This window comes from Choloepus didactylus, chromosome 10 (genome assembly GCF_015220235.1).
Source record: "Choloepus didactylus isolate mChoDid1 chromosome 10, mChoDid1.pri, whole genome shotgun sequence".
Lineage (NCBI taxonomy): Eukaryota > Metazoa > Chordata > Mammalia > Pilosa > Megalonychidae > Choloepus > Choloepus didactylus.
This window is the reverse complement of record NC_051316.1, coordinates 39801416-39873504: the sequence shown is the minus strand read 5'-3', so window position 1 is coordinate 39873504 and position 72089 is coordinate 39801416. Positions and strand designations below refer to the sequence as shown.

The 72089-nt window shown below is 39.5% G+C and overlaps 1 protein-coding gene across 6 annotated transcripts; it reads left to right on the top strand.

Annotated features, from left to right (window-relative positions):
• Nucleotides 1-15027: 15027 nt before the first annotated feature.
• Nucleotides 15028-49193, top strand: GCNT1 (glucosaminyl (N-acetyl) transferase 1). Of its 6 annotated transcripts, XM_037798166.1 has the most exons (5): nt 15274-15331; nt 16109-16224; nt 25411-25645; nt 43899-44030; nt 45138-49193. In XM_037798166.1, exon 5 carries the CDS (start codon nt 45282-45284, stop codon nt 46575-46577), a length of 1296 nt encoding a protein of 431 aa, XP_037654094.1. In that variant the 5' UTR covers nt 15274-15331; nt 16109-16224; nt 25411-25645; nt 43899-44030; nt 45138-45281; the 3' UTR covers nt 46578-49193. The 6 variants fall into 6 exon arrangements, with proteins under 6 accessions (XP_037654098.1, XP_037654096.1, XP_037654093.1 ...); XM_037798168.1 differs by lacking the exon at nt 16109-16224 and having other exon boundaries at nt 15247-15331; XM_037798167.1 differs by lacking the exon at nt 25411-25645.
• Nucleotides 49194-72089: the final 22896 nt, after the last annotated feature.

Genomic DNA, 72089 nt, shown 5'->3' with positions numbered 1-72089 from the left:
CCCAACATAAATTCAACTTTTGGAAGAAAATACCTTCCCCTGTCATGGCAGAGCCTGTGAGTTATTTGCCCAATATCCACTGTACCTTTTCCATGCTGACCTAAGGTTGTCAGAGAAAACACAGGATGCCCAGATAAATTTGAATTTCAGGTAAGCATTTTTTTTCATATAAATATGTCCAACATCGCATAGTTATACTTGAAAATATTTTTGGTTTTTATTTGAAAATCAAATTTAACTGTGCATATCCTATCTTTGTTAAATCTGGCAACCAACCCTATGCTAACCATAACCAAATTTTGTTTGTGGCAGCAATATGCCCATCCACAGACATTTTGATCATGACAGTAGAGCGTCCCCCCATTTTCACCTTGCAGTTGGGGGCGTCCATGTGCCAGTTCTAACCAGCGAAACAGGGGAAGTCGGTGTGTATGTGTGGGATGCATTTTGAGAAGGTTTTTTTTTTTCCCAGCAGAAAAGATAGAGATGAGTATAGCATCATCTTTGCTCTCTCCTTGCTTAGCATGTGGGTAGGCTGCTTGGGGGGCAGCGGCTCTCTCCTATTTATAAGGGCAAGTGAAGACAACTGCAGGGACACTGGCGCTGACATCGTAAGTCACCGAGATAAATGCCAACTCCTACCTCTGGACATCTTGTTGAGTAATTTTATAAACCACACAGTTTTCTGTGATTTACAGCTGAAAAAACTCCTGTTAAAAATTGCGAATGCCCCTAGGAGAGGAAACAGTAGTTTTCATACCCCGATGTGAAGTCATTTATTGGCATCTTGTCCACTGTGGGTTAGGTGAAAGGTAGTTTTTACTGTGGGAGCACCATAGGTCCAGAGCAAGGGGCCCTGCCTGGAGGGGCACTGAAGGACATCCCTCCCGGGCAGGGGTCTCCCACACAGAGTTGCTGCCCCCAATCACATCAATCTGCCAGAATCATAGTTGGTTCAGGTGGAGCTGTGGCTCCTGAGGAATTCCCAGAGATCCTTCCTGTGGGAGGCAGAATAACAGCCCCCAAAGGTAACCATGTCCTAATCTCAGAAGCTGTTACTATGTTATGATACATGGCAAGGGGGAATGAAGGTTGCAGGTAGAATAAAGATTGCTAATCTGCTGACTTTAAAACACGGAGATGATCTTTGCTTAACTGGATGGGGCCAGTGTAATCACAAGCATCCTTCAAAGTGGAAGATGAAGGCAGCCGAGGGAGTCAGAGACTCAGGGGGCAGAAGAAGGTGTGATGATGGAGGCAGAGGTCAGAGTGACACGGTGTGAGAACTCGGCTGACCACTGCTGGCTTTGAAGATGGAGGGAGGGAAACCTTTACATTTGTGGTACTTTTGCTACGACAACAGAAAACTAATACATTGTGTTTACTCAATTATTGGAGCAATTAAAGGGAAACTGAAAATGCTTCGTAAACCACAAAGGGCCATATGAATATAAAGTATTTATTCATTCTTTCTCTTATTCATTCATAAAATAAAGTATTGAACTGCTACTTTGGGCCGAGCACTTTTATAGATGTTGGGAAACACCAGGGGAAAAGAAAGACAAAAAATCTATGCTCACCCAAAAAACTTTCTGTTTGGGGGTGGGATGGGGTAGGAGGTGGAAACATATTGGAAAAACAAGCAAAATGCATAGTATTATTGTGTATTTTAGATGATGTAAGTGATATCATGGAGGAAAAAAGCAGTGAAAGGGGGATAAGAAGAATTGGGGGGCTGTAATTTTAAATAGGGAGGTCCCTGAAGGCCTCCCCAAGAAGGGTGTATTTGAGCAAAGCCCTGAAAGATGTGAGAGAAGCCCAGCCTGGTACCTGGGGGAAGGAGTCTTCCAGACGGGGCCACAGGTACAAAAGCCCAGATAGGAGAGTACGCCCAGAATTTTCCAGCAAGAGTGAGGGGGCCAGTGTGCCTGGAGCTGAGAGAGTGAGGGGATAGTATGGTAGATTGGACCAGAATGATCATGAGGACAGATTTGTAGAGGCCACTGTAAGACTTTGGCATTTGCTGTGAGTTGGGAAGCCAGCGACGGACCGACATGCTCTGACCTACATCTCAGAATGATCACTCTGGTTGCCTTCTAAGGATTTTGGCCACCTAGAAGTTTACCCTGGGAAAGTAACTTTCAATGCACTTAATAACAAGCTGCTCAGACACATATTTGGGGGCTCCAGAACAAAGAAAGGATCTAAATCCTCTTGTGAGTACAGCAAAGGAAAACTCTTGAGGAACCTATGGGATTCTCAGCACGGCTGGCAGTGGTTAGGCATTTAAATTTCCTTGGCCGCTGTGACAAATACCATACAATGGGTTGGCTAAACAACAAGCATTTATTAGTTCATGTTTCAGAGGCTGCAAGCTCAATATCAAGGCATTGGCAAGACCATGCTTTCTCTCCAAAGCCCGTTTTGTTCTGGAGCTGGCTTGCTGCATTCGTTGGGGTTCCTTGGCTTGCTGCGTGTCTGCCTCCTGCCACATAGAGAGCTCTGTGTCCCTGTGTCTGCTCTTTTGGTTTCTGCTGACTTCCAGCTTCTGCTCCTCCCTGTAGCTTCTCCCCAGAAGGTCTCTGGTAATAGGGATTAAGGCCTATCCTGATCCAGTTGGAAACACCTTAACTAATAATATCTTATCAAAAGGTCCTATATGCAAATAAATTCACACCCACAGGAACGTGGATTAAGATTAAGAACATGTCTTTTGAAGAGGCACATAATTCAATCTACCACATCAGGGAAGCCTGCCCTTTTGGCAGAGATGGCTGCTAAATCTCCAGCTCTGTATAGTCTTCTTGGAGTCTAAATTCTTCTATCTTACTGATGTTTAAAGAACTTGTTTCTTTTGCCTGTGTTTGATGGTATCTTTTGCCAGTCACCATCACCTTTGAAGGAAACCATAGATGGCAATACCAGCCAACTTTTTACATGCACATACTTTTCTTCTTTTTTTTTTTTTTTTTTGGTTTGTTTCTGATTTTCAATTTTTTGGGAATACTTTTGTTAATTTAATTTAATTATTATTTTATAATTATGAAAAGATTTACATGATTCTAAAGTTAAAACTAGATACCATGATACATTCAGAGAAATTTTGCTTCCATCCATTTACCCTACTCCCTCCTTCCCCATAGGTAACCATATATATTCAGTTTTGGTTTATCCCTCCATTGCCTTTTTTTTTTTTTTTTTGCAAATATACACATATGCCTTTATATAGTATAATATGTGTATGTTTATGTGTATGCCAAATGCCCCATTTCTTACTGTAACATACTGTATATACTCTTATTCACCTAAAGTAGACACTTTAAAAAACCCTGTATTAGCTTATATGGCTGGGAACTTGGAATGAACTGATGCCAAACATTTTAAAATGTATGCCAATTAAAGACATTATTCTTTCATATTATTAATAAAATGAAATTCTGAAAAGACAGAAAAAAAAAAAAAAACCCTGTATTATGGAATATTCCAAACACATAAAAGTGGAAAGAATGGTATAATGAACCCTTGTGTGCCCATTATGCAACTTCAACAATTACCAACTCATGTGCACATACATTTTAACCAAGCAGAACTACTTCTGGCAATTTATTTTACACATATATTTTACATATATACAAGAATATCCATTGTAACTTTATTTGTAATAGTAAAAAAAACTGGAAACAACCTAAATGCCAATTTGGAATCTGATTTAAATATTAAGGTACACTCCTCTGCTGTGTGGACATTGAAAAGAACAAAGAAGCTTTATATGATTGGATGTGGAATAATTTCCAAAACTTGTAAAGTGAAAGAAAGCAATGTAGAGAACAGATATGCTAGGGAGGGATTGCCAAATTGCCTTCAGTGAGGTTTGCCGTAAGGGTGAAGATGATGGGTAAAAGGTATTCTCAGAAGTAGGCAATGGATACAAGCTCTTTTAATAAAATGTCACCATTAATAAAGGATCTGCATATGCTTATCTGTGCATAGAACATCTCTGGAAAGATATGTACTGATATATCAAACCTTCAGCATGTTTGTCTCTCTGAAGGAAAAGTGGATGAGTAGAGAACCTATACCCTTTTGTATATTTCGAATTTTGTATCCTGTGCATGACATAATAAAAAAAAAATACATTGGAAAAAATACATTTCTTGATATGAAAAAAACGCCAGAGGCAGCCTTATAAATTCCTAAATATGAGAGAGATATAAAAGGATCAAAAGTATGTTTTAAGGAGTAATCAGGCAGGAATTATTGTAAATTAAATGAATGGAGTGAAAAATTAGAATTGAAGTCATCAAAATCTTGAAGTATCCCATGTTCAAGGTGTTAGTAGACCTAAACTAGAGTGGAGGGAAAGTGAGAACAGGAGCCTGAGACCAGTTTAGCTCAGCTTGAGCAAGAACTTGCTAAACATTAAGACTGATAAGGTGGAATCATTTTCCAGAGAGAGAGAGAAGTACCCAACATGAATGGTGTTCACACAAAAGCTGGACAAGCATATGTTAAAAATATTGTAAGCATAAATCAAGTATTCAACAAGTGGGTCACACCTGATAAATATCGAAGATTTCTGCCAGCCCTGAAATTCTGTGGCTTCATGACAAAGACTTCGGTACACTCAAAATTGGGGGATAGAAGAAGGGAAAGAATTGGATGAGTGGCAAAGAAGTTTTGTGGAAGCCACAAAATTTACCAGCTCCAAGGATTGAGGATATGGAGGATTAAGGAGCAAACAGTTTTATATGTTGTTGAGAGGTTGAAAAAGCTGTTGGATTTGACTGAAGGACAGAGTTGCATGAAGTCTTCACCAGATTGAGTTATTGGAGATCTTAAAGAGTAGTTTTAATAGCTCGGGGTTGGAAGTCTGAGGGGTGAGATGTAAAAGTAGTCAAACTCAGTGGGTAAAAGAGTTTGAGCAAATAAAAGAAGAGAAATAGAATGGTTAACAGAAAGAATAGCAAAAACTCCAATTATACATAAATTAGGCCAATTAGAAGTGGTTCCACAGCTTATTGCTGCTCTGTTCATATTTTTTAGTTTTTCTCTCTCTGTGGTTAATGTTATAGTTTCTACTGGTGTGTCTTCAAAATCACTAAGCATTTCTTCTTCCTTGTTTAATCTGCTGTAATCCTATCTAGTGTATTTTTTTTTCATCCCAGATATTATCTTTTTCAGCTCTAGAAGTTTCATTTTGGGTTATCTATGTTGCTCATAACAAGCTCAATCTTCCCTCTACCTTTTTAAAGATATGAAATATAGTTATACTGTCCTTTGATGTCCTTCCATTTTCGAAGTCATTTTAAAAATCTATTTCAATTGACTGATTTTTCTCCTTACTATGGGTCATATTTTCCCTTTCTTCACATGCCTGGTAAATTCTGATTGGCTGCCAGACATTGTGAATTTTACCTTTTTAAGTGCTGGTTATTTTTTTATTATTATTCCCAGAGATATTCTATAGATATTGTTGAGCTTTTTTCTGAGACACAGTTAAGTTACTTGGAAATAATTTGATTTTTTCAAAGCTTGCTTTTAAGCTTTGCAATGCAGGATCGAGAAGACTTTAGTCTTGGGCTAGTTTTGCCCACTATTGAGTATTTTATCAGATGCCCCTCAAACAACAAGGTTTTCCACTCTGACTGGAGGGAATAGGTGCTATTCTCAGCCCTTAGTAAGTTCTGAGGATTATTCCATCTGTTCTATTGAGGAGGATTTTTTCCTGGCCTCAGGTAGTTTCTTCACTTACATGTGTCCTCACCTAAAGGCTTGTGGAGGACCCTTGGCAGATCTGCAGAGCTCTCTCCATGTGCTGTCCTCTCCTGTCTGGTATTCCGTATAGTCTAGTGACCTTGGTTTTCCCAGACTCCCAGCTCTGTCTCTGTAATTCAGAGAGCCCAGTGACCTCTGCCTGAGTACCTTCTCCCTGTGTTGCAGCCTGGAAACTTTCTCCAGGCAGTAAGCTAGTACAATCATAGGGCTTGCCTCATTTATTTCCCATTTCTCAGGGATCACTGTCTTGTGCTGCCTGATGTCCAATGTCTGAAAATCATCCATCTTGGTTTCCCAACTACAATTACAAATACCATGAAATGGATTGGCTTAAACAATGGGAATTTATTGGCTCATAGTTTTGAGGCTAGAAATCCAAAATTGATGTGTCAGCAAGGTGTTGCTTTCTCCCTGAAGAAATGTGGTGTTCTGGGCTGGCTGCTAGTGATCCTCGGATCCTTGGCTTTTCTGTCATATGGCAATGCACATGGCAACATCTTTCTTTTTCAGATTCCATTGACACCCAGATTTTTCTCCTCCATGTGGCTTTCTCTCTATATGTCTGAATTTCATTCTGCTTATAAAGGACTCCAGTATTCCAGATTAAAGCCCTGCCTAACTGGGTAACATCTTCACGAGATCCTATTTACAATGAGTCCACACCCACCCAAATGTGGACCAAGATCAAGAATGTGTCCAAACTGGAGTAAGGTTCAATATAATGTATCATTAACATAACATATCAATAACATGCCATTATTTCATAAATTTTGTCCCAATTTCTTCATTGTTTCAGGTGGAAAGGTAAATCTGGTTTCTGTTACTTCATGTTGGCAAGAAGCAGAAGTTATTTATTTTAGATAATGCAAGCTAAGTATAATGGATTTTTACATTGGACAAATTAATTACATTTACTTCTAACATTTAACGTATATAAAACTAGAGCTGAGTTTCATGCTTCTTGGCTATTTTATGTTTATGCATGCAATTTTGGATGGTACCACCAGAGGGCACCTCTGCCACACTTCATGCATAGGAAGTTAGTATGGACACTTGCAAGAAAGTACACAAGGAGCCTATTGAACAATTTTTATATCTGAAACATTCTTGTTCATTTAATGCAGGAGTTCCAGTGCTTGGCTTAAAATACCTTGTCAACCACCTGACTTCTGTCTCCTCTAACACGCAGGTCCATTCTCTCTTGGTGTTCAGCACACAGTCTTAATTGTTGCTCCTGCACCCTCTAACTCCTCCCTTTCTTTTTGCTGTGCTAGGGCCCCATAATTGTGAAAATCCCCCCCAAAACTTATCCCTGTGCATTTCTCTCCCTCAAAAGAGCTCATTTAATGTCATGACTGCACCAACCATCCCTCTCCAGGTAGCTTCCAAATAGGGATCATTGGTGACCAGTCATATTTCCAGGAAGCCAGAGATCCTGTGCTTTTTGAGATCTTATCATCACTGCAGGTCCAGTGCATTCCAATCCTGCCTGACATCTGCTCTCTCCTCTCAACTTACCCTTTCTAGTCTTTTTTAACACACTTTTTTAAATTGAGGCATAATTTGCATACAATAAATACATCCATTTTTAAGTGTATTGTTCAATTTGTTTTGACATAAGTATGCACCCATGAAATCACAACCCCAAACAAGACAAAGAGCATTTCCATCAGCCCCCAAAAGGAAGCCATCACCTTCTCTCCAGCCCCAGCCCCAGGCAACAACTGCTCTGCTTTTTGTCACCGTAGAAAAGATTTGCCTGTTCCAGAATTACAGTAGGCACTCTTTTGTGTTTGGCAGTTTCATCTCAGCATAAGGCCTGTGAGATTCATCGATGTTGTTTAGATTGGTCCTTTTTCCATTTTTTTTTTTTTTTAAACTAAGTAGTATTCCATTGTATGGCTATAACACAATTTGTTTTTGCATTCAGACAGATAGTTCTTTTAATTTTCTTTTGATGGTAAACATCCTGATCAGCATCTGCTCACTGTAAATTTTTTTTTCTTCTTGACAGCAATGCTAAATTTACTACTGACTTTTTTATTTATTCATTTATTATATATTTTCTCAACATGGAAATATCTTCTTGAAGCAATAATAGTTGTAAAAATATATACATATGTACATTTCATTTTTCTTTACTCAAACATTTAAGAAATAGACAGTAAACATTCTTGAAAATCATCCTGTATCCATTATTTGTCTATATCTGTGATCATGGATTATAATGCATACAGTGATTTTTTTTTTTTTTTGCTTTAATTTTTTCATCTAATGATGTATTGCTATTATTGATTGGTCCTTCTATGACAATTCAGAGTGATATACCACATATTTGCAACTGCCTAGTATCAGGACATAATTTTTCTATCAATGGACTATGTGGGAAAAATTTTATTATTCAATGGAAAAGTATGCATCCCCTAAAGCATATCCTTCTGGGTTATAAATTCCAGCCTTATTCATTGTATTTAAGCTATTTGACACTGATGGTAACTTCTGGCAGCTGATAGACATGTAAATTCTTTCCCATTTGGTAGTGATTTAATTATCAACCCCTTCTCCCAAATGGAAAAGCCAGTTTTGTCTCCATTTGCAATTCATCTCAACATTCCTTAACTCCATACAAATCCGTGCTGTTTTGACTTTTCCTTTCAACTGGCTTTATCATCTTCCTGATTCCCTCATGTAATGTGAATAAAATAAACTCTTTAACACATGTACATTTTCATATTCATGAGTCACGTTTTTACCCTTTTTTGAAAATCTTCTAACTTTTATCCTTAGGATGTTTCCATTGTTTTGAGTGTATAGGAATGAACATCCTTATTCAAAAATCTTTGTGCATTCGTGACATACTTTATATAGGATAAATTGTAGAAGCATGACTGTTATATGTATTCACATTTAAAAATTTGAAAATATTGTCCAACTGACTTCCAGAAAGAGTGTAGTAATTTATGCCACACATGACAGTATAGGAGGGTGCTGTATCCCTACGCCCTCACCAATATTGGGTTTCTCCATCTTTTTCAACTTTGCCAGTCAGATAGGGAAAAGTGATTCTAGTTTTAATTTGCATGTCTTGGATTTTTATCAGAGTTAATTATCTTTTTATGTGGATTTCTTCTTTTGTGAATTATCTGATCATGCCCTTTGCCCATTTTTTCTCTTAGGTACATTGATATTTGTTTTAAAATTTGTTTTGAAAAGAACTCTGTCAAGAAAATTAATTTTTACTTGCATGCTATTGTATATATTTCTTTAGCTTGTTTGTTATCTTTTGCTGCACCTGCATTTAAAAAATAAGTCTATCAAGCTTTTTTATGTGTGTTAGTTTTTAGCTTTAGGGACATTCTAGAAATGCTGCTTGACCTTAGGAGACCTAAATTGTTTTCAATTTTTTTAAATTTTAGGACATAAGTGAGTCTGCTTTCTTCTCTTTTCTCTCTTTTTTAGTAACACATTTCAGACTTTATTCTATCTGGAATTTGTATGCTTGGGAAACAAACTTTATTTTTTTCCCCCAACAGTGCATCTATTAGTGAATTTGCTTTCCCTATTTTAATGCTTTGAGGTGATGCCATTCTCTTTTACATCAATGCAATTTTGCTGAATTTTAGAAATAACTCAAAACTAATTTCATAGCCTTGTGAAAATTAAAAACAAATCCAGATTTAGGTAAGGAGAAACTTATTCAAAAGGATTATTGCAATTAGGAGGGTAGGGCTATTGCAAAAAACAGTGGTGGTGGGGGTGATTTCCTTAACCATTTACCTGAGCAGAGGGCTCAGGTGAATTTCAACATTGTCAGTCAGAAGGAAACATTGTCAGTCAGAAGAGTCTCCTGGGGACTCTTGTTGGCATTACAGCTGCAAGATCAGTTGAACCACTGTAGGGGAGCCATGGCAAAGGGCAATTGCTTTAGAGTTACACACCTTAAAAGAGGGATGCCTAAAATGAAAAAGGAAAATATTAATATAAAAGGTTACATTAAGACCTAAAAGGAAGGTCAGTGGATGAGATTCTTTCAATTATGCAGCATTATGCTTTGAGCTTACTGAAGCTAAGATGAGATGCTTTTGGTGATGTTGCCCACAGTTATGGTTACCTCTTGAAACAGATAAAAAATGGGGAGTTCTCTGCCCGATGCACTCAAATGACCAATTCCCAAGACACCAGGTTTCAAAGAGAGTTTATTGCTAGGCGCGAAGCAGGAGATCAGCTGGTCTAGCGGCCTAAAAATCTGTCTCCCCAAACTGCAGTAACTCTGATAGTTTCATACTATCAAAAGATGGGCATGTTTTAGGATAATGAGTACAATGGCTCGAGATAAAGTTAGAGATAATCTAATTATTGAGCATTGATAACATGCTTAGTCATAGAGCGTATGCAAGAAAATGGCGGCCTTACTATGATGATGGGCATGATTTTTAGTATTATAATGAGGTATAGGTCACTTATTGGTTAAAGTGTAAGCTACGGTGCATGTCAGGTGGGACAAGTTTGGTTAGATCCAGCTTTGTCTAGTAAGATAGTTTAGGAATTGGGGTGGATTATTTCTGGGCTGACTCAAGTTCCTTCATTAATAAACATTAGGGGCTGTCTTTTGTGATCATAAGACTCTAAAGTTGAAAAACAGGATAAGGGGGTACGAGTGGGGTCGGTCACAAGGTTTTCACAACCACGAGATAAAGGCTACATAGTTATACAATCGTTATCAAAGATCAAGGCAGCTGAGCATTTCCCTTTGATCATATTGCAATATACAAGAAAGTAAAAAAAGCATCTATACAATGATCCAGTAATTATAATTATTTGTTAATTCTTAATTCTCAGTTACTCTCTTGTACAAGGACATGCCATGACCTGAGCATTTTGCAAGACTTCCTTAGCGGCCCAGATAGCGGCTTGTCCAGGGAAAATTCCAGCATATGCATGGTCTACTGTGGTGCTCCTTTGAGGTATACAGCAAGTTGTGGGGCCTTAGCTCAAAGGACTTTTTCAGATCGTGGGAGAAAAGGCAAGTTACAAGGTAACCTAGAACCCCAACAAAATCTGGACAGTTAGGTTTCATTCTTGGTGAAGCCAAGAAAGGAGGGAGGGAGAGAAATGTGGAGTTTGGAGGGTTGTAGCCAGATATTGACAGAACCTAGAAGAACTGAAAATTTGTTAAGGGTTGACAATTTGTGCAAGGTGATAGGATCCAGTCCAGTTTACAGGTAAGTAACAAAATTGGTTTTTCCACAGTGGGAGAAGTCAATTCAATCTCTGCCAGACATGAGAATTTGCACATCTAGCATTATCTGCAATTTACAAAGAGGTGCAAAATTGCTCAAAAACAGTGAAAAGAACCAGAATTTGCTCACCAGGAAGGTGCTATACAGATCCTTTAAGGGATTTTATAATCTAATTTGGTCAGAAAATATTATGTGTTTATATATATACATACACATAAAAACATATACATATATAAATGCACATACATAAATAGACACAAATTGATAGCTTATAGCTTCAATTCTAAAGTTATAACTCACTGGGTAACACAAAAGATCTGACATTTGTGCTTGCCCCACCTTAACAGGTTTACCAGGTTGTGTTTTTGGCAGATGGGGCAAGTTGAGGTTACCTGCTCATTATGAGAGCTGAAGCATCCCTACCAATATTTGTGGAGGAGACCCCTAAGATTTCCTAGGCTGTCATGTGTAATCTTCTGGAGAACCAAATATTGGGTGAGGGACTGAGGAGAGACCAAGCAGCCATGTGGTGTCTCCAAAGCTCATCTGAGTAGATAAAGCATCCAGTCTGTTTCCAGTTAGCTTGCTTAGCCTCAGGTGGCTGCTCTTGGAGGCTCAGAGTCCCTTGAGAGCCTAGCCAAGAGGAGGCCTAAGGCTAAGGGAGTTGAGGGCCTGGACTGGGAAGAGAAAGGTCTGATGGGGAGGATAGAGAGGTGGAAGGCGTAGAGATGTTGAAGGCGGACACAGCAAAGAATTCAAAGGAGCTGAAAGGAAGTCAGAGGGTGGTAAAAAGGAGGAGGAGTGGGAGATGACGGGAAGGGGGAGTCTTAGATGAGCCAGTCTGGGAAAATTCCAAGTTTCCCAAGGAGGCTACTGGAAGTTCTATAAACTTCCCTTAGTAAATCTTTGCCATTTTTGAAGATATTGCCTTGATATAATGGCAAAGCATGAAGTCAGCAGAAAAAGAGGAGGTAGGGTAATCAATAGAGCGTTACCCATGGGATTAATATCATTAAGCCAAAGAAAAGAGCTTAAAGAAGTCAGCAAAGAATCCCACTGAATTAATTCGCCCACGCAATCCCCGGGTCGGGGAGCACAGGGAAAAACAGAAGAGGCCTCACAGAACTGGCAAAGGAAAGTCTCTTTGCCTGAAAAACTCAAAGTAGCTCCCTAATGTACTTCAACAGACAGGATGTCCAGAGCACTGGTTCCAGAGCTGGACTCACCAAGAGATCCTCAAACCGCTGAACAAGGTATCGTTACTTGGCTGGGGGTGGTGATGGTCCTTAAGTGAGGTCCAATCTCAATCTGAGTCACAGAACTAGAAAACTGTCAAATGAAAGACAAACCTGCTTTATGCCAATAGCAAGAGCAACAAAAGGAAAAACAGATCAATGGGGCTTCAAAATAAAAAACTTTTGTGCATCAAAGGACATTATCAAGAAAGTGAAAACAACCTACAGAATGGGGGAAAATATGTGCTGAATTGTACAGTTTTATGACAGATATATGTTATAATAATTAAAAATAATTGGATTACATTTATGGCATACAAGCAGTATCTAACTGACAGACAAGCTACCTTGTAAACATTAATTTAAAAGCCCATTGTTTGGATCTTGGAATTAATTTTCCTATTAAAACAATGTGATACATTAAAGTTAGATTATCAGATTAATGCATCAATATTCATAATGTAAGTGAAGTATAGGACTGTTCAAGTCATGTTACAGAACAGAATTAGCATTTCTTTGGCAACATATAGTCAAAGTTCCAACCTAGCATGCCAGTAACAAATTTTCATCACCCTTTTAGAAATTAAAATATGTGACAGAGTATGCATGGAGGCATACTAAGTATTGACAACTAAACATATACTTACAATACACTTGACTTAAACCCAAGAAGATAAAACTGGTCAAGTGTAGGATGGAGGAAACATGATTCTTCTAGTCGAAAGCAGAAGTGGCAGAGAGGGCTTCAAACACTGAAATACCAATCTTTATTAGTTTAATTTCATAATGCATTATAAAGTTTTTTGCAGCATATTTGCCTTCATAATGGTTTTACTTAAGGAATTTTAGAATATCATTTTGTCTCTTAGTAAACATGGTCATGTGGATTACCAGTAAATGGAGAACAAATTGTTATTACTTTTCTCTAGTTCTGACAGAAATGCAAATCTCTGGGTATGATTGGCAGAAGATATTTTAGATTCATAACTTTTGTTTCCACGATAATAATAGAAACCACACAAGAAAGAGGACTCTGTGTGTTGCCCTTGTTCTAGGTCTTGCTCATAACACATTATAAGAAAGCTGCTTTCATAAATAAAATTAAAGCAACATGTTCCAAGATGGTTATTGGAGTAATCTCCTTGAGGAAGAGGCAAGATTCACCTTCCCCCAGGGATATTTCATTCAATCCGACATGAGTCACTGCACTGGAACGCTCTGCACACAGGTGGGGAGTGGTGGTGTCAGAGGGCCCACAGAAGTCCTCTTGGATTATCCCAAAGCACAGAAAGAAAGGGTCATTCAGGTAAGGATAACGTGAAACCAGTGTGACTTTTGGGGGGTGGCTAATCTACATGTGGCATAGGGCCCACCTTATCCTCTTCCTGCCTTAGTACGCACCCTCCAGGGCATGTTATCTCTTCCAGATCCAAAGCCCAAGAGGGTAATCCCCAGGGAGTCAGTGGTTCCCTCTGGACCCCCCAGGCCTGCCCTCCCAGTTCCAGGTGTCCCCTGAGCAATGACCTCCTCTATGGAGAATGATGGAACCAGGCACACTCTCCAGTTGTAGGGAAACCTATCTACTCACAGGGTATCGGCTTTGCTGTAGTCCCAGCAGGACAAGGGAGGAGGGGAGGTGAGCATGTCTGCTTCAATACCTGTGTGCTGAATGAATGGATCCTGTTCTGGTTTGCTAATGCTGCCATCATGCAAAATACCAGAAATGGACTGGCTTTTATAAAACGGATTTATTAAGCTATAAATTTACAGTTGTAAATCCATAAGAGTGTCTAAACTAAGGCATCAACAAGAGGATATCTTCACTGAAGAACTGCAGATGGGAAGGCACGTGGCTGGTGTCTGCTGGTCCTTTGCACCCGGGTTGTGTTTCAAAATGGCTTTCTCCAAAATGTCTCTGTCAGCTGCTCTTGGGGTGTTTTGTCCTCTCTTAGCTTCTCCGGAGCAAACTCTGGGCTAGCATCTCAAAGCATCAGTAAGCATCTCTCCAAAAATCTCTTTCAGCTGCTCTCCACTCCTTCTGTCTGCGAGCTCTCTTAAAGGAGACCACTGATTTAATTAAGACCCAACCTGAATGGGCGGAGCCCATATCTCCATGGATATACTTTAATCAAAAGTCTGGCCAACAGTTGATTCAATCACATCTCCATGGAAACTCAATCAAAAGATTAATGCCTGCCCTCACACGACTGCATTAAAGAACATGGCTTTGGGGGGACATAATATATCCAAACCAGCACAGATGCCATTGAAGATTTATAAAATCCTGTTCCACTCTCCAGGAGTTAAAAATCCCATGGAAGACACAGACACAATAATTTGTTCACTACACAGTAGCTGGTGTCAACTTTTATAGTTGTGACACTGAGCTATGTGATATAAGGGCAGGAGAGAGGTGTTTTCTGCTTTCCACAGGACTGTGGGTTGTCCCACAACCTCGTTTGATTTTAGGTGAAAAATGCACGTGAATTTAAAGAGTTTTTAAATGGTAAATTTCGTAAGCAAGGCTCATCCGAGAAAAACTACATGGTCATCTCTAAACTTCCTCAGACATAAAGAACCTTGGCATTTTAATTTCTGTCTTCGTTATAAAACATTTTCATTTTAGCATCAGGAAAAGCAACACCTCGCTTATTTCCTGCCTCCGAGGGAGGGCCACAAAAGTTTTAAGAAGACCCAAAGGCACGCCTGGTCCAGTCTCCCTTAGGGCATTCTCAGAAAGAATTACCAGGGCGAACCTGAGCAGCCGGAGAGTGGACGCGCGCCGATGCCAGCTCTCGGGAAACCCAGAGGGCGCGCTCACCTCGCAGGAGCCGCGCGCCCCCAAGCCGGCGCGGGTGGAGGTGGGCGAGGTGGGGGTGCCGGGCTTGGGCGGGAGCCAGGGCCGGGGCCTCGAGGGGCGGGCCCAGGGGCGGGGTGCGCGGATGGGAGGCCGGGAGGCGCGGCTCCCCAGCGCCGCCAGCGCTGCGCGGGGCGGGGTGCGCGCAGGGCGTGGAGCGGCCACGCGCGGTTGGGGCAGCCGGGGGCCCTCCTGCACCCCGGGCGGCCAGACGCTCGCTCCAGGTAACCCAGTCCTGGCCGGCGCCCTTTCGGGAGTGGGATGGAAGGGAGGAAGCTGGCTCTCGGCCGGGGCCCCAGAGCGGGGTGGGCTCCGCCGAGGAAGAGGAAGCCGAGCTGGCTGGACTCCGGCGCTAGCGTGTGCGCCCGTGCCCGGGATGGTGAGGCGGCCCGCTCGGCTCTCCTTTTCCATCCGATTGGTGAGTCCCTTGGCCAGGGTCCCGGTGCCCAGTGTCACCTGGAAGTCACTTTCTGGTGGCTTCTTTCCCGCCTGTCCGCGCAGCGACTTGGAACTTAGAACCGGACGGGTTGCCCGCCGGCGTGGATTGGTAGGGAGCGTACGGTTACTCCCGCCCCTTGGGGGGCAACGCTTTTACTTCATTTAACTTCATTTAAAACTGACCACAGCCCTGCGAAAGGGGGCTTTATAACTCCCATTTATACTGATAAAGAAGCCGACGCTGGGAAGAAAAATGGCTTGCCCTTGGGGAAGGGCTTAGAAAAGGAGACGCTGGTTGGGGGCTGGAAGTCCTTACCCCTCTCCCTCCGCCCTCCTCCCTTTCCTCCCCTCACTAGTCTAGGAAACTGGCGCTGCAGGATTCATTGTGAAAACAGGTGATTCTTCTTAAACCAGGAGCCACGCCCCCTAGGTGGTGGTGGTGGGGTTTTTTTGTTCTTGTTTTGTTTTAGTACTCAGTCTCTGAATTAAGTTCTTTTAGTTCTTGGTTATTAGCTTTTTGAAGTGGCAGAAGCTCTTTCTCACAGCTCCTTTGCTCCTTGCAGAGCTATCACCTCCAGGGCAAAGTAAAACCCTGGCACCCTCTCCTCTTTCCGTCTTCCATAGTGGACCAGGTCTTCTCTGCATATCCAGGCTGGGTTTAGGGGCCGGCCAGGTGGAGGTAAGTTCCGTAGAGGCCCGGTGTTCTGTGGTTTGTGCTAACGTTATCCTGCTACACCCTTTGCCTCGTTCGTTCGTTCTAGAAGGAAGAGACTTCTCTTTACTGATACTAGAACAGGTGAGATGGCAGGATATGCGGGGTTTGGAGAAAGCTGTGGTGTGTCCAGATGAGAACATGGCCACAGCTTTCTGTGGCCTGAATGTGGTGTGTGAAGGCAAGAAGTGGCAGCAGGGACTTGGGGTCTGCCCCCTTCCCTGGCCTTCTGTCCCCTTCTCAGGGCTGTTCTGAAAGGCAGGTCTGTTTTATAGCAGGCAGGAGGAGGGGTTAATGGTCTTTAAAGATCAGCATAAACTATCTGTCAGGAGCCTAGGCAGTTCCAGGCAAGCCCCCTGCCTGGGGATTTGGTAACAGATGTCATTTCTGAAGCAAGAGGGAAAGCTCTGGCTATCCACTTGTAGTCAATGGATTTTTTTTCTTTTTCCCCAGGCCTTCAAAATAGTAGTTTCCGGAAACTTTGAGTTCTTAGTAATGGCTAACTCCTCTCTTTTTAAAAACAATAAAACAGTATACCATATGTAAATTTAGTTTTTTAAGAAAGTGTTTTATTAGTAGATGTTTCCATTTCATGGCCACAGTTAGAAGGTTTCTGCCACCTCCCCTGCACTTCCTACCTTCTGACCCCATAAAGGATCTTCTTAGTCTCGGCCCCAAATGTCTTTTGGATTTCATCCATCATTAATTATAAGTTATTTCTGCTCACAAGCTGCTGCTTTTCCGTTTGTAATTAAGTTGCTTAACGCTAAGAAAAGTATTTTCCCCTCAAATTGGGATCAGGAAATAATCTCCCGGACTGAACAGGTAATGGATATAGTTGGGCTAAATCTGGTTGGGTGTCTGCCACACGAGCCATTAATTGTGTGGGGATTTTTGGCCCAGATGGCCAGATCCTACTACTTCTTTTTCTTTTTTTTCCTAAGAGTAACTAAGAAAATCTTCATTTAAAGAAAATGTAAAGCCTGATTTTAGCTTTTGTCTCTGTTTTTAAAAAAAATTTAAAAATTTTTAAAAACACAGAATCATATCAAATTTAGTTCACTCATCATCAGTTTGCAGTACTCTGCCTTAGAAATTGCTCTAATTGGTGGTGACATTCTCAGGCAAGTAGAAAATTCTGACCTATATTGATAATTGTACATTTTTTATGAAATGAGGTGTTTAGGAAATGGAAATTAGTGCTATTGAAAATAGTCTCTTCTGATAATCAAATTCTCTTTTCTGTGATGTGTACAGTATTTCAGCTGCATTGAGTAGTCTTTTTATGGACCAGACCAGGAATCTTGTTAATGTTTTTAATATTAATTCAAATGAAAAGTTTATTCATGGTTCCAGCTCAGGATTTCAAATACATAACTCCTTACTGTAAAAAGGGAGTTCCCAAATGAGTGTTCTTATCACTCTTGGGAACTGCCTGTATTCTTAACCAAATTGGCTTTACCATTAGAAGATTGATTGTGGGTTGTCATGCTTCATGTTGCCTATCTTCGGAAAACGTTTTATGTGGATAGGACAGAGTTTCTCAATTTCTCAATTTTGGCACTTAGGACGAACGTTTAGGGCCAGGTGATTATTTTGTGACAGGGACTATCCTGTGTATTTTAGGATATTTAACAACATCCCTGGCTTCCAGCCACTATGTGCTGGTAACTCAACCCCACTCCCCCAGCAGTTGTGACAACCAAAAATGTCTCTAGACATTGCCAGATGTCCCCAGGGAGCAGAATTCACTCCTGGTTAGAACCATTGCTCAGACAATTGTGATCTGAACTACAAATTAAAACACAATTAATGTCATACCTTTAAGAACTAGAGAGGCTATTTGTAAAGTTTAAACATCTGACATTTGGAAACATTTTATAGTAAAGGTAACTAAACTGTTGTTTTTTGTGAACAGTCATTGTGTCCTGCCAGGTTTTGTCTCCTAAGAAATTTGTTAAATTTCATGAAGTTAAAAATGTTGGGAACAAAAAAGGAATGCTACAGTTTCATTTCTTCTTTTTATATACTCATCTTTCCATATTTTTTTTTTAAGATGATGGAGTAGCAATTGACCATGTTTGTTGATTTGGGAAAACTGACACAATCTCTATTAGAACCCTGACGCCACAAGTTCTAAACAAAAATTTTAATACTGAGACTCAGCATAATTAAATCAAGTTTTGAAACTATAGTTTTAGGAAAACTAAAAGCTTTTTAGCTAACACCAGTCACTGTTAAACGGACTACTATGTATTTCTGTAGCTTGAAAAATCCTAATATTATAAAATTAAGAGCTCTAATTGATAATTGGTATGGCTCATATCAGCAGGAAAAACTGTGCCAAAAATTTGACCCTCTTTTTTAGGTCTTTAGTAAGCTCAGGGAAGTTACAAACATAGCTATGGTTATAAAAGATTCATCCTTATTAAGGGATTGTCTATCCATTAGCTCCTTCCAAAAATCAAACTAATTTGTTAAACTCAGACTGGCATGATAACTTGCCAGTCTCCTTGTTCAAAAATTCAGAATTTCAAGATGGCTTAGAAAACAGAACCTTAACCCAGTGTGAGCCCCGTACACCTGCACAGGTAGAATGCCCGTGGAACCGGCCCTGCTGAAACTCTTTGTCCAAGCTGAAAAGATGACTTCAATACAAATCCAAAACAGGAAGTAGGACGACTGCCACCGAGAGCCCGGAATTTGTGATTCATTTACTGCACTTCAGTTGGGAGTTCTGCATCTCTTTGGCAATCGGTGTAATGAAGTTGCTAAGAAACTCTCCTGTGATTAATTTTTCTTTTGTTGAAGAGGTGACCAAGTTGTTTGGTAGGGTCCTGGGTTCCTGAGTGGCCTGTTCATTCAGGCATTCATTCATTGAACAACTGTTTAGCGAGCACCAGGCATTGTTAGTCTCTGGGGATACAACTGTGAGCAACATGGAAGTTCTCTGCCTTCATGAGCATCAAATCCTGTGGCTCGAGGGGAAGTCGGACTAGCACATGATCACACAGTCCCTGTCCTAAGTGAGGCTTCAGAAAAGCACGAGGTGTTAGGAGAGCATGTCTCCTGGGGACTCAACCTCATTTTGGGGATTACTAGGGAAGGCCTCCCTAAAATTAGCCTGTATAATGAGTAGGGAGTAGGGGTTGAGACCCAGGGGGAAATGTGGTTTGAGATGAGGGAGGAAGTTAGGGGTTTCATGGGCTATTTTCAGGGTTTGGGGCTTTAACAGAAAGTGGTGGAAACCAATTAAAGGGTTTTAACAGGGAGATGAGATGAGATTTGGGTTTTTAAAATGATCACTGTTGTTGCTATGTGGAGAGTGGTTTGGAGGGGTAGTCCCTGCTGGCCCCTGTCGTGCCTTTGTGCAGATTAGAGAAAGGTTTCCCTTCTGGGTGGATAAATTAGAAAAGTTGTACTTCTTTCTCCCAGCTTGGCCCGGGCCAAAGGCTTCAGCACCTCAGCCAGTGGCCTTGTGCAGACCCAGCCCACACAATCACGGGGCTAAGCTGGGGAGGATGAGAATGAGTGCAAGTCAGCAGCGCTGAGACACTCCCCTCACCCAGGTGAAAGGTGAGGAAGCCAGAAAGAGGGACGGTGCAGTGGTCCTGATGGAAGTGAGTAGCAGAGGGAGAAAGAAGGATAAATGGAGTTTGTGGTTAAAATCAGTAAGACGGTAGTGATCAGTTGGATATGGTTGATGGAAAGGGAGTTATCAAGGGTGATTCAGAAGTTTCTGGCGTAAATAATTGAGTGGGATGGGATGGCCAAACCATTTATGGCTCTAGAGAACACTGGAGAAGGAGTAGGAGCAGGTTGGAATGAGGTGGGGGGAAGTGAGATAATCCCATTTTGGACATACTTTGCTTGTGAGACATCCAAGTGGAGATGAGTAGGCAGTTGGAGCTTATGAAAGAGATCTGGGGTGGAAATGCATGTTTGGAAGCTGTCGCATGTAAAAAACCACTGAGAGTGAAAAAGATCATCCAAAGATGAATAAGAAGAGAAAGGTGCTGGCCCTGAACAGTGAGATCGTTGGTTTGGTAGAGGGAAAGAAGCCAGTTAAGGCCACTGAGAAGCCAAATGTACATGCAGGATAGGGAGGAAGTGTGGGTTCTAGTAGTTTTCTTTTTTCAAATTGAGATGGGAGAGATTTGAACATATTCTAATGCTGTGGGGGAGTTTTTGGTACAGAGGGAGAGGCTAAAGATACAGGTGAGAGAAAGAAATGATAGGGCCAGGTTTCAGAGACGATGAGGTGATGGCTTTAGAACACAGGTGGAGGGATTGGTCTTTGGAAGGAGAGAGGGAGGGAGAGGATAGATAGAGATGCCAGTACATTTGGAGGCCAGAAATTATGAGGCCTTCTTCCTGTTTATTGAGCTTGGGGATGTGCTTAGTGGATAGTGTTGCGAATGACATTGCTGACCATTAAGCCTCGCCCTGCATACCTGAAATAGCCTCTCACCACCTTTTGTGCAAATTACTTCCCACCTTTGACCTTGTACTTGATGCCTGAAGGCAGGGATATTCAACTGAGGGCACACCCTTCAGAAGGACATCAAATCCACTAGAGGTGAGGCGCTTGGAGATGAAAGGCCTTTCCAAGCCCCTTCCCCACCTTGCAGATACAAATCAGGATAATGGTTCTTAACGCTGACTGTACATTAAATTAAGCACACCCTGAGAGCTTTTAAAAATCCGGATGCCGAGGACAAACTGCAGATCAATTCCATCGAATCTCTGGGAAGGGAAACTCAAGTATTGGTATTTTCTGAGAGTCCCTGTGGTTCCAGTGTGCAGCCAAGGTTGCGAGTCACTCACCTCGGGGGTGGCCCCAGTCCAGTTAAAGCCACTCTGCCATATTGAGCTCCAGTCCCTGTTACCTGGAGCTTAGCATGTCCATCAATTGTGTAGGATGGAAAATGAGTTTGAGGCCATTGTGAGCCAAATATGTTAGCATCCAGACAGGATGAGAATGACAGTCCTCTGGGGTATGGAAGGCAAGTATGATAACTTCTATTTATAATTTTATGGACATTTAAGAAAGAAACCAAGCTGTATGGATGGCCAGCGGAGCCTTCCTCATCTTGTGCCCTCTATGGTGAGTGTGGTTTTTTAAAGTGGAGAAGAGGGGGCTCCTCACCCAGGCAGGGTCCCTCGCATCCAGCTATTAAGCATCTTGAGAGGGATTGCAATTTATGAGTTATAGCGTGGCATTCTGTTGTTTAATTTTATAAACACAAGCTCTTTAAATGAGATGTCTCTCAACTGGGGTACTTGGATTTATCCCTGAATAGGTTACAGGTGGACTGAGACACTGATTTCTCCTTTCAGCTGAGGGAGCTAAGGTTTAGAAATTGCCTTTTTTGAATATATGTCATGGCAGGACTTGATAGTAGCTGAAGCTGAATAACCCACTGTGATGCACTGGAGAGGGAGCACAGCCTTCTTTTTTTTGGGGGGGGGGGGGTTAATAAAGAGGGTTTATTTGGTTACAAAGTTACAGTCTTAAAGCCATAAAGTGTCCAAGGTAAGGCATCAACAGTAGGGTACCTTCACTGGAGAAAGGCCATTGGCATCCAGAAAACCTCTGTTAGCTGGGAAGGCACATGGCTGGCGTCTGCTTGCTCCCAGGTTGCATTTCAAAAATGGTGTTCTCCAAAGTGTCAGCATCAGCTTTCAACAGCTGTATTCACAATGTCTCTCTAAGCTGCTCTGAGTTCCTTCCATTTGTCAGCTCCTTTATATGGCTCCAGTGATTTAATTCAGACCCACCCTGAATGGGTGTGTTAACACCTCCATGGAAATTATCCAATCAAAGGTGTTGCCCACAGTTGATTGAGTCACATCTCCATGGAAATACTCAATCAAGGGATTCCAGCCTAATCAACACTAATACATTTGCCCCCACAAGATTGTGACAAAGAACATGGCATTTTGGGAGACATAATACATCCAAACTGGCACATTCCACCTCTTGGACCCCAAAATGACATGATTTTTCCATATACAAAATACATGCATCCCATCACAATATCACAAAGCCTTAGTTATTTCAGTAACAATAGGTAAGCACATTTCAAAATAAATTACAGGCATGGTCTGTCCTAAAGCAAAATTCCCCTCTGGCTGTGGACCTGTGAAACTTAGAACAAGCTACCTGCTTCCAATACACAAAGGAGGGACAGTCATAGGATAAACATTCCCATTTCCATAAGGAAAAACTGAAAGGAAAACAGGGTTTAAGGGACCAAAACAGTTCCTAAAACCTGCAGGGCCAAGTCCATTAGATTTCAAAGTCTGGGAGTCATTTATCAAATTTCATCATATCCTTGGCCCCACCCTTCTTAAACATTGGGGTGCTGCCTGGACTCTGCCTCTCCGGGAAGGCTCTCCCCTCTCCAAACAGTGGGGTGGTGGGAGCACAGCTTCCTTTTGCACCGCTCGGGGTATCCCTGGTTCTCTTGTGCACCTGAGTGATTGAACTCACAGGTGTCTGCATCTTTCTGTCTTTTTAAGAAATAATTTATTGGTGAAAGCCACATAACATAAAATGAACCTTTTAAAAGTGAATCATTCCATGGCATAGCATACACTGGCAATGGTGCATGATCACCACCTCTGTCTAGTTCCAAACCGTCCTCCATCACTCCAAAGTAAAACCTGTACTCATTAAGCAGTTGCTTCTTTCTTTAACAAAAAGACAGGGTTTCCAAATTTGCTGCCCTTTTCCAGTTTTGCTGCACCTGTCAATAGCCAGATAGTTTGGGGAGGAGAGTTAACACAAGGTACATGTGAGGTTCTCACAAGGAGAGGGAGAGTGACTGCCTTTCAGAAGAAATTTATGCCAAGAGAGGCATTTTGGAAATGGCTGTTTGGAAATGTTTTCATCATAATGTGAGCTTGTTGCCGAAAAATATTGCACATCTGTGACTTCAAATTCTCAAAAATAATTTTAAAAAAAGATCTTAACATGGAAACAGGTTTGTGTACCTAGTTTGAAGAGTATCAATGCACTTTGAACCATTTGTTAAATTTATAACAATGCCAACCTGTTGAGTAGTTTGCAAGGACGATTGAAATTTCTCCAACAACTTTTGTATAATTGGTGGATGGATTGAAGTCAAGGGTCACAATTTAGGTAACAGAGCCAAGAGTAAACCACTAGCATCCCTAATGTTGCACCCCTGTCTGCTAAGACAGACATTAAAAAAAAGGGTTAAAATATACCAAACCTGGAAACAGACCTTCAAAGTGCTGTACCACAAAATGTTTGATATTTCAAAAATAAGGAAGTTTATTTAATGGCTTTTCTTACAAATAATAATACAGGGGTGCCTTGGAGATATTGCAGATTCAGTTCTAGATCAATGCAATAAAGTGAATATCACAATAAAGCGAGTCACACAGAGTTTTTGGTTTCCCAGGCATGTAGAATTTACATTCACATTATACTGTAGACTATTAAGTGTACAATAGCTAGGAAACAATGTACATACCTTAATTAAAATATGACACAGACACAAAGTGAGCACATGCTGTCGGAAATAGACTTGCTTGATGCCGGGTTGCCACCAACCTTCAATTTGTAAAAAATGGAGTATTAGCGAAGCACAGTAAAGCGAAGCGCAATGAAACAAGGTATGCCGGTAATCATTTGTAGTGACCAAGAAGGTTTGTACCATAAATAGTTAAAACTATTAGGTTCCATTTAATCTTTTCCTTATCTTTGTGGTTTATAATATATACCATTTATTAGTACAGTAGTACTAATTTTTAAATAAATATACAGTAGTGTAATTTTTTAAATTTAAATATACAGTATTTAAATAAATATACAGTATTTAAATGTATTCAAATATATTTAATATATTTAAATATATTTTTAAAGAAATATACAGTAGTGTAATTTTTAAATTTAAATATGCAGTATTTAAATAAATATACAGTATTTAAATATATTTAATATATTTAATATATTTAAATATATTAAATATATTAAATATATTTTTAAATAAATATACAGTAGTGTAATTTTTTAAATTTAAATATACAGTATTTTAAAATAAATATACAGTAAATATTTTTAAATTTAAATATGCAGTAGTGTAATTTTTAAATAAATATACACATATTGAGGGCACTTAAAGTGTTTACTCTTAGGGTTTGTAATTTTAAAGATTTGCAACTTCTTCAATAAAAACTCGGAGTACTTGTTTTCAATATGTGTATATTTATTGATAAATATGCTTTCCTCATAAACTTTAATTTAAAACTGCCTCTTCCCCAGGATACACTCCTGTAGACCATCCAGTGGAAAATAAAATTACTACTGGTATAAAAATAAGTGCTAAAACTCTGAAAAACAATGAATAATGTGTGCGTGTCTTGTGTGTCTTGAAATGTATACATTTGTTGAGAGACAGCTCGGAGTCGAGTTGCAGGCTGCAGCATTTTATTTGGGACCCCAGAGTTTTGCTGCAGCAAGGGAAGCCAGACTGCTCGCAAGAATAGAGGTAGTTCAGGGTTTTACGGATGGCAAATGATTTTTATAGACATAAAAAGGAAGATTGACTCTTATTGGTTGGATGAGGGTTTGTCTTACAGGGGTGGGTTAGGGCAGGTGGGTTTTGTTTTGTATTGGGTCAGAGGTCATGAACTAGGGGACTGCTTGGCTATCTGGGTCAGCTCCTTGGTGGGGATTTCAAATTTCAAAAGATAGCAAAAAGAAACTCAAGATAGAATTCAAAGAGGAAGCAGGGCATGGGTTTTTTGACTGGGGGTGGAAGTGGGGGTGGGCCCCAGGGCTTTTTATATACAGTTTAATCAACATTAAACTTCTTTTACATGTTCCACTTTGAATTTAGGAACTTGCGGAAATCTTGTGGTTTAGTCCCCTGCTTCCAGGCTTTAAAATCATTTAAACATGGTGGTTTCCCATCCTTTCATGCACAAGTCAGGGGTCAGTGCTATTGTGTACAAAGCTTTTGTTGTGCACTGGCGTAAACTAGTTTGGTTCTATTTTGTAAACAGGTAGTGATTGGTGAGGGCTACTGCTCCCCCTCCCAGGCTAATGTATTAGCAGGCGAGGAAAGTAAAAGCACTTTTGTGAAAGGGTCACTGAAAGGCACTGTGCTTGTTTTCTAGTGGCAGGACTCAGCTGACCATCTAGTGATCAAGAATTTCCTGGAATCAGCAGCTGGACACGGGAATCAGCCTGGTGCTCCATCCAGAGGGGCCCAGGCTATGTGACTTGCCGGGTTTGCTTGTCCTACTCCTGTGAATGCAGGAAGTGCCTCTAAAATATCCCTAGTACATACATGTAGATGAATTACCCACATCTCAACGTTAACCCATTGCCTACATCCTTTATGCTAACAAGGTCAGTAAATCCGCCAAGAAAAATCTATTTCTAACATTCCTTATGCTAATTAATAAAACCTCTGGCTTGTACTTAAAACACCCAAAACCCTTATAGCAGCTTCTAGAATGTGACCATTCCTGGAAAGTGATCTTAATTAGGGCAATTAACCTTTCCCAGCCTTTAGGGTATAGATGAAAGTGACACATTTATTTCTAGTGGCAGTGCAGAAGCATTTTAAAAGTAAATTATAGACAACTCTACAATGTTAGGTTGATTACCTTTTATCAGAAAACTTGGGAGTTTCCTGAAAATACAAGGCATGGCTATTAAAAAAACAGCATTTAAAAAGACATGTACAACACCCCCAAATGAGTGCCTTTAAAGTAAATACCGATTTTGGTATACACAGATATTTCTGACAATTTCGAGGAATGTCCTTTGTGCTAAATTGGATCAATTAGGAAAGGGCCCAGTTTTTGCTGGTGGGTGTCATTTGGGAAAATGACTAACACCTGACTTACAAAGTCGATTGCTTATGCTCAGTAAAGCCATTTTGGGTCAAAAATGAAAGGTGAATATAAAAAGGATATTAGACAAGATTTTTTTTGTTTGGCTCTGTTTTGGTTTGCTAAAACTGCTGAAATGCAATATACCAGAAATGGATTGGCTTTTACAGTAGGGGTTAATTAGTTCACAAGTTTACAGTTGTAAGGCCATGAAAATGTCCAAATTAAGGAATCAACAGGATGATACCTTCTCTGAAGAAAGGCTGATGGCATCTGGGGTTTTTCTGTCACATGGGAAAGCACATGGCCAGAGTCTGCTGGGACTCTCCTGGGTTTAGCTTCTGATTTCCGTGGCTTTCTCCAAAATGTCTCTGAGCTTCTGTATTAGCACCTCTCTTGGCTTCTCCCAGGGGCAAACTCTGGATTACGTATCTTAGCTACTCTGAGCTCTCTTCAAAATATCTCGGCCTTTTATCCTCTCTTAGAGGGCTCCAGCAACAGTTAAAGACCCACCTTGAATGGGTGGGGTCACATCTCCATGGAAACAACCTAATCAAAATGACCCACCCATAATAGGTCTGCCCCCACAAGATTGGGTTAAAAGAACATAGTCTTTTCTGGGGTATATAACAGATCCAAACCAGTACAGGCTCATACAGAGATATGTTTTCTTTTTTTTCCCTTTTTTTGGGGGGTGGGGGTTATAAAATTTGGTTGGCATCAACCACAAAGGAATGCCAGATTTCCCATCTGGGGTTCTGTGAGTCACTCTGCCAAAAGAAAAAAAAAGAGGTAGAACTGAGTGAAGGCAGTGGAGTGTGTGAAAGGACATATGACTACAGTGCAAAATCCCATGTTCTGGTAGCCCAGCCTTCCACTAGTTGTTTAACCGTAGAAAAGTCAACTTAGTGCCTCTGGACCTCAGCTTCCTCTGTGTTCAAAAGGGGAGTAGAACTTGGGAAGAACTAGATAGGCATTTTCCTTATCTTCTGGTGATATGCTCCTATAAAGTTTTCTTGATCAAAAATCTTGAAGAACTGCTGATTACCATATTCCTGTTTTTAATTATTTACAGGCAAGCATTACTGTCTTAGGGCTAAGAAGCCCAGCAGTACAGAGTCATGGTTAACTTTATTTATGCCTACAGTTCTCCCAATTTTTACTAGACCTCAGAATCCAGCCCCATCAACAAGATCTAGTATCGACTCCCAAAACTAGTGTTCCTAGTGGGACTAGATTCTCTTTAAATTTCCTTTCAGCTCTACAGTGGATGCATTGTTCCAAAAATAGTTTTTAACTATATCGACCAAGCCTATAATTTCCCCCAGAAATCTCAGCAAATAACCACTCTGTGAATTCCTTGAGAGCAGAGAACATGCTTTTTTCTCCAAAACTTAGGAATCCACTTTGTATAAAAGATGCTCAGTGTGGAATTAAATTGAGACTATTTGAGTATTTGTTAGTAAATTTGGGGGTCTAAGAAAGTTACCTTTAGCTGTGAATTAAAATTTTGAACAAAGTTCAGACAAGAGAAAATAAAAACAATAATGAATTGTTAATGTTTATTAATGATTTATTATGCATTTTACAGGTTGGCTCATTTACTCTTTATAACACTCTAAGGTATATATGATCAGTACCCCAATTAAATTGTTTAAAGTTTTTTTTTTTTGTTTTTTTTTTTTAAACCAGTAAGCTGAAGCAGAGAGAGATTAAGGACTTATTGAAGTCAATTTTGCTCCAGAACTTGAAATCGTTGCCTTTGGAAGGCAATCAAGAACCATAAAAATTAATACATGTAGAGAATAATTAACAGTCCTGAAGGGTGTGTGAATGTGGTGGAAATGGGAAGTTTCGAGTCATGTATGTCACCAGAAGGAAAGTTGGAGGTTAAAATATAGGTGTGTATAACACGGTGACTCTTGTAGCGGACAAAGTCTGTGATTAACTGTACAATATAAAAAAGTTCATTCATGAACTAGAACAAATGCACATTATTACAAGGAGCTAATAATAGGTATATGGGGAGAAAGTACCTAGTGCAAACTTTGGACTATAGTTAACAGTAATATTTTAATAATCTTTTATCAGTGATAACAAATGTACTACACACAATACTATGGGTCAATAATGGAAGGGTGGATAGGGAGTATGGGAGGATTTGGGTTTTCTTTTTTATTTTTATTTTTTTCTGGAGTAATGGAAATGTTCTAAAATTGATCATGGAGTGGTTTGCATAACTATGTGATGATACTGTCAGCCAGTGATTGTATACTTCAGACGGTTTCTATGCTGTGTGAATGTATCCCAGTAAAACTGCATTAAAAAAAATTTAATACATGTACAGCCAAGAATCCCAGTCCTGGGAATTCCAAGGAAGTCCTTTAAAAGTCAGGAGAGAGCAAAGCTGTAAGTATACAAAGATATTCACAGCTCATGTTTGTAACAATATAACTTGATACCACCCCCCACCCCACCTCCGCCCCACCCCCCAGTGTCCAGCCAGGAGGCACAAACTAATTGTGGCAAGAACAAAGAAGACTTTGATATCTATTAAATAAGAAAAGCAGAATAGGAAGCTGCATCTTGTTTGGCTCTTCCATCTGAGCAACAATGTAAATCTCTGGTGTACATGGACAAACCACCACAGGGAAATGTGAAAAGTGAACTCAGATAATGTGTAAGAGGAGTGGGATTGTAAATGGCTTTTTGTTCTTTTGGAAATTATCTTTACTATAATGCTTTCAAATACATTTAACCGGAGCTTTTGTTGGAGAATTGGGGGACATTTTATCCCAGTTTGCAATAATAATAATAATAAAAAAATTAACAAAATGAAAATTAAAAATTCAAACATGACGGAAGTGTATGAATAAACATCCATCCTCCTGATACCAGGCTCCCCCCTGCCTACTGGAAATAGTTTTGGGTGCATGCTTATTGATTTTTTTTCCAGTGCATATTTGCAATGCATTCAGTGGCTTGTTTTTAATGGGCTTATTCAGTACATACTATGATGCACCTCATCTCTGATACCTTCTTAGCTCACAAACCTCTTTCCATGTTATTATAGAGAATTATTTCATTCTTGACTTTGGCAAGAATATCCATCAAATAATACTTAAAGGTAATTTAGATCAATTGAAAATGGTGGACACCAATTGCCACCTAAGTCTGTGAAGCTGCTTAGAAAGGACCATTCAGAGCTCAGATGAGGGTTGGAGAGGTTGCTCTGATTTATCTTAGGACTGAAGCCTTCAGAAGCGGGGTTTGTCATATGTATTTGTACCTGCCGGAAGGTTTGGGAGGTTCAGGAGGCAGAAGCTGTTAATAACTGGAATCCAGTGTTGTTCTTGGCCAGAAAGTGAGATTCTTCTTTGCTTCCTCTCCTTCCTGGGGAGTCAGCCCTGGATTGAGCTGGGACCTCACCTCTTGCAGCTGCTAAATGGGAGCAAATGGCCCTATTCAAAGTAGCAAAAGCTTCAGTTTCTTAACTGTTAAGTGAGAGTAAAAGTAGCTCCTTACAGGGTTGTCATGAGAATTAAATGAGAAAATATATGTACAATGCTTGGCAGAGTGCTCGTTGACTATTTTTTAATTTTTATTTTTATTGTAACATATACAATACAACGTTTCCTGTTTTAACTACTTTCAAGGATACAACGCAAGGGTGTTAATTACATTCACAATATGGTGCTACCATCACCACATCTATTAGCTTGCTGACTGTTGATATGAACAGTTTCCTCCTTTTTGAGACAGTTTGATTGTAAATGCATCATCAGTTTAATTTAATAGCTTTTTGAAGAAATGAAGAAGAAACACCATCACAGAAAGGAAAACATATTTTGACAGTGTATCAAATGCATATCAGTTTCAAAAAAAAGGTTAATGTAAGGAAAATAGTTGTTTCCCAGGATTGAGGACATAAAGTAATATTAGCATCTTACCCTGCAGGGGCCTTCCTTATCATCCTCCACTTTCCTGACCCAGGGCCCAGTGGGCATTCAGCCAACCCCCAGCCCTTTCTCCCCTCGTCTGCCCTTTATCCCTCAGCAGCTGGAGACCCGTGGTTAAATCCACCTCTCCTTCGGGCAGAGGAGACCAGTCTAGAAAGGTTAAGGTCAATCTCCAGGACAGATGAGAACACCTGTCAGGATGAGGCCTTTCGTTTCCGGTTCCTTTATGTCAGACACAGCCCTGAGTGTTTGGAATTCGTGTTATGTTCCCTGACACACTGTACCTGGAAACATTAAAGTACACACTGTACTTTAATTTCTTATATGGAAAAGACTATGACCCAGAAGGCACATCTAACAAAAAGCATCCAAGATGTTGCCCTACATGTATGGGGGATGGGGTGAGATAGGGAGTAGAGGGATTTTGAAATAAATGGACATTGTTGTCCTTCCATTTTTTGGTCTTTTCAAGAAGCCCATGCTAAGAGCAGGGAGCAGTGACGAAAGGAGGTTGGGAGCAGGAGGCCAGGGCAGACTAGACTCCGCCACCAGGCGCTCACCACAGCATGTGCATGGGCTAGCTCACAGAGACAAGGTTATATGGGATTAAGAGCTGAAGTGAGAGGTGATGATAATTCCCATTTACTGAGCACGTGCTTTGTACCAACCATTGTGCTAAGTGCTTTATAGGTTAGTTTATCATCACCCAACCCCATAAGGAGGTGTTGTGATCTCCATTTTTCAGAAGAGGAAACTGAGGCTCAGAGAGGTTAAGTCATTTGTTGAAGCCACACGTTAGGAAATGACTTAAGTCAGCATTTATGCTCATTTCTGTTGGCTTCGCACTTCTTATTTTGCGATGTGGCCTCCAATAGCAAATGATGATGGATTTCAAAGAAGGGGGTGGAGATCATTGTGGATCAGGAAAGGCAGGGGTGAAGCTGGATTTTGAACAGGTTGAAGGAAATCAGGCAAGCAAAGAGACCACTTCTCATTCTTGCCAAAGAGTAGCTTTATTATCTTGTAGTTTGGAATGAGAATTCCTACCCTGGTGATCATGTTTGGCAAGTTGAAAATGCTGCAGGGATTTGGTGTCACCCAAAATTTGGGGGCTACCTCTGAAAACAAGAAGGGATCTAGAATTTTGCAATTAGAATTTCTGGAAACTTCAGAGAGTTTAGGAGGTCAGAGTATTTGAAATTGATATTGCTCAGAAAACCCAGGACATGTGGCCTGCAGGACAAGCTGGGGTGGTTTGTGATTTCATCCAGCTCGGTGACCTTGGGGCCTACAGCAGAGCCACCATAGGTGTCTCTGTTAAAGTGTTGACATGAGCTAACCAACTGTGCAACCTCTGCACCTTAGTTTCTCATCTTTAAAATTGAGAGTGGACAAAATAAACTTTAAAGAACCTTTCACAGCTAAGTTTTTGTTGTTTTTCTAATATTTTTTTTCATTGTTAAATTTAACATATATACATAACAGTGATAACTTTCAAAGTACAATTTAACAAGTAGTTAGCAAATTTCAAAGAATATTATGGGTTACAGTTCCACAATTTCAGTTATTTCCTTATTGTGAAAGATATATACAGAAAAGTGATAATTTTCAAAGTACAATTTAACAAGTCGTTATATATGTAATTTCAAAGATTGTTATGGGTTAGAGTTCCACCATTTCCATTATTTCCTTCCAGCTATTCTAATACCCTAGCATCTAAAAAAATATTTATGTGAAGAGTCAGTATTTGTAATCCTTTGTTAAATCCTATCTTGTCTGATTCTACTCCTTCCTCTCGTTTAAATCCCTTTCTCGATCTTCACCCTAACTTGTTCATTATTGAAAAGGGGTGTTGACATTATGGGGCAGGGGGCTGCATCTGGTTTTGTTCTTAAGGAGGCCTTTGCCTTTGGGTTTTAGGACTTGTCTGGCATAGGAACAAGCTGGTGGATTTAAGTTTCTGAGAGATAAATTTAGTGAGTGAAACTTTTATAGAATCCCAGATCGGGACCTAGATATTTCAGGACTACTGTTAGTTAGGGCTTGGCATACTGTGGTCATTTGGGATATCTGAACAGCTAAAATTTTGATTCCATAAAACTGTGGTGCTCAGTTCAGTCCTATAAAGTACCGAGTTCTGGATGAAAGAAAAAAAGTTCATTACTCTTCAGTCTGGAATGTGAAAAGTGGGCAGCGGGATCATTTAGACTCTTTTTTGACCTACAGTAGTAATGATGTTGAAGATTCTTTAAAAATACATACTATTACCTTTTTTTTTTTTAAGCATTGATAGATATGTTTCTGTTGTCAAAGTCTGTCAAGAGCATCCTCTGCAAATGAATTCTACTTACTGCTTTGAGGACAGATTTTTCCCATTTAAAGTTAGTCTAGCCGTTACTCATACTTGAAGGAAACTATGAGGTCACTCCAAAGCAGCTTAGGCTGTAGGAAACACTGGCCTTTGAGAGGGAGTTAGACAGATAATCTTTGTTCTTTATCTCCAAAATTTTCATGACACTAAACTTGAAAAGGTCCCTTTTTTTCAGACAAAACCTAGGGTCATGCCTTCCTATACTCTTCTTTTATACTTCCTTCAATGCCTGTCTTAATTTAACTATCCTCTTCCAAGTAGCATCCTTAGATTTCTAAGTGCTCACCTCTCTGAGGATGTCTAGTCAAGTTGTAAGCCAGTAGCATCTTTTAAAAAAAAATCATTACAAAGGGGTAATATGAGCAATAAGAAGCATTTCTTTGGCTTTCAAATGAGTGTATGAAACTTGTATGGGTAAATCTGTATATACCTCTAGTCCTAAAATTTAAATTTAAAGAGAAGTTGGATGAAGGTTATTGAGAAGATACTGAGAGTAGTGAGACTTTTAAGCCTTGAGGACACGTAATCAGAAAATCCTTTTTGAATTGAGTAGCCCTATCCCCAGTCATTTCCACTTTGACCTTAGTGCTGAGCTGGAGCTGAAGCCCGGCTGCTTCAGCCATGACTGCCCTCTAATGACCAGAGGACACACAGGCAGCCTGACCTTGGAAAAGTGATGGCCCTAGAAATGAGAGACCCTTAGCAAGTTCATCCTTGATACATGGTATCTGGCCCTGCTGGCCGCCTCATCCTAGCTCTCCCTTTTCTTTTTTGACTCCCGGTTCTTGGGAAAAGGACTAGCTCACGCCAGTTATTGGATCTTCAAGAGATCCAGATGAAGAACACTAACATTTAGTCTCAAACATTCACACACTGAATCAGTGTGTGGGGGCGGGGGGAGGTCAAGGCAAGGAGGGCATTTGGAGAACAAACAACAGATCAAGTCTTGTCTCTGTGTACCTACTGTTTGCTTACCTTATATGTGCAAAGGAAATTTCCAGAACAGTGTTTTGGTTCTTCCCAGTTTCCTTCCTTTGGGGGGAAGGTTTGAGTGTTTTCATAATTACTGGGCAAACCTCTTGGTGAATGAGGAGTTGTCCCTGTGGTGGAGGCAGGGGTGGGGGACAGAGCTGGCCCCAGTCAGGCTGTTGCTGCTTCTGCACAGAGTTTTTCTCAGCCTCTCAGGCTGCTTCTCAGATGGACTGTTTATTATGAAGTGATCATTTTAATCATTTGTTCTGAGTGTGTGTGTGAAAGTGACCCCTGTTTATCTTCACTCCACTGGTTTCTCTGCTGAAATCTTACACTCGTTTCCACAGATGTGCTTGCTTAGAAATCAATTCATTATTGTGGGTCACCTTATGGGGAAACGGACCTAGTGTTGTAATATGTGGGGAAGGAGGTCTTTAGGGTTTGGGAGCGTGAGTGGCAAAAAGCCACCGTCTCTTACTCACCCTTCTCTGCTTTTTAAAAACTGCTTTTGTAGCACATCATGATCTCTTTTTCCTTTCAGGCTTCCTCTGCTTCTGGCTGCTACTTCCTAAGCAAACATAGAAAGTAGGGAATGCATTTCTCTCCTAACTCCTAATATCTAACTTCTACCCATTATTTAGGATCCAGGTCAATTGTAGTCTAGGAATCCTTCTTGGATCCCTGCAGATGGAACATTCTGTCCTTCCCTTAGCTCCCTTTCATTTCCTCCTGATGCTTTCCACTTTGTAGCACAGCCTGGGGTGTGTCATCTTTCCTTCAAGCCTTCAGGCGAAAGGGTAGGTTTCAATTCCTCCCCCAGGCTGTCAGCTTCTTGTGGCTCTGGGAAAAGAGGAATGGGGAGAGAAGAGAGGACTGACTACTGTTTCCAGTAATGGATGAGATACAAGGGGTAGTTATTCAAGAGCTATTTTGTCCCAAAGAGGTATAGATGAGTACGTTGGAAAAAAATTCTCTACAACTTTTCTTATCATTAATTCAGGCATTAATTTTTTTCTTCTGTAGGTGATCACAATAAATGAAATCTAATTTTATTTAATTTCATCCGAGTTAAATGAGGAACAGGGCATTGAAAAGTTGATTGATTATATTTATTATGTATTTTTTATTTTATATTATAAAACTTTAATATGAGATTTAACAGTTAATGGGATTGTATAAAGGTAGAATGGCGGAAAGGAAATTCTGCTTATCGAGGCTTTAGAATATTGATTGATATCAGCTATCTTTAAAAACTGATTAACCATCTTTCTTGCTCTTAATTTTATCACTACTTTTTAAGACTTAAGAATTTAATCTTTATTTTAAACAAAGTTATAAATGCTTGTTGTTTTAAGAGGCTATAGTTGTATAAGAGTCAAGAACTATGATGAGTCTGAGATTTTACCCTACTTGAAAACTAACAAGTCTGCCACAGCTTTCATGTATGCTGGTAGAAGATGTCAGAATCCTGGCTCAGAGGTGAGGACCATTTATTACCAATAGCAATAGCAGTAGCTTTAAAAAAAAAAAGAAAAAATAAAAAGAGAAATTAAAAACAAGTATTAGCAGTTTTTTATGTTGGTTTTGTGTCCCGTCTCCCACAGGGCAGTGTGAAGAAAGCCAGATAATACCTGCCCATTACAGAAAAGGAAACCTGAGCTGAGGACCTGAATCTTTTTTAGGGAGCTCTAAGTTGGCTTGCCTTTTGCTAGGGAGAGAAGCACTATATCTTGGAAGCTTTTTTATTTTCAAATATCCTTGAAAAAATAGTCTGGAACAAAAGGGCGATTAAGTGCCTCTCTAGCAAGAGGTGCAGAAGTGTGAGGGATCCATAGAGAACTGTCTCCCCACAAAGAGTTGGAGTTAGTAAAAGTAGCTTTCCTCTTCCAGTGGCTCCTCAAAATTTTCTTCCTAAAGCAGCGTTGTCCAATAGAAATATAATGTGAGCCGAGTATGTAATTTTCTAATAGCTACATGAAAAAAAGTTTAAAAGAAACAGGTGAAATTAATATCAGTGTATTTAAACCTAGCATATGCAACATTTTATCATGTTAACGTATAATCAGTATCAAAATGTTATTGATGAGATATTAAAAAACAAATGTATCTGATACATGTACCATAATACAACAATAAATCGTATACAATACAGCCATTAAAGTGAAATGTAATCTCAGCAAAACCATAAAGTTGTGTTTAATGGAAAGATTTTATAGTGCTTCAATCTTTAAATTTAGTTTTAATTAATTAAAATATGCAAAGAAATCCAGTTCCTCAGTCAGACTATCCACATTTCAAGTGCTCAGTAGCCACATGTGTTTATGGCTGCCATATTGGATAGTGTAGGCATAGAGGTAAACTTTCAACTTTGTGCAAGTTTCTTTGGGTGTGTACTTCCTTATTTCTAAATAGCCATGCTTATTATATACCGTTTCTAGATTTTTCAGTTTTGGGTTCCTTTTACCACAGAAGATGAGGGTTTTCGTTCTCTTTTATCGCACATACACTTACTTCCCAACCCTGCCTACCATCTTTCCAGTCAACAGTTCTGAAACTTTTTTGTTTGTTCGTTTCAGGACCCTTAACACTCTTAAAGATTGTTGAGGCTCCCAAAGAGTTTTTGTTTATGTGGGATATATTTATCAGTATTTATAGCCTATTAGAAATTAAAACTGGGAAAAATCTATTTATTTAAAGTTTATAATGATAAACTCTTTATATGTTAACATGTGTAACATTTTGAAAGAAAATTATGTTTTTGCAAATTTCTTTAATGTTTGGGTTAATAGAAGTCCTCTGGATTCTTATACTTGCTTCTGCATTCGTCCTGTTGAGAAATCACATCATGTAGCCTCTGGCAAACTGTCTTGTGTACTGTGCTGTACATGTATGTGTGTGTGTCTGTGTGTGTCTGTGTATATATACACACACACACACATACACACTGTATACACATACTGGGGTCATGCTGGAAATTGGGTGTCCTAAACCAGTTTATGATTCTGCTTTCTGAGATTTCCACTCACCCCCTCTAGCTTTCAAAATTTTGGTACTGTTATTTCTTCACTTATATTTTTTGTATTTGAGGCATTTTGGCTTTTAAAATAATCACTTTTTGTCATTTCATCTTTACACCAGAGTGTGCTTGTAAATATACTCTCTAAGGCAGTCCCTGCAAGTGTAGGGAACTGGAAACAGGTTTTTCCTAGCACTCAAAAGGGAGAGATGATAGATACTAAATTTTTAGCAGAGGAGTATGGTCTTCCTTGATTTAATCTATTCATTCACAAATGTTTTTGAGCAATTCTCTGTGCCAGATCCTGTGCTTGGATCTGGGATGTGGGGTCTGAAGAAGACATGGTTTGGGCCCTTTTGTCCCTTTATCATGCTGTCTGACTTTAGTTGGAATATCTTATTTCATGCAGAAAGCCCCCTTCCCTAAGGGGCCTGGGAAACGTGGTCCAATGCTGGTCATAGAAGGTCCCATACTGTCTAATATTTCCTTGGCTAGAGTCCCAAAAATCTCGGGGGTGAATTTTGGGAGATAGCAGCCTAAATGGCGGAGGTAGATTTATTTTTGTTTGATTCGTAACACAAAATTACAGAGGACCCCAGGAGCTCATCCTGACAAGTTTGAAAAGGTGGACAGTGGTTCAAGTCTCAGAAGTTTCTTTTAATGCAAGACTTCAGAGAAGGGAAGTATTTCCATCAGTGAGCCACAGGTAGCAGTTAGGTGTCAGAGACGACCCTCCAAGCGGGGCAAGCCTGGGGTAGCGGCATGGAGGGGGTGGGAGGAGAGGCTGAGTCTTGGATGAGGTGAGAACAGAAAGACACAGATAGCCAGAAAGAACACCGGCACCCTGAGAAGCATGGCCTCCGCCTGGCAATCTTATCTGCTTCCTGTCCCTTCCTCTGGCCTGCTTTATGGTGGCATTTCAGCATCTGACTTGAGTCAGGATCCTGGAAGATATTTGCATAGCTTTAACTTCCACCTCAGTCGTGCTGCAGTCACAATGGCCTCTGGAACAATAGTCCATGGAGAGTTGATGAAACTGAGCCCAGGCACAGTATACACCAGAACCAGAGACCAAAGGAATGAACTTAGACCGTGTTTCCTACCGCAGAAGAGCAATAGGCCGTGGACCCTGATTGATCCAGCCAGTTTTTCATTTATTCATACCCCTACAGATGCGTGCGTACACTTTGAGCACGCATGTGTGCACGTGCATGTATATTTCTTTTAAGAAAGAACATTTTCGCTACTGAAAATAATGGTACTAGGTAAGCCAACAGATACTTGCTTTTTAATGTTTTTTTAAGAAAAGGCTACTGCTATTGCTATTGGTAAATAAATGGTCCTCCTCTCTGGCTCGGGAGTCTTGTGTCTTCTACCAGCATCCAAGAAAGCTGTGGCAGACTTGCTAGCTTTCAAGTAGGGTAAAATCTCGGAGTCTTCGTGTTTTTGACTCTTATACAACTATAGTCTTTTAAACAATAAACATTTATAACTTTTTTTAAAAATAAAGGTTAAATTTTTAAGTCTTAAAAATAATGATAAGAAATTATAAAATTCAGAGCAAGAAAGATGGTTAATCAGTTTTTTTGTTTTTTGTTTTTGTTTCTGTTTTTAAAGAATTTTTAATGATTTGGAAAAATGCCCCAATGGAAAAAAATACAGGAAATAAATTGCAAAAGCATCACATATTAAGTGAACATGAACAGCATATTTAAAGGATTAAAAGGAAATAGTAAGTTACTGAAGAAGGGGTACTTCTCAAATGGTTAATCAGTTTTTAAAGAGAGCTGATATCAATGAATATTCTAAAGCCTTGATAAGCAGAATTTCCTTTCCTCCATTCTGCCTTCTTTATAAATCCCATTAATAGCTAAATCTCATATTAAAGCAATTTTTTAGTAATATAAAGTAATGTGAAATAAAAAAATACATAATAAATATAATCAATAAACTTTTCAGTGCCCCGTTCCTAATTGAAGTTGGATTAAATTAAATAAAATTAGATTCACCTATGTGATCACGTTCATAAGAAAAAAATTAATGCCTGAATTAATGGTATGAGAGAATTTTGTTCCCATTTACTCATTGTACCTCTTTGGGACAAAATAGCTCTTAAATAACTAACCCTAGCTTTTCATTCATTACTGAAAATAATGGGACTAGCTAGAGAGAATTAATTCTTCTCTCTGTAATATTTTGTTTGTTTGTTTGGACTTAAACCAGAATTATTTTGGTGGAAATTGTACAGAAGAAAAGGTTTACCTTTTTGAATTCTACCCCCCACTTTATTACAGTTGACAGTTGTAGCTGTCAGCAATAACCTTGAAAGCTAACCAGTGCAGAGCCCCGTTCTCTCCTGATACTTGTCCAGGAGTCTCAGGTGTAATTAGAGGCAGAACAGAAAATCCCGATTGTCCTGAGAGGTATGTATGCATGTGTGTATTCACATATAAATATGTTAAAAGCTTCTATTTAAAGCTCTGCGTGTTATGCTGTATTAATTAATAAAATAAAATTCCCTTCTCATCCTAATTCCTGCTTTGCCTTTCTTATTTTAATTCTACAAAGGAATCAAGGAAAATGTAGCCTGAGTCACAGGTAACTCATTTCTTCAAGCATTTTTCAATTTCTTCTCCATATACTGATATTTCTCTTAATTAACTTACACACTACTAAATGTGTGACATTGGGTTGAATATCTTCTTTCATCTTAGAATTGGTTCATTTAAACTACAGAAACATATGCTAGTCGATTTTAGTTAATAGATTTTTAGTTTTGAAATGCTGCCATAGCTCTTCTCTTCTGCACTGTAAAATCTTCCAGTGTTTCTTACTTATTCCATGCTAAAATCTAGACCTGATAATCAGTGGTCCTTGGACGTTGCTTACATTTACTTCCTCGTCTCTTTGTCACTGTGAAAACAATCCTGCAGTGGGTTGTATCCTTTATCCCACTTCACTTTTTCTATCAGATCCTTAACATTTTGAGCTATTTAAGTCAAGGACATGTGGTGGTGAAATCAAATTAGAAGGCCTTTGGATTCCAACAGCAAAGTAATTCAGAACACATCCCCATTGGCAGTTATATTTTGCTGGGAAACGTACACCATCCCTTTCTTTCCACACCCAGCCTTCCCATTGCTCTGGGACCCAAATATAATTTTATTGAATTTTGGCTGGATAAATAGTGTTTACATTATTAAGAGTATATGTTCTTCAGCGCTAAGCTATATAGTATACAATGATTGCTGTTTTCACTACTGCAGGACTCTGATTTCTTTGGAGTCAATAGTGATCTCCCCAACTCCCTTTACTTGCTTTGTTTTCAGTGTGGTTATTACAAATTCACCCCCTAACTTTTGCCTGGTGTTTCAGTATGTTCATTCCCATCAGTTATTTCATTAGTTTCATATTCTGAAAGGTGTTTCTCCTGGGGCCTTCTGACCTGCTCCAGTCTACTGTAGTTGTCTGTTGACCTGTTACGCGGCTTAAGACCATCCCGTCACCCTAATCATTTTGTCTATCCTCTCACTCCATTAAGTCCTCTGCTGCACCCTAATCCTTATGGGTTGATTTTATGTTGGAACACTTCTAGCGCCAGATATTGTTACCTTAGAGGCATTTGAACTTTTTCCTCATCCCCTTCCTCCACTGGCTCCCTCCTCCTTGTTACTGTCATTATAAAGGAGTAGAGTTTATCTTCAGCATTTCTAGAACTTAGTTCTGTGCTTCTTGATTTTAACTTTTAAAAACTATGTATTGAAAACCATTACTATCAGGAATTAGTTTTACCTTATTTCTTCTCACGGTGGAGTTAATTTCTTCCATTATTTCTATTTATGTTGTGTTTTCTAATTGAAAATATTCATGGTGGTGTCCATAAAGAAGTCTTCTCTTGAGGAGAGGCATCAGTGCTCCCTTGAGGGACCTTCTCCAGGACACATCCCAGATGGCTGCCAAGTCATGTAGATCCTGGGAGAGCAAGTCTTAGAGCATTGGAACTTGTGTTTTTCTTGCCCTCTTGGAATTCATGCACATGTATTATTTAGGGTAGTTCTTACTGTTCAGTTTTTGGCCTCACTGACTATTCCCACCCCACTTTCTACAAGCAGTCTGCTTCCTTTGTGAAGTCTGTAGGTGAAGGAATGCTGGGCCCAACAGTGCTAACCTTTGCCGTATTTTTGTTACTCGTTTATGAATATTTTGTAAGTTCACTGTCATCTGTAAATAAGACAATTTTACTTCTTCCTTTCCAATCTGGATTGATTTCCTTCCTTTCCTTTCCTTTCCTTCCTTCTCTCCCCTCCCCTCCCTTCCCCTTTCCTCCCCAGTTGCCCTGGTTCTAACCTTCAGTGTAATGTTGAATTGAAGTGGTAAGAGCAGACATCCTTGTTTTGTTCCTGATCTTAGGAGAAAGGCATCCCATCTTTATTCATTAAGTAGTTGTAGGTTTTCTGTAGATACCCTTTATGAGTTTGAGGAGGTTCCCTTCTGTTCCTAGTTTCTTGGGTGTTTTTATCATGAAAGGGTGTGGGTTTCATCAAATGCTTTTTCTGTATCTATGAAGATGGCAACGTGATTTTCTCCCTTTATTCTACTGAAATGGTATTACATTGATTGGTTTTTGTATGTTAAACCAAGTTTTCATTCCTGGGATAAATCCTGTTTGGTCATGGTGTAAACTTTCTATATGTAGTTGGATTTGGTTTGCATTGTATTTTTTTTTTTTTTTGAGGAATTTTGCATCACATATTCATAAGGGATCTTGGTCTGTAGTTTTCTTATGGTGTCTTTGTCTGGTTTTAGTATAGGGTTAATCCTGGCCTCATAGAATTAGTTTGGAAGTGTTTTTCCTCTTGTGTTTTTTGGAATAGTTTGTAAAGGATTGGTGTTAATTCTTTAATATTTGGTAGAATTTACCCATGAAGCCATCAAGGCCTGGACTTTTTTTGTGAAAAATTTTTTGATTTTATTGTTACAGATCTATTCAGATTTTCTTTCTTCTTTAGTCAGTGTCTGTAATTTATGTCTTTCTAGGATTTTGTGCATTTTATCTAGGTTAACTAATCTATTGGTATGCAACTGTTCATAGTATTCCCTTACAATCCTTTTCCTTTCTGTAAGGTTGGTAGTAAAATCATTCCTGTTTTAATAATTGAAACTTATCTCTTTTTTCCCTTGGTCAGTCTCACTAAAAGTTTGTTTTTTTGGTCTTTTCAAAGAGCCAGCTTTTGGTTTCATTGATTTTTCTCTATTTTTCTATTCTCTATTTTGTTTATTTCCACTCTAATTTTTAAATTATTTTCTTTCCTTCTGCTTGCTTTAGATATAGTTTGCTTTTCTTTTTCCAGGGTCTTAAGATAGACGGTTAGGTTATTGACTTGAAATCTTTTTAATGTAGGGGTTTATACCTGTAAATAGTCCTCTAACTACTACTTTGGCTGCTTCCCTTGTTTGTCTGGGTTTTTTGTTGTTGTTGTTGCTTTCATATTCTAGTTATATAAGTGAGATCATACAATATCTGCCCTTTTGTGCCTGGCTTATTTTACTCAACATGATGTCTCAAGGTTCATCACATCCTTTAAGATTTGGCATGTTGTATTTTTATTTTCATTCATCTCAAAGTGTTTTCTCATTTCTCTTCAGTTTGACCTATTGGTTATTTAGGAGTGTGTTGTTCAATTTCCACTTATTTGTGAATTTCCCAAATTTTCTTCTGCTATTGATTCTAATGTCATTCCATTGTGATTGGAGAACATATTTGTATGATTTCAATTCTTTTAAATTTATTGAGACTTGTTTTATGGGCTAACATATGGTCTTTCTTGGACAATGTTCCACATCTATGTTTATTCTGCTGCTGTTGGGTAGAGTGTTCTATAGATTAGGTCTAGTTAGTGTGTAGGTTGTTCAAGTATTTTATTTCCTGGCTGATCTTCAGCCTGTTGTTCTATCTATTAATGAAAGCTGGGCATTGAAATCTCCAGCTACTATTGTTGAATTGTCTATTTCTGCATTCAATTATTTCGGGTTTTGCTTTAGGTATTTTGTGGCTGTGTTGCTAGTGCATATGTTTATAATTATTATATATTCTTGATGGATTGACCCTTTTATCATTATAAAATGTCCTACTTTGTCTCTAGTAACAATTTTTGCCTTAAAGCCTATTTTGTCTGATATTATGGTCACTCCAGCTCTCTTTTGGTTAATGTTGGCATGCCATAGCTTTTTCCATTCTTTTTCTTTCAGCTTCTTTATGTCTGTGTATCTGAAGTGAGTCTTGTATAGACAGCATACAGTTGGATCATGCTTTTATCCATTCACTCAAACTCTGTCTTTTCATTGAAGAGTTTAGCCTATTTACATTTTAGTGTAATTACTGACAAGGTAGGATTTATGTCTGCCACTTTGCTATTTTTTATTGTCTTATGACTTTTTTGCCTTTTGCTACCTAGCGTTCTTTCATTTCAACCTGAAGGAGTCTCTTCAGTATTTCTTGTAGGACTGGTCTGCTAGCAACAAATTATGTCAATTTTTATCAGGGAATGTCTTAGCTTCTCTTTCATTTTTGAAGAACAGTTTGCTCCTCAGATTGTTGCAAACCAGATTTCTGAAAAAGTTGACTTCGACGGTTTTTTAACCACTGTTCTCATCATTTTTATGGAGGAGCAGATTTTCAGAAGTCTCCTCCATTTTGGAAGTAGAAACTATTATTAATTTTTAAAATATATATTTTTAAAATTTGTTTGAATTTAGTGTTGCTTTGATGTTACTTTTGGAGAGAGTAAATTTTTAGCAATAAAGGATGGACTTGCATGGTATAGAAATCCCAAAGAAACTGTAATGTTGCAGATCCCCAAACTCTTAAAGGCTAACCTAAAGAAAACTGGTGTGAGAATTGCTTAGATTGTTTCGTGTTCTTATGTTTTAGTGCTTAAGATTCATTAGTAATATTTTTGTTGTTGATTGGATTTCCATTTAGCAGCATCTCCCAATGTTTGTTTCCTAATAGAGTTTGGGGGTGAGGAGGTGATGGAAATAGTTGGGAGCACTGAGAGATGTGAGCAGCTACCTAAATGTCAGAATTGGCTTTGATTATGCTAGTGAGCGCTGGGAATCTTCCCAATGGGAACAGGTTATGGCAGCTTTCTTGATCATATCAGATCATTAAACTGTTCTTTGGCACATGCTTTGGGAAATGCATGTTTTTCCCAAAAAAGTTCAAATGTATTTGCCTAAATTCAGGATGTTTTCAGGCCTTTATCAATTCAACAAACATACATTAGGAAAAGAAGGAAGACTGGAGAGAAGGAAGTTTTAAGAGAGAGAGAAATCAACCAGCCATCATTTTGAGAGAAAAAGTAAATACATAGGATTAGTTCATCAGCATGCTTTTTACATACACATATCCATTCCTTCACATTTTATTTCCCTTTTCACTTCATAGATTTTTAAAAAGCCTCCTGGGATATATCACCATTGTTGGATGCGTGGTACATTTAAGAAACCTCAGTGTATGGGAGATGCTCTGAACATGCCCAGGGGCCTCCGTGACGCACCTGTTCCTTAATGCTGAATGGTAAGAGGTTTAAGCTATTTTCTTAAATATACTAATATTGTTCAATTGTTTATTAGTATTTATATTATTAATATTCGCAGTACATTTTCTTAATGAAACATTTAAAAGTTCCAATGTTAATTCTGGTATTAAAAACTAATTTAAAATTTCTAAAAATTTGGTTTGGAGACAGGTGGTGATATTTGGCTCTCTTTATTGAACACCACCACTTATTAGGTATACAACCAATTGCCAAGTTACAGAATTGAATTTTGAAAACAAAATAATATTTTAATATTTATAAGCATTTTATATAGTAAAAGTGGGTTGAGTTCCTGGAATTTGAAATACAGACATAAGGTTTCTTATAAATTATAATTTGTATACAATTGTTGCTTTTCCACAGGGTTTTAATTATTGTAACCTGTTAGAATCAGTGCAGGAAATGCAAGACTTCCCGTAATGTCTGACATAGAACTGAACTCGGCATGGGATCAATTCCAGGCAGTCCCAAGTCTAGCCTGGTTTCAGCTGAGTTTTTTTGGTGCAGTTTGAAAATTCAGCTGACCTGCCCTTCCTGCAAAAATTCTTAGAATCACAGCCATTTCTGAACTTCTCCCAAAGTACTCCCCCAATCCTAAATCAGCCCAGGGCAAAATAGATCTGATCTCCTCAAATCTTCTGGGCTGTTGAAGCCAGCTGATGGATGGTAATGGATCTGTCAGAAGGAACCAAGTTTAGCAATGCTTCCAAAGCAAGGGGTGCTAATTCTTAGAACTGGCACAGCATCAAAAACTTACAACCACGGGCAAGTCATCAATTGTAGCTTATGTTTTCAACTAATTTTTTGCACTTCATATACATGACAGGTAAAATGTAGAATATTCTAGTAGATCCTTGTACTGGGCTTTCTTCCCCCCTTCTTTTTCTTAAATGCAACCTGTGGCATAAGTGCTAGAGGCTGGGTTTCCTAGAATGCTACCCTTTTTCCTCTGATCTACTCTGATTTTGTGTTGAACATCTGGCACTCGTAAAGTAAAGTTTGATCTCGTAGCAGGGAGTACATTGAGCTTGAGAAGATGTTGTGAAACACTGTATTTATATGTATTATTTCTATTTTTCTTTTAGTTCTTTTCTCCATTTCAAGATGTTTTTGCACTTCTGATAAATGCAAACTGACAACTCTCAAAGCCACAACAGAGAGAAAATTGATGGTGCTTGAAGCTTAGAAGTCTGCCCTTAGCAAAACAAAGGTCCTGACTGTTGTTTGAAATGCTGAGGAAGTTGCTGCGGAGGAGACTTTGTTCTTATCGTGCCAGATATTACTTTTTGATTCTCATTTTTTCCCTAGTCACCTTCTCAGTTTTAAGAATTCATCAAAAGCCTGAATTTGTGAGTGTGGGACATTTGGAGCTGATCGGAGAGGATCCTAGTACTGACATTAATTGTACCAAAGTTTTACAGGGTGATAGAGATGAAATCGAAAAGGTAAAACTTGAGATGCTGACAGTGAAATTTAAAAAGCGCCCTCGGTGGACAACCCACGACTATATAAACATGACCAGCGATTGTGCTTCTTTCATCAAAAGGCGCAAATATATTGTCGAATCCCTTAGCAGAGAAGAGGCGGAGTTCCCAATTGCATACTCTATAGTGGTTCATCACAAAATTGAAATGCTTGACAGGCTCCTGAGGGCCATCTATATGCCTCAGAATTTCTATTGCATTCATGTGGACAAAAAATCGGACAGTTCCTTTTTAGCAGCGGTGATGGGCATTGCATCCTGTTTCAGTAACGTCTTCTTGGCCAGTCAGCTGGAGAGCGTGGTTTATGCTTCGTGGAGCCGGGTTCAGGCGGACCTCAACTGCATGAAGGACCTGTACAGCCTGAGTGCAGACTGGAAATACTTGATCAATCTTTGTGGTATGGATTTTCCTATTAAAACCAACCTGGAAATTGTCAGGAAGCTCAAGTCGCTGATGGGCGAAAACAACCTGGAAACTGAGAAGATGCCCTCCAATAAAGAGGATAGGTGGAAAAAGCGTTATGAAGTTATTAATGGGAAGCTCACCAACACGGGGACCAGCAAAGCACGCCCTCCTCTTGAAACACCTATTTTTTCAGGCAGTGCCTATTTTGTAGTCAGTAGGGACTATGTGGGATATGTGCTGGAGAACGAAAAAATCCAAAAGTTTATAGAATGGGCAAAAGACACATACAGCCCAGATGAATATCTCTGGGCCACTATTCAAAGGATCCCAGAAGTCCCCGGCGCGCTGTCCTTGAGCCCAAAGTATGACATGTCTGACATGCAAGCGGTGGCTAGGTTTGTCAAGTGGCACTACTTTGAAGGCGATGTGTCCAAGGGTGCCCCCTACCCACCCTGCAACGGGGTCCATGTGCGCTCCGTGTGCGTTTTCGGGATGGGTGACTTGAACTGGATGCTGCGTCATCACCACTTCTTTGCCAATAAGTTTGACACTGACATAGACCCCTTTGCTGTCCAGTGTTTGGATGAGCATCTAAGACATAAAGCTCTGGAGACCCTCAGACATGGACCGTTGTAGGCAATTCTAGAAATAAGAATGTGCAACATATACCCCGTCCGACTCCTATGCCTTGTTAGAGAGCATCAGAAAAACTGTATGGGGAGCTCTTGGGATCAGGGACTCAGCTAAGTCTTTCTGTCAGAGAAGCTACATGTTTTCTGCAGAACACAATCTGTTAGAAAGGTTATAGCCTTAAATGTCTACCTAGAGTTAAAGTGAGGGGAAGGGAAGTTAGAGGAGCAGAGGGGCCAGAGGAAGTAAAGAGGTCTCATGGGGAAAGTTGACCGAGGTGGCTGAGGGAGAGGTACAATGCAGAAATCTGTCAAAAAAGCTCAGGGACTTAACGAAAGGAAAAGATACGACCTGTGCCAAAATTATTTGAGAGCTTTAAACCTGGTAATTTTCCTGATTTGAATAAATTTATAGCAACAGCCAATCACAGGAATATAATTTATCTTGTATGTTACAGTTGAAATAGAAATTTGATTTTACTCTGAACGATCCTTGTAAATAATTTAATGTCTGCTGAAATATTGTGCTATGTGGTGTATCTTTGTATGTCATCTCAGGGACCTTTAAAAATGTGCTTGATTTAACATTAATATCTCTGACTAATTTTTGCTTATAACTGCACATGTGTTGTAAAATACAAAGAAAAAAATGACAATTTCTAGTTGATTCTGCGAATCACCTTAGGTTAGTAGAAATGTTCAGGCATCTTGTTATAGTTTCTACAAAGAGTAACACTAAGTTTTTCCAACTGTTTGTCTTCCTACTCCTCCTCCAGTCTCCCCAGACCCTGCTGTCAACCTGCATAAAAACTTCATTTCAGAGAACCTTACATGACCATATTAGTAGACCTGAGTGCAAATAAACTGTACAGAGCACCAAGGCAGAAAGACTGAAGTTGGTTTTGGAAGGGGAGGGAGGAGAAGGAGCCCTATTTAGACAATCTCTGAGGAGCGTGGTGACTTTCAAAATCAACGCTTTGCACGCTCCCTGGAAACAAAGGCTCTGCTCACTGAACCTGCTGTCCCCAGCCTCCCAGGATCGTTGGATCCTAATATCTTCTGTGCCACCATTTGAAAGGAAATGGCTCCCACTTCTACATGCTGCCTACCCAGATCCTTAGTCACTGGTTGGAATTTTCCTTTTTTTGTGAAAACCTTTGATGAGGAGCAGGGAGAAGTGTGCAGCTGTTCCATATGATGTAATTGAAGGCCTGGCTATCCTAAAAAGAACTTTAGTTTTGGGACAGATTGCTTCGGGATTGCTACCATTGGCACCATTCACGGCATATGATTTCTACTCTCTCGTTTCCACCAAAAGACATGATTTGTGGTTGCTGTCTCTTATCTCAAAGTAAATGAAGATTTTTTTTTCCTAAAATAAATCTTGTTCTTTTGATAAGCTGATACTGTTCAGCCAAAGATCTAACAGAAAAGGTGAAGCTTTAAATTAAGCATTGAACTTTTAACAAGAATCAAAACCATGTGCTGTATTTTTAAAGCCTAGCCAACTTAAAACCGTTCATAGGAAATTCATAATAGCAGACTGGTTTTCAAGCACTCAACTGAGAAAACTTTTCTCGTTTTTTGAAAATTAGAAAATGTTTTTTATTTATTGAGGTGTGTTATACTGGCCATATTTAATGGAAATTTTATGTCATTTTTTTAAACCTTTATCATAGTAGACATACAAATCAGTGGGTTGCTGGATTTTTGCACAACTCATGGCATCCTGCCTTGGACCAAGAGGGACACATTTTTTTCTTTTAAAACTCAACAGATGATGCTGATAAGGGCATTATGTGCACAGTGCATTATAGATCCCACTGGTTTCTAAACCAGTTTTTTTTCTAACACACATTATATTTCTTCCATGCTCTTTTTTAGCAGGAAGGTTTTAACCTAGAATATAGGGCATTTTTTTTAAAACTAAAACCGGTGACCTTCAGTGACTTACTTTGTATGTCTTTAATTTTTTTTTTAAATTTCATTCATGGTGTCTATTTTATAGAACTTTTTTTCTTTGAACATTTTCAAATCTATAGGAAAGTTAAAACAATAGTGCAATGACCATCCCTATACCCTTCACCTGGAGGCACCAATCATTAACACCTTGCCCCATTTGTTCTGTTTCATATGTTTTCGAATTAGTTTAAAAAATATCCAAAGTTAGCATTCATCATGACACTTGTTTTATGGTAGCGTGACTGCATCTGATTTACATTTAATGGACAGGTTTTGCGGGACTTTTTTCTTTATCACAGATATAAAAATAGTAAAGAACATCCCCAGCCCCACAATAAAAACTGTGAAGCCACCATCTTTTATGCAGCTCTGTTACCTCATCTTTCTAGTATGGCACTTGTTGAAATGTGAGTCAGCACTGCCCTACTGGAAACACCTTTTACAGGGATTATATAGGGATTAGTTCATTGGAACTAAAAGTATCTTGTTTTTAAACTTCTCGGCATAATTTAAAGCAAATGAAATTCCTACTACGAGCAATTTGAGGAATCAAAAAGCTGGTTTTAAAAGGAGGATGACAAATTGAGAAGGATTCAAATGCAAGCTCTTTGCATTTAAATTACTTTGTAAATGTTAGTTACTAAAAATGAATTTCTTTTTACTGTCTGTTAAGGTCTCTTACAGGAGATGATTAGAAATCATTCACAAATAAAATGAAAATAAATGGCAATTTTATGATGTAAGGATTTTGGCTAGTAAAGTGCTCGTCAAGGGTGACGTTTTTTTAAATGCAATTTTATTGAGATATATTCACACTCCATACAATCCAACATATACAATCAGTGTTCACAGTATCATCATATAACTGGGTATTCATCACCATATTTTTCAACATTTTCATTATTCCAAAAAACAAAACTAAAAATAAGAATAAAAAATAAAGAGCACCCAAAACATCTCATACTCCTCCCCCCCCCAAAATTCATTTACTTTTTGTCCCCCTTTTTTCTACTCATCTGTCCATACACTAGATAAAGAGAGTGTGAGCCACAAGGTTTTCACATTCACACAGTCACACCATATAAGCGATATTGTTATACAATTGTCTTCAGGAATCAAGGATATTGGGTTGCAGTTCAACCATTTCAGGTATATCCTTCCAGCTGGTCTAATACATTAGACACTAAAAAGGGATATCTATATAATGCATAAGAATAACCTCCAGAATGGCCTCTCGACACCATTTGAGATCTTTCAGCACTGAAATTTTATTTTGTTTAATTTGTCTTCCCCAAGGATGATATTACTTTATGACAAGAGTTAACAAAAGTGGTCTATATTTTATAGACAATTACCCAGATTCTTCCTAGACCACAGCACACAGTCACTTGGCCTTGAAAATGTGAGGCATTATTGTCTCTAACATGCATTTGTGCCGTTCATTCTTACAGGTATTTTGTGGGGAGGACCCGTGTTTGGGCCCAGGTCATCTGTAGGATTGTTGAACCAGACTTTTCCAGTTGCTTGGGAAAAATAAAAATCATTTCTCATTATGCTGAATATAAAATAAACTCAACATTATTTCACAGCAGAAGTGGTTACTGTAAATTTTACTCTAATGAATATGGTCATGACTGAATACAGTTGAAACCTATCAAATTACCATTAAAACAGGCCATTCAGAAACCAATGTATTGTCTCCACAAATCACTCCTTTTGAGATAGCTGTCAGCAACCTAAATATTAAATTTTAGTAGTTCACCATAAACAGCAAGATCACTAGTGTGATTTGAAAAACATAAGGTTCATTGTCAAGGCAGAAAAGTCTGAATGGAAAAGGGTGTAGCAGGCACAGAATTTAGCACAGATGATGCAAAAAGGCTAAGGCAGGGAACTTCAGAAGAAGGCTATCTAACAGCCAGTGTTGCATTCTAGAGCATTATTAGCTTCAGCTTGTGTCTGAGGAGGACATGAGAGCATTCTTCTTGTCAATAGTTCAACGACCTGTTAAACACCAGCAAGAGCCATTGCTTGCTGTGGTTTGTATGTGGTGGGCTCAACTGGGAAACTGAATAGAAACCCTCCCCAATAACTGGTTCCCGTCCCCACATCTCGCCTGATCTGTTTAGTGCTTCTCGGTGCTTTTTAGCCCCATTTTAGATGCCACTAGAAAAGAAGCGAAACCAATTGCTCTCAGGCCTTTCTCTAAAGCCTTTATATATTTAAAGCCTACTTGTGAATGATTTAGTGTGTGCTGCTTAACATTTCCAGGGCTTGTCATCAGAATATTGATTTAATTTTGTTCTGAGTGATAAGACCCAAACTAGAGAGGAATTATAACTATTGGGAAAGAAGACTATTGTTTTTTTTTTGTAGCAGATAGCCCAAGATTTTCAGAATTAATATAAAATTAGCAAGTACCTCCAGATATTCAAAATATTTTTTCAAGCAAAAAAAAAAAATAGTTTTAATGTAATGGGAATATGTTACTATTCATCATGGCAACAAGCTCTGTAAAATGTAGAGACGAAAGCAAGGTATGTGGGACCTTTATAAAAGAAAATAGAAGACCTATATGGATGGAAAAATGTACTGTGCTCCTAGCTGATCAAATTAAGTATTTTAAACTTGTCCTTTATTCCCAAATCAGTTTCATCAGTTAGGTGCAAGTTGAATCATATTCTCAAAGTGTTGAAGAGACTATTTTAAATTTCATTTGAAAGAAAAAAATGTGCAAGAATAAGAATTACTTGAAAAAAGAAAGTGATGGAATCTTGTAATACTCGATAGGAAACTATATTTTAATGCTAAAAGACATTAAAAGTATACCATTGGTTTATATTTGAACTCTCAGGCCAATGCAATATGTTCTAGTTTGCTAATGCTGCCTTTTCGCAAAGCAACAGAAATGGATTGGCTTTTATAAAGGGGATTTATTTGGTTACACAGTTACTGTCTTAAGGCCATAAAGTATCCAAGGTAACACATCAGCAGTCAGGTACCTTCACTGGAGGATGGCTAATGGTGTCTGGAAAACCTCTGTTAGCTGGGAAGTCACCTGGCTGACATCTGCTCCAAAGTTCTGGTTTCAAAATGACTTTCTCCCAGGACGTTCCCCTCTAGGCTGCAGTTCCTCAAAAATGTCACTCTTAGTTGCTCTTGGTGCATTTGTCCTCTCTTAGATTCTCCGGAGCACAGGTCTGCATTCTTTTTTTTTTTTTTTTTTTTTTAATTCAGTTTTATTGAAATATATTCACAAACCATACAGTCATCCATGGAATACAATCAACTGTTCACAGTATGATCATATAGTTATGCGTTCATCACCACAATCTATTTCTGAACATTTTCCTTACATCAGAAAGAATCAGAATAAGAATAAAAAATAAAAGTGAAAAGAGAATACCCAAACCATCCCCCCATCCCACCCTATTTGTCATTTAGTTTTTACTCCCATTTTTCTACTGATTTTTTTCAATTTTTTAACTTTGTTTATCAAAAAATTAAAAACAAACAGGCAAACAACAACCAAAAAAACCCCACAACATTTCAAACAAAGCAATGGATTAAGGAAAACAAATAACCTAAAATAACTACTTTGCTTCCAATATGTTCCTACCATACCCCAAGAAAATTAATAAACCCTGTCCAAACAGAGGAGTAAGAAAAACAAATAATCTAAAATAACTACATTGCTTCCAACATGTTCCTACCATACCCCAAGAAAATTAACAACCCCTAAGAAAACAAAGGAATAAGAGAAAAAAAAAACCTAAAATAACTCTATTGCTTCCAACTTGATCTTACTATATCCAAGAAAGTTTACAAACCATAATCATTCCTGAGCATTCCCATAACATTGAGATTACCCTCCATAGTTTATCTGTTCTTATTAGATTATCATTCCCCCTCCACTAATTGGTATCTCTAGGTCCCCTACATTCTACAGTATAAAACATTGTACATTTTTCACAGAATTCACATTAGTGGTAACATACAATATCTCTCTTTTTGTGCCTGGCTTATTTTGCTCAGCATTATGTCTTTTTTTTTTTTTTTTTTTTTTTTAATCTTCATTTTATTGAGATATATTCATATACCACACAGTCATACAAAACAAATTGTACTTTCGATTGTTCACAGTACCATTACATAGTTGTACATTCATCACCCAAATCAATCCCTGACACCTTCATTAGCACACACACAAGAATAACAAGAATAATAATTAGAGTGAAAAAGAGCAATTGAAGTAAAAAAGAACACTGGGTACCTTTGTCTGTTTGTTTCCTTCCCCTATTTTTCTACTCATCCATCCATAAACTAGACAAAGTGGAGTGTGGTCCTTATGGCTTTCCCAATCCCATTGTCACCCCTCATAAGCTACATTTTTATACAACTGTCTTCGAGATTCATGGGTTCTGGGTTGTAGTTTGATAGTTACAGGTATCCACCACCAGCTACCCCAATTCTTTAGAACCTAAAAAGGGTTGTCTAAAGTGTGCGTAAGAGTGCCCACCAGAGTGACCTCTCGGCTCCTTTTGGATTCTCTCTGCCACTGAAGCTTATTTCATTTCCTTTCACATCCCCCTTTTGGTCAAGAAGATGTTCTCCGTCCCACGATGCCGGGTCTACATTCCTCTCCGGGAGTCATATTCCACGTTGCCAGGGAGATTCACTCCCCTGGGTGTCTGATCCCACGTAGGGGGGAGGGCACTGATTTCACCTTTCAAGTTGGCTTAGCTAGAGAGACAGGGCCACATCTGAGCAACAAAGAGGCATTCGGGAGGAGGCTCTTAGGCACAACCATAGGGAAGCCTAGCCTCTCCTTTGCAGCAACCGCCCTCCCAAGGGTAAAACCTGTGGTAGAGGGCTCAACCCATCAAACCACCAGTCCCCTATGTCTGTGGTCATGTTAGCAACCATGGAGGTGGGGTAGGCGAATACCCCTGCATTCTCCACAGGCTCCTCAAGGGAGCACTACATCTTTTTTTTTCCTTGTTTTTCTTTTTTTTTTTTTTTTTTAACTTTCCCTTCTTTTTTAAATCAACTGTATGAAAAAAAAGTTAAAAAGAAAACAAACATACAATAAAAGAACATTTCAAAGAGACCATAACAAGGGAGTAAGAAAAAGACAACTAACCTAAGATAACTGCTTAACTTCCAACATGTTCCTACTTTACCCCAAGAAAGTTACCTAATATAGCAACATTTCTGTGAACTTGCTCCTACTATATCCATCAGAAATTAACAGACCATAGTCATTCCTGGGCATCCCCAGAACGTTAAATAGCTTATCTGTTCTTCTTGGATTATTGTTCCCCCTTCCTTAATTGCTCTCTATTGCTAGTTCCCCTACATTCTACCTTATAAACCATTTGTTTTATATTTTTCAAGGTTCACATTAGTGGTAGCATATAATATTTCTCTTTTTGTGCCTGGCTTATTTCGCTCAGCATTATGTCTTCAAGGTTCATCCATGTTGTCATATGTTTCACAAGATCGTTCCTTCTTACTGCCGCGTAGTATTCCATCGTGTGTATATACCACATTTTATTTATCCACTCATCTGTTGAAGGACATTTGGGTTGTTTCCATCTTTTGGCAATTGTGAATAATGCTGCTATGAACACTGGCGTGCAGATATCTGTTCGTGTCACTGCTTTCCGATCTTCCGGGTATATACCGAGAAGTGCAATCGCTGGATCAAATGGTAGCTCTATATCTAGTTTTCTAAGGAACTGCCAGACTGACTTCCAGAGTGGCTGAACCATTATACAGTCCCACCAACAGTGAATAAGAGTTCCAATTTCTCCACATCCCCTCCAGCATTTGTAGTTTCCTGTTTGTTTAATGGCAGCCATTCTAACCGGTGTTAGATGGTATCTCATTGTGGTCTTAATTTGCATCTCTCTAATAGCTAGTGAAGCTGAACATTTTTTCATGTGTTTCTTGGCCATTTGTATTTCCTCTTCAGAGAACTGTCTTTTCATATCTTTTGCCCATTTTATAATTGGGCCGACTGTACTTCTGTCATTGAGTTGTAGGATTTCTTTATATATGCAAGATATCAGTCTTTTGTCAGATACATGGTTTCCAAAAATTTTTTCCCATTGAGTTGGCTGCCTCTTTACCTTTTTGAGAAATTCCTTTGAGGTGCAGAAACTTCTAAGCTTGAGGAGTTCCCATTTATCTATTTTCTCTTTTGTTGTTTGTGCTTTGGGTGTAAAGTCTAGGAAGTGGCCGCCTAATACAAGGTCTTGAAGATGTTTTCCTACATTATCTTCTAGGAGTTTTATGGTACTTTCTTTTATATTGAGATCTTTGGTCCATTTTGAGTTAATTTTTGTGTAGGGGGTGAGGTAGGGGTCCTCTTTCATTCTTTTGGATATGGATATCCAACTCTCCCAGCCCCATTTGTTGAAAAGACCATTATGGCTCAGTTCAGTGACTTTGGGGGCCTTATCAAAGATCAGTCGGCCATAGATCTGAGGGTCTATCTCCGAATTCTCAATTCGATTCCATTGATCTATATGTCTATCTTTGTGCCAGTACCATGCTGTTTTGACAACTGTGCCTTTATAATAAGCTTCAAAGTTAGGGAGTGTAAGTCCTCCCACTTCGTTTTTCTTTTTTAGAGTGTCTTTAGCAATTCGAGGCATCTTCCCTTTCCAAATAAATTTGATAACTAGCTTTTCCAAGTCTGCAAAGTAGGTTGTTGGAATTTTGATTGGGATTGCATTGAATCTGTAGATGAGTTTGGGTAGAATTGACATCTTAATGACATTTAGTCTTCCTATCCATGAACATGGAATATTTTTCCATCTTTTAAGGTCCCCTTCTATTTCTTTTAGTAGAGTTATGTAGTTTTCTTTGTATAGGTCTTTTACATCTTTGGTTAAGTTTATTCCTAGGTACTTGATTTTTTTAGTTGCTATTGAAAATGGTATCTTTTTCTTGAGTGTCTCTTCAGTTTGTTCATTTCTAGCATATAGAAACATTACTGACTTATGTGCATTAACCTTGTATCCCGCTACTTTGCTAAATTTGTTTATTAGCTCTAGTAGCTGTATTGTCGATTTCTCAGGGTTTTCTAGATATAAGATCATATCATCTGCAAACAATGACAGTTTTACTTCTTCTTTTCCAATTTGGATGCCTTTTATTTGTTTGTCTTGCCGGATTGCCCTGGCTAGCACTTCCAGCACAATGTTGAATAACAGTGGTGATAGCGGGCATCCTTGTCTTGTTCTTGATCTTAGAGGGAAGGCTTTCAGTCTCTCACCATTGAGTACTATGCTGGCTGTGGGTTTTTCATATATGCTCTTTATCATGTTGAGGAAGTTTCCTTCAATTCCTACCTTTTGAAGTGTTTTTATCAAAAAGGGATGTTGGATTTTGTCAAATGCTTTTTCAGCATCTATTGAGATGATCATTTGATTTTTCCCTTTTGAATTGTTAATGTGTTGTAATACATTGATTGATTTTCTTATGTTGAACCATCCTTGCATGCCTGGAATAAACCCCACTTGGTCATGGTGTATGATTTTTTTAATGTGTCTTTGGATTCGATTTGCAAGTATTTTGTTGAGGATTTTTGCATCTATATTCATCAGGGAGATTGGCCGGTAGTTTTCCTTTTTTGTAACATCTTTGCCTGGTTTTGGTATTAGATTGATGTTAGCTTCATAAAATGAGTTAGGTAGTGTTCCATTTTCTTCAATGTTTTGAAAGAGTTTGAGTAAGATTGGTGTCAGTTCTTTCTGGAAAGTTTGGTAGAATTCCCCTGTGAAGCCATCTGGCCCTGGGCATTTATTTGTGGGAAGATTTTTGATGACTGATTGGATCTCTTTGCTTGTGATGGGTTGGTTGAGGTCTTCTATTTCTTCTCTGGTCAGTCTAGGTTGTTCATATGTTTCCAGGAAATTGTCCATTTCCTCTACATTATCCAGTTTGTTGCCATACAGTTGTTCATAGTATCCTCTTATAATTTTTTTAATTTCTTCAGGATCTGCAGTTATGTCACCTTTTTCATTCATTATTTTGTTTATATGGGTCTTCTCTCTTTTTGATTTTGTCAGTCTAGCTAGGGGCTTGTCAATCTTGTTGATCTTCTCAAAGAACCAACTTTTGGTGATATTTATCCTCTCTATTGTTTTTTTTTTTGTTCTCTATGTCATTTATTTCTGCTTTAATCCTTGTTATTTCTTTTCTTGTATTTGGTTTAGGATTGGTTTGCTGTTCATTTTCTAGCTTCTTCAGTTGATCCATTAGTTCTTTGATTTTGGCTCTTTCTTCCTTTTTAATATATGCGTTTAGTGCTATAAATTTCCCCCTTAGCACTGCTTTTGCTGCATCCCATAGGTTTTGGTATGTTGTGTTCTCATTTTCATTCGTCTCTATATATTTAGCAATTTCTCTTGCTATTTCTTCTTTAACCCACTGATTATTTAGGAGTGTGTTGTTTAACCTCCAGGTATTTGTGAATTTTCTAAGTCTCTGATGGTTATTGACTTCTAATTGTATTCCATTGTGGTCAGAGAATGTGCTTTGAATAATTTCAATCTTTTGAAATTTATTGAGGCTTGTTTTATGTCCCAGCATATGATCTATTCTGGAGAAAGTTCCATGAGCACTAGAAAAGTATGTGTATCCTGGTGATTTGGGATGTAATGTCCTGTATATGTCTGTTAAATCTAATTCATTTATCAGATTGTTTAGGTTTTCAATTTCCTTATTGGTCTTCTGTCTGGTTGATCTATCTATAGGAGAGAGTGATGTGTTGAAGTCTCCCACAATTATTGTGGAAACATCAATTGCTTCCTTTAGTTTTGCCAGTGTTTCTCTCATGTATTTTGTGGCACCTTGGTTGGGTGCATAGACATTTACGATTGTTATTTCTTCTTGCTGAATTGCCCCTTTTATTAGTACGTAGTGCCCTTCTTTGTCTCTCAAAACATCCCTGCATTTGAAGTCTATTTTATCTGAGATTAATATTGCTACACCTGCTTTCTTTTGGCTGTAGCTTGCATGAAATATTTTTTTCCATCCTTTCACTTTCAGTTTCTTTGTGTCCCTGTGTCTAAGATGAGTCTCTTGTATGCAACATATTGATGGTTCATTTTTTTTGATCCATTCTGCGAATCTATATCTTTTAATTGGGGAGTTTAATCCATTTACATTCAACGTTATAACCGTGAAGGCATTTCTTGAATCAGCCATCTTATCCTTTGGTTTATGTTTGTCATATTTTTCCCCTCTGTCTATTAATATCCTTTATTGTACCCATACCGAATCTCTTTAGGACTGAACCTTTCTCCAAGTCTCTCTGTCCTTTCTTTGTTTCTCTGTCTGTAGGGCTCCCTTGAGTATCTCCAGTAGGGCAGGTCTCTTGTTAGCAAATTCTCTCAGCATTTGTTTGTCTGTGAAAAATTTAAGCTCTCCCTCAAATTTGAAGGAGAGCTTTGCTGGATTAAATTATTCTTGGCTGGAAATTTTTCTCACTCAGAATTTTAAATATATCGTGCCACTGCCTTCTTGCCTCCATGGTGGCTGCTGAGTAGTCACTACTTAGTCTTATGCTGTTTCCTTTGTATGTGGTGAATTGCTTTTCTTTTGCTGCTTTCAGAACTTGCTCCTTCTCTTCTGTGTTTGATAGTGTGATCAGTATATGTCTCGGAGTGGGTTTATTTGGATTTATTCTATTTGGAGTTCGCTGAGCATTTATGATTTGTGTATTTATGTTGTTTAGAAGATTTGGGAAGTTTTCCCCAACAATTTCTTTGAATACTCTTCCTAGACCTTTACCCTTTTCTTCCCCTTCTGGGACACCAATGAGTCTTATATTTGGACGTTTCATATTATCTATCATATCCCTGAGGTCCATTTCGATTTTTTCAATTTTTTTCCCCATTCTTTCTTTTATGCTTTCATTTTCCATTCTGTCATCTTCGAGGTCACTGATTCGTTGTTCAACTTCCTCTAGTCTTGTACAATGAGTGTCCAGAATCTTTTTAATTTGGTCAACAGTTTCTTTAATTTCCATAAGATCATCCATTTTTTTATTTAGTCTTGCAATGTCTTCTTTATGCTCTTCTAGGGTCTTCTTAATTTCCTTTGTCTCCCGTACTATGGTCTCATTGTTCATCTTTAGTTCTTTGAGTAGCTGCTCTAGGTGCTGTGTCTCTTCTGGTCTTTTGATTTGGGTGCTTGGGCTTGGGTTATCCATATCGTCTGGTTTTTTCATATGCTTTATAATTTTCTGTTGTTTTTGGCCTCGTGGCGTTTGCTGAACTTGATAAGGTTCTTTTAGGATTTGTAGACCAATTGAAGTCCTTATCTCTAATTTATCAGATCTACAGCTTCGTGGAGTACACTTTCTCTAACTAACCAGCAGGTGGCGTCCACGAGCCACCTGTTCTCCACAAGCCAGTTCTCCCCTGCTTAGCCTTTTTGGTGAGTGGGGGAGTGAGTCTTGTGGGGTCCAATTGGTGTACCATGCTTGCGTGCGTAGTTGGTGTTACCTGCCCTGTATATGGGGCGTGTTTCTGGGCAGTCAGGGAGGGGGGGTTGGCTCTAACAATCAAATCTCCCTGGTGATCCTAGAGTTTTAAAGCTGCTGCCATAGTCTAATCCTTCAGTTCAGTCCTGCCACAGTTTGTCTCTGCCGCTGACCCACAAGTCCTTGGTATTGGCGTATGGCTCCTGAGACTTGCAAGTGGGCCCCTCTTCCAGGCCGTGCACCCCGGGTCCTCTGTTGAGGGATGACTGTGCTATGTCACAGGTGAGTGCCGTCCCCCCAGGGCAGTTCTGGGCTGCTGGGCTGTGTAGGGAGGCTCCCAGTCTGTTGAAATGATGGCTGAATGGGGCTTTGTTAATTCACACTGCTCTACCTTCCCAACTCTGGGACAATCAGCTGAGGTTGCAGGGAAGGCTAATGTCCACGCCCAGTTTTGTGGTGTGTGCCTGTTATTTGAAGCACTTCTGTCACACTGGGGTGTCTGGGGCAGTTCTGGGCTATGGGGCTGGCGATGGGCAGGAGTGTTTCCTGTCCACCAGGATGATGGCTGTGAGCGGACACCCCCCTTTTCTTGGGAAGTTGTGGTGTTTAGTGAATTTTCTCAGCCACTGGATTATTGCGTTTTGTCTCAGAGCTCTCCTAGTTCTGCTCTTGACTTGACCTGCCCAAATAGTAAGTCTTTGAAGCTTTCTGTATTGGGCTTCTTAGAGTAATTGTTTTAGAAAAAGAAAAAAGGATTAAAAAAAAAAAAAGGGCCCTCCTCAGAGATCTAATGGGTTATTGAAATGCTAAGAGACAAAGCAACCAGGGCCATTAAGGAAAGGTCCACAGGGCAGAGAGATCAGCTTTTCTTCGGGATTTGCATATGCGCCTCAGGGCCCTTCCCCTTTCTATGTTCACCAGAACTGCAAAAATCCTCCGCTTTTATTTTGGAGTTTTTCATGTTGTTTTTTTTCTATGCCTGTCTCCTCTCTGCTGGGCTGGCTGCTCTCAGATTCTCTGGTGTCTGGTCTCAGTCTGTCTATGTTTGGAGTTTGGATCAGTAGAATGAGTTTCTGATAAGAGCTGCCACTGCAGTTCTCCCTTCTCCTTCCCGGAGCTGACAGCCCCTCCTCCCCCGGGACTGAGCCTGGCAGGAAGGGGCGCGGGTCCCCTGGCCACAAAAACTTACAGATTTCGCTGATCTCAGCAGTTCCACGTTTTCATGAGTGTTGTATGAAGTATGCCCAAAGTCAGATTGCTCTGTGGTGTCCAGTCCACGCAGTTCCTGGCTTTCTACCTACTTTCCTGGAGGAGTAACTAAAACATACAGCTCACCAGTCTGCCATCTTGCCCCGCCTCAGGTCTGCTTTCAAAGACCATCTCCAAAATGTCTCTGTAAGTTGATGCTCCTCTCTCAGTTCCAGTGCGTTCTTCAAAGTGTCCCTCTTGGCTGTAGCAAGCTTGCTCCTTCTGTCTGAGCTTATATAGTGCTAAAGTAAACTAAACAAGGCCCAGGCTGAATGGGTGGAGCCACGCCTCCATGGAAATTATCTCATCAGAGTTATCACCTACAGTTGGGTGGGTCACGTCTCCATGGAAACACTCAAAGGATTCCAGTCTAATCAGCACTAAAATATCTGCCCCACAATATTGCATCAAAGAACATGGTTTTTTCTGGGGACCATAATACATTCAAACCAGCACACAATAGTAGCCCAAAAATAGATTTTAGATAAATTTTTTTGAAGTCTTATAATGGAACCATCAGAACATAGGAAGGGGTGGGTAAACTTATTCAATAAGTGCCTATTTGGAGAACATCAGATTGTAGCCTCAATAAAATCCAGGTGGATTAAAAATGAAAATCTTAGTGTAATATATCCACTAGAGGAATAAAATAGAATATCTAACTTATAAACCCTAGGAATAAAAATAATAGAATATGAGCAATCTGATATGAAGCAGAAAAAGAAACAATTTTAAGAAAAAATTAATCTGGAAAAACATTTCAGTGGCTATCTCTGGATGTGATGGAGCTTTCCAAATAAAAGTAATGGGCAGATTCATTAAGGAACATAGATTTAACTAAAAGTGTACATATGTTCTGAATATTAGAAGGCAAAAGGAATTGGAAGTTTTGCCAATCAATTTTGAAAGAGGAAGACTTAATACTTCAGTATACAATAATTTATGCTAATATTTTAAAAACTGACATTAAGATATTCACATACCATAAAATTCACCCATTTAAAATATACAGTTTGATAGTTATTAGCATAACCATCACAACAATCAATTTTAGAATATTTCATCACCCCAAAAAGACAACCCCGTACCCTTTAGCAGTCACTTCCCATTTCCCTCCAACCCCCTCATACTAATGTGTTTTTGAAAAGTATTAAGATGCCAAGAAAAATTAGCAAAGGAAGTAATAGTTCACTTAAGGTGAAATAAGCAAAATAAAAAAGACTAATAAGAAAAGTTGATATTTAATAAAAGGAATCCAAATTAACCATCCTTGATACTTAGGAAACAATGTTGAGAAACACATGAGTATACTGCAGAGAGGAGTGGTAAAACCTTCTGGAAAAAGCAGTTTGACCCCATGAAGAGCCTTTAAAAACATTCAAAATCTTTGCTCAGTAATTTCACTTCTTGGAAAATATCCTAGGGTAATAATCAAAGATCAGGACCAAGATTCAAATATGTCCAATGTTTGTCACATACTTATTTATGCCAAAATGCAAAAACATATAAATCTCCAGTGACAGAGGCATAATTGTGTACTTTTTTTTTTACATTTTTGTGATGGGATATTATGGAATATTATCTTCTTATAGTATCTTTAATGCCATGGAAATTACTTGAAGTGCAATAAACAAGGTAGAAGACTACATAAAATGTGAGCTCAATAATGTATATTTTTTAAAAGAAAGTTTGAACAGAAAGGAAGATTCAGAATTTCTCCAAAATCACAGCTTGATATTTTGACAGCAGTTCCTTCCAGCTCCATCAGGTTGCCGCTTGCCAAACAGTTATTTGGAGCCCTTTCCTCGTATGGTTTGTCTTAAGGAGCCTTACTCTCCCGCCTTCAGCCTTTATTTGGGGAAGAAGAGAGTCCTGCTCTGTGTCCACTCCTCTTTCAACCATGGAAATGTTTTTAGATTTAAGCTTTGGTGCTTAGCAGAGTTTCTTGGGACCTTATACCCTGGGTAACCCTTAAGATACCCCAAATATAGAGCCTGGGTAGAGAGAAAACCTCTTGCAGCACTAGCCAGAGGAATAATTTAATTCTATGACTGCTTTCAGTCCCATTTTCAGGGTGCTTGAATAGGCAAGAGTTTGCCTCTGGCACCTTAGAATCTATATGTGGAATTTCACTTTCTGATACCAGAATGTTACTTAAATTGATAAATGCTAATTGAATTGCTTATTAGGTGAGGATGGTCTGGTTCTTTGAGCTGTTTACCAATGCAAAGCAGATGTTCCCCGGGGGCAGAAGGACTCGGATATATTCCTACTTTCCAGTAGCGTCCATCAGAACATCCAACCCTGGGAGTAACTTGGGTAAGCAACTTAAGGGCAGGGGGAGGATCTTGTTTGTTTAACTAGAGAATTTTGTGCACTTCACTGGAGACTTGACTACCTTTAAAAATAGCTAAGAAACAGAAACCAATGTTTTCTTTAAAAGAAAAAACTGAAAAAAAAATCTGCAGAACATGAATACCACTCATCACTGGTTAAACTTTACTGGGCATTATTTCTAATTCACTTTTTCTGCCAATGGACTCACAAATAAACTCTTCATAGCCCAATTAGAAGCCCCTTGATTAACTTGAGTTTAACTTACTTCAAAGTAGAAATGTTTTCTCTTCCAGAAACTTTTGTTGCCCCTCCACCTCCAAGAAGAATGCCCCATCAATTACATTCCTTAACAGCCTTCACGATCACCCCAGGTAACATTTGTTGGGCATTTACTACATAGCAGGCTGTGGTCTGGGTACTTTCCATGCATTACCTCCTTTCACCCCCCACCAGCCCTGGGAGTGTGAACTACTATCGGCACAGTTTACACAGGGGTCAACGAAAGGCATGAATCCATAACACACGCCATGTTCTAAATGTTTTTCCCGAGTCCAACTTCTCTATCCCCTCAACAATCCGTCTCTTTCCCCATACCTGTAGTACTTTTCTTTTTTAAACAAGCAAATGCATTGGGAAAGAAAAGAGATGGAAACAAAAAGAATGAATCCGTCAGTGTGGACAACCCTAAGGCAGGTGCCGAGTGAGAGGAGAGTAACAATGGCTGCGAGCAAAGCTGAGGAGCAGACGCTGCTAGAAATCTTCGCCACACAAGTCTTCCAGGTAGGAGCAGATGCAGGAAGGTGCAGTCTGGAGGTCACAAGGGGGATAGAATTTCAAGAAGACGTGTCAGTCTTAACACTTTTGATGAAGACGTGGGAGGTGTGAGAGGGGCACACTTTGTCACAATATATACGGCAAGTGCCAACCCCCAGTTTCCAGGGTCAGTTCCAGATTAATTATTCTTCCCTCTTTTAGACTGTTGTTTCCCTATCTGATACGATAAATACGCCCTCTACACACAAATAAGGGAGACCTGAAGAACTGAGCCCTCACATCTCCCAGGAAAGTGAGAAACCACATTCTTGTTTGGCCAAGCCCTCTTGGGCTGGCTTTTGTGTAGCTCAGTGAATCCTACAAACTGATGAGATGCCACAGAAGAATGTGAGGGGTGGAGACATGGGCTGGAAAGGGCAGACAGGACTCTGTTGGGGGCAGAGAGGCAGGTGGATGTGCAGCCTATGGAGAAAAACTTGAGAGAAACAGGAGATTTTAAAGGGAATTTTTTTTTTAAAGGTTGGCAGGCAGAGTGTAATGTTTATCTTCTTTACCGTGGTTTGCCTGGGGCAGAGGAGTTTCCTGGGATGCTGCACTTTGACTGCTAAAACCTGGATGAGTTGATTATCTGGCCTTTTATCTTTCCACAAATTTATCAGTGCATTGAGAATGGAATTTATGTTCTCTGGACATTAGTCATACGTACTGGTGATGTACACGCACAGTGGTCAGCACTGACAAGCAGTTTCTGATTAAGGAGAGAATTATAACCGAGCAGCGGGTAGGAATGACACCTTCATGGACCCCGGGAAGCTTAACTCAAATTGTTTGCACATGGGTCACCCCACCTCTGAGGTTGTCTTTGTGGGCAGGGCTTGTGGATGCTTAGAAATCAGGATAAGACCAGTGATGCTGGTTCCAGTTACTTTGTGTCAACGCACAGACAGAGTGACACCTACCAAACTTTGTAGTTTCTAATTTAGAAAATAGTTGTGCAATCTACCTGGTTACTGCAACTACCAACCTAGTTACTGAAACTACCAACCTGGTTGCAGAAACCAGCCTGAGCACACACAGGCTCTCCTTCAGTGTCTCCTTTCTCCCCACACCCAGTTACCCAAGTCTGTTTCCTTAACAGTGCCTCCATTCAAACACTCTTCTCTTGTCACAAAGCCCTGGCCATTTGCTCCTCTCTCACTCAGATTGTTGTAACTTTTCGAGCTGCCCCTTCTTGAATGCTGGTTCCCTGAAAATATCACCAGAACAACCTGGTGTTAGGACAAAGCAGAGTCTATGGCTTACTGCAAGAGGGGAAGGTACCATCTCCGCGGGCTTTGGACGCTCTCAGAATGGGGAGGGCCATGTTGGGCTTTGTGTGTGGTTTCAAAGTCTGGTGAAGGTGGATGTGTCAAGCCAGGGACTGAGAAATGTTCATGAGATAAGAGTTTAGGATTGGAGGATGCAGCAAGATGAGTATTTTGAGGGGAGGAGTTCAAAGAGTCTTGGGGAATAAACTGCCGTTGGACACTTTTGGTTAAAGAGTTGACAGGTCTTGGAGGATGTTCCTGTAGTGAAAAATAGTTATTTGCAACTATCGTCTTCTAGGGCAAGAATCGCTTGAAATAGTCAAGTTATGGTGGGTGTAGTTTGCCTCCAATCCCACAGTCCAATAATAACCATAACGGGAACACTGATGGTAACAATAATAGTAGCAGTGAACACTCATTTAGCTTCTTACTCTGTGCCCAGGACTGCCCTCAGCAGTTTACAGATATTAGCTCATTTAATCCTCATCACAACTGCATTTACAAATGGAACTGAAGCATGGTGAGATTAAGCTGCTTGGCCAAGTCACACAGCACCTCCACTGTTAGAGTGACCTATCAGAAACACAAATGTGGCGATTACATGCTTTAATGACTCCCTGTTGTCTAAAAGACAAAATCCCAATTTCCTCTAATGGCACACAGACTTTCCATGATCTGGCCTCTGCTCAACCTGTCCAGCTGGCATCGTCTTCTGTTTTTCATACAATGCTCCATCAATTCCTGGAACACAGGTGGTTCTCTTAAGATATGATGCTGTTTCATGTCTCCATGAAATAGTGCGAATATGGGGTTTTTACCTCCTAGTATCCCTTCAGTATTCATTTAGTAAAACACTAGTCTACAGAAACTGCCTCTTCCCCAACTTTCAGCCCATTTGCTTCTGATGGAGTTGACTTCACCCAGCCCCAGGGATGAACATATGACTGATCTGATCAAATCCAATGACAATTAATGACTTTGCTAAGGCCTCTTAGAAAGGGAACTGCCCTGTGTAATGACCAGTCTGGTACCGCAGTAACTTCCAGTACCTAGAGTTTATCACCGCACCTAAAATATGCCATTGAACTTACTTGCATACATGTCTATGCAGTAGGGTGCATTTTTTAAAACAGAAAAATGGTGATGATAAAATATTAAATTAATTAATTACTGATATTGGCCCCTGGGGGGAAAAATTGTCTCCTTCATTTTTACCTCCTGCATCTTTGTATTTCCAGGCCTCACAAAGAGCATGCTATACAGTAGGTGCTCATTAAATATGTGGTAAATTAATAAAGTCTATTCATTTGCTTAATCTTGATTGATCTCTCTTAAGGGGAAAAAGTCTGGTTTTAGAATTTTTTTTTCCTCCCAAATAGACACAAATAATTAACAACCAAAGGCAAAAACATATAGAATTACTCAGTCTCCTGACAACTAACTAAATTCAGCTTGTCTTCATTCTCTCAGTGAAATAAAACCTTATTGAAAACTGAATGCTGCACCTGTATTGAAGTATTCTGTCACTTTTTTTCCCTGCCCACAAATATTTCTACTCAGGAAACTTGATCTCTAGGAATCTGGTGTTCTTTCCTCACTGCCTAAGCATGTGACTGAGGTAACTGGAGAGCAGGCTGGTCTCCGGTGGGTAGAGGTTCCTTTTGTTCAGGAGAAGAGAGGAAGGTACGACAAGAGGAGGATAGAGCAGTGTTCGTGTGTCCCTGCTGCGTTTTCACCCAAGCCATTTATGGCAACTCCACAAATGGGGTCAGGGTACAACTGTCTCCTGTGAAGCTGAGCTCCACTTTGTATGAGGTGCAAACAAGAAAATAAGAATGGGTAATGAAAATAAGGAAGACAAGTAAAAACTTGAAAAAATTAATACATGTGTTCTTAGCTTAGGATGAGCAACAGCAAACCAGTGGGATGCGAGAAAAGAAAGCTTTCCCCAAGATTCTGCCCATACAACTATTTTAATGTTTAGAACAAGGGCTGGAAACTTCTGGGTCCTGTGGAGAGCCAAACAATGGCCATTGTTCTAAATCATTCAACTGTCCACTCTCCCACACTCCTCAGACCTTGGGTAATAGGTGATATGGATTGAATTGTGTAGCCCAGTTTGGACGTTTTTGATCTTGGTCTGCTTTGTGGTGGGTGTGGACCCATTTTAAATAAGATCTCTTCAAGCTGTTACTTCAGTTAAGATGTGGCCCCACTGAATCAGGTTGGGCCTTTTTTTTTTAACCTTAAAAATTTCTGATTTATTTCACATGGAAAAATACTAGTTATACAGTGGAGACAATAGACAACAAACTTTAATTGTCATCATGAGTTTGGGGCAAATGAACTGAGCTTTTTTTTTTAATTCTTTGCCTTTATTTATTAAAAAAAAATTTTTTTAATTAGAGAAGTAGTGGGTTTACAGAACAATCATGCATAAAATACAGGATTCCCGTACACCTCCCCACCATCAACACTTGCATTGGTGAGGAAAATTTGTTACAACTGATGATAGCACTTTTTTGTAATTCTATTATTTTTTAAATAGCGGTTCCATTTGTTACAATTGATGAAAGATTATTGAAGTAGTACTATTACTCCACTGTTTATGGAGAGATATTTTTCCCCATATTCCAAACCTATTATTTTTTTTCCATGCATGTCTTTATTTTATCACTCATCTACCCAAACACTGGATAAAGGGGTGATGGTCACAAGGTTTTTATAATCACAAGGTCACAAGATGAAAGCTATATAGTTATACAATCATTATCCAAGATCAAAGCTATTGGATTAGAATTCAACAATTTCATAATATTTCCTTCTGGCTATTCTAACACACTAGAAACTAAAAAGAAGTATCTATGTAATGATTCAGTAGTCACAATCATTTGTTAAATCCTAACTTCTCAGTTACAACTCCTCCCTCTCACTTGATCATTCTCTCAATCTTCAGGGATATCTGGGCAATGACCATTCTAACTTCTTCATGCTGAAAAGGAGTGTTGGCATTACAGGGCAGAGGAATGAAACTGGTTGATGTCCTTGGAGAGACTGGTATCTCTGGGTTTCAGGGCTTATTTGGCATAGGAGCCATCTAGAGGCTTTAAGTTTCTGAAAAAATAAACTTAATAGGTAAAACTTTGCAGAGTCTTAGCTAGAGCCCAAGGTATTCTTTGGGGTTTTCAGGAATACAATTAGTTGAGGCTTAGCATTCTGTGGAAATTTTTAATATCTGGCTGAAGCTTACATAAGAGTAACCACCAGAATGATCTGTTGACTCTACTTGAAATCTCTTAGCCACTGAAACTTTATTTTGTTTCATTTCCCTTCCCCTTTTTGTCAAGAAGACATTGTCCATCCCACGATGCCAGGGCCAGGGTCATATGTCCCATGTTGACAGGAATACTTACACCCCTGGGAGTCATGTCCCACATAGAGGGGAGGGTAGTGTGTTTATTTGCAGGGTTTGCCTTAGAGAGAGGCCACATCTGAGCAACAAAGGAGGTTCTCTGGGATGACTCTTAGCATAATTATAAGTAGACTTAGCTTTGCCATTACAGAAGTAAGTTTCAAAGGGCAAGCCTCAAGATTGAGGGCTTGGCTTATTAAATCAGGAATCCCTAATGCTTGAGAGTATATCAGGAATTCCCCAGGTGGGGAAGTTTAATAGTTCCACATTTTTTTCTCCAATTTCTCAAGGGACTTTGAAAATACTTTTTAATTTTCTGCCCAAAATACTCTGGAATATATCAGGTTATTATGATAACCTGTACAGAATAACAAGATCTCATTCCATGTAATTAGGTTGTCTAAATAAACTGACTAGACAGGTTAAGTTAGATAGTGTGCTACAGAAAATTTAAATTTTGGACAAAATAAACATCTTTTCCTTTGGTCTCACACAGAAGTTGAAGTTTTAAAATACAGACAATATAATCCTTTACCCTGTATTCTGATTTACCTTAGTCCTAACCACATCAACTTCATTCACATCTCTAATTGAAGTCTGGTCTCTTTTTCAGCTTCTTTAACAGTTGATGTTTGGAGTAATGCTGACTTTCAGAGCTGCAGAACTCTAACTCTGAGTCTCAGGTGTCACACAGATACCCAAATTTCCAGGGAACTACCAGGTTGCACACAAAGAGCTCAGCATCTCAGAATTTAGAGATAATAATTAAAACTCAGGAATAAATGTGACTGCTGTAAGAGCTTACAATCTAGGAACCTTTACAATGAGCCTTATTGAACATTCTGTACTCCTTAATCATCAATTGCCCAATCTCTGCCCACTTTCTATCTCCTAATAAAGGTTGGGTGTGGAGAGCCGCTTCCCGGGTTGGGGCCTAGTGGACAGGCCGCGACCTGCTCTAGAGTTAGGGCCTGTTGGACACGCCGAGACCTGCTCTCGAGTTACCCCCGCCCATCGAGTGAGCCAAGATGGCGCCTGCATCCCGTTTCCGCATATGACGCTTAGGGCGGCGGTTGCCTGCTAGCCTATTGTACACGCTTACGTAGTGCCTGCACATTGGTTGTAACTATCGTATATAAGAAAGTGCCCGCGCTAGCCTCGGGGAGACAGCCCACAGGGAGCCGTGCCTGACGGCCGCATAGAGGTTGTTCTCCCACGGGGTGTAAAGCCTCGTGTGGAATATGTAACAGAGAAAGTTTTCTTCCTGGCTCCAGTAAAAGGCTTGCATTCACTGCCACTGTGTGCCTCAAGTGTCAGTTTGTCTGTGTCTCTCCCTCTTTCCCTCTGTTCTCCTTGCCGGCCGAGGACAGGACGCGTGGGACCGAGCGAGAGGGCGCCGGACAGGTGGTGGCCCGTACGGGGATTCGAACACTCGACCAAGCTCTGACCAGCTGAGCTGGTGGTGGACAGCGGACTTCCTGCGCCCGGCCAGCGCGAGAAGGTGAGTGCTCCTTTTACGTGAGAGTCAGGGCCCGTGGATTCTCAGGCGGTCCCGGGGACTCGGAAGAGCTCTCCGAGTGGTTGAAAGTACAGTGCCGACTGCAAGCATGGGGCAGTCTGAAAGTTTATCTTTGTTAGCTAAAAGTACAGTGCCGACTGCAAGCATGGGGCAGTCTGAAAGTTTACCCTTGTTAGCTCCTTTAAAAGCCCTCCTGAAGCAGAGGGGTATTTCAGTTAGGAGAAGCTCCCTACAGAAGTTTCTTAATGATGTTGAAATTTTTGCCCCCTGGTTTCCCTCCTCCGGCAGCCTCGGTCTGCCTTCTTGGCTGAAGTTTGGTCACGATATAGATTGGGCGCGTCGGACTAACGTTTGTCTGAATCCACCTTTAGTCCCTATATGGGAGACCGTTCGCGCGATCCTTGAACTGGGGGTTGGCCGCGAGCCACCCGGGAGGCGAGAGTGTGTGCAGCGGTCCAGGCACTTAGAGGAAGGGAGAGCCGGCGAGAAAGGGTGGACTGGATGCAGATGGGAGCTCCCACCTGGGCAATGTTTCCTTGACATTGAGAACACACTGCTAAGGGCAGCCACATTCTTAGAATTGTGTTCCATGTGTTACTTGAGAAACTCTCCTTTCTTACAGTAGGCATTTCAATGCTGTTGACTGAAATGAATACATTCATGTTATAGTACTGCTTTGAGGAAAGACTACATAATTTTATTCTCAGGGAAACATAGTTCATGATGACAACCATATAGAAGAGGTGCTGAGTATATAAATTATATAAACAAAAATTTGATCTGGACAAAGGAGCCACGTCTTTCAGTTTGCTGTTGAATTGTACTATTAAGAAAATTCCCTATACTAGTAAATAAAACAGTATTTGTCTGCTCATACTTTTGACTCCATGTAAGACTGTCTATTTGCATAAGAGAAGGAAATGTCCTAATAAAGAGTTTAAGGTTTTGCTTTCCAGAGAGATGATTTAGAATTGTCTTTAAAACATAACATAAAACAAAACAAAAACCTCATTTTACTATCACAGTGCAAATCATTTCCATAACATGCACTGGAAAGTTTTTCCCTGATGGATTGTCTTTAGAGTTTAAAGGAATCTTATCATATAGCTGCATGCACTCTGTACTAAAATGGTGAACTCTTTTAATTTACAGATCTTTGTTTGCTGATAATTTTATTTTGCAGCGGCATAAAAATTTAAGATTGTGGATTAAAAGAAACTCTATAAGGTGGAAAAGGAAAAATTTGCTCTGAAATAATATTAATTTGATTTAGAAGCATTTAAAATCTTTAGGAGACATAACAATTCGAATCAGGGCTCTGGTTCAAATATGATTTTGATATAAAGCACATGGTGAGCTTTCTGTTTGAAAACAACCCTGTGTTGCTCCACCATTACTTAGGTTTTAAAGCTATAATTAAAGGCCTTAGCCATGCCCCAGATTTTACACTAGCCATCTTGTAATTTCACAAGTATCCAAAATTAAGCTCCCCTTAATAATAACCTTTCCAGGGTAGAAGTCTCTCCCTGAGAAAAATGTTTTTCTTTTCTCTTCCAGCGCATCAATAACTCGTGCTATAACCCATCCGGAGACATCCAGTCCGCACACAACCGGAAGTGGAAAGCAGTCCTGCTTACAGGTTTATTCTATCACTAATCGTATGGAGTACCACTTAAATTACTTTTGGCTTTTCTTGATTGGTCTTCTGGCTTCGCTGTTTGCAGCCGGATTAGCAACAGTTGCCCCAAAAGATTGGAATCTGTTAGAAAGATCCCTGCTTGCTATAACATATTTGAGCATTGTAGGGCTTTTCACTTGGCTAGCTTGTCTCCCTTAACAGGGAAGAACCTATAGCCTCTAGTATGGCCTTGTTGTACCTACTGCCATTTAAAGTTGCCACCTTACATTTTCTCCTGCAAAGTATGCTTAGTGAGCCAAGTATCGCTATCTTTGATCCTAATCCCCACCAACCTTGGAAATGGACCTTGGCGCGGTGGGAGGATTCCACAGTTGTACAAACCCAAGTTACGGCAGGACGACCTTCCTTTCTTGTCAACGCAACTGATCTGTTTCCCACTCCTTCCGTACGCCCCACTGGTTGGAATCAAGCCCAATATTACATGTGCCCATCCTCACACTCTGGAAGATCTTACTGTAATTCTCCCAACCAATATTACTGTGCATACTGGGGATGTGAAACATTATCCACTCATTGGAAGCCTTCCGTCACTGATCATTACCTAACTCTAAAGTGGGCCCCCTTGAACTGCAAACCACCTGAAGAACCCATTACCTGGGGTATCTATGGAGGCCATCACCACATTGCACCTACAGGTACCTGCTCACATTTAAATCTCAGTGTGCAACTTCCTAATGATCCCTCCTGGTTACTCGGTCGAACCTGGGGCTTTAGGATTTATTGGAAAGGAGTCGACCCAGGTTCCCTTATTCTTGTAAAA

Excerpts from the sequence above, each read along its gene's own strand:
- GCNT1 (XM_037798170.1), top strand. The coding sequence starts at position 45,282 with ATGCTGAGGAAGTTGCTGCGGAGGAGACTTTGTTCTTATCGTGCCAGA.